The sequence below is a fragment of the Ostrea edulis genome, chromosome 6 (genome assembly GCF_947568905.1).
Source record: "Ostrea edulis chromosome 6, xbOstEdul1.1, whole genome shotgun sequence".
In the NCBI taxonomy this organism is placed as follows: Eukaryota; Metazoa; Mollusca; class Bivalvia; order Ostreida; family Ostreidae; genus Ostrea; species Ostrea edulis.
The window spans coordinates 32,527,033-32,579,169 of NC_079169.1; the positions used below are offsets into that span (position 1 = coordinate 32,527,033).

A 52,137-nucleotide genomic window follows, 5' to 3' on the forward strand; every position below is an offset into this window, starting at 1 on the left:
AAAATTATAGAGGTCAGTTAAATCAGAAAAAACATTTCCGCTAATGCTTTATGCGTCCGAGGGTGATAACCCTACTGAGACCTGATAATCTGTGATGTCTCCCTGCTAAACAGTCCATAATAGTTTTATTATACTGAAGAATCTGAACGTCAAAACACTATCACACATTTATTGACTTGTACCATACATATTTTTTTTTTATCCAAAACGTCAACAAATTCATAACTTTTTCTGCAGAAAATTCGGATAAATTTTCAATAGTTTTCGAGGGGTGAAATCAAAGTTACCCTCAACTACGTAACATGCATTATTTTGTTTTACATACAATGTCATACATTTATTATATACATATGTTAATGAAAGTTAAACACTGAGCTTTCAATTGTGACGTCACAGTAGAATGATGCAAATCATAACGTCAAACGTAAACATTTCGTGATGTATTTCACAACAAAAACGTAAACATCAAGTGAAATACTAAATTGCATTAGAATGGGATGTTTTCATCTCAATTTTGTTATTTATGACCGTTAATATTAACGATCCCACATATTTTCAATTATTTTTAATAGAACTTTCTCGCTTGTGCCATTAGAATTTATCTTCTAAAGGGAGACAACACAGTTTTCACCTTGGACTGAGTTTCACTAATTTAAAACTTTTTATCTCACGCAAAAAAATTCTGACTAAAGATTCAGGTTCCTATGTCTCGGATCCAACTGCTTTAGTATCTCTGGATTCCATGGGCATGCAGGGAGTTTATACTTGTTACAGCCCCAACCAGATAGTACCACGAGTCAATATCGACCACCTCTCGGACTTTCAGATAGATCCTAATATGTGACAAAAGCATACGACGCGTTTCATGCCGATTGTTGGGCCGTTGTTGGCACACTGATTTTGACCACGGATAACTCCGTTTGCCTGATCGAGATAGAGGGTCCACGGCGGGTGTGGCCGGTCGACAGGGAATGCTTACTCCTCCTAGGCACCTGATCCCACCTCTCGTGTGTCCAGGGGTCTGTGTTTTCTCAAGTCCCTATTTTGTATTGCTTATATAAGTTATGAGATTGATCACTGTTCGTTATCTTCGCCTTTCATACCACAATAGGGACAATTCAGGGGAATCTGCCACATCCTCCTGGGAGCCCAAAAAACATTGTCTGTCCAAAGTATGCATGCGGATCTGGAGCTGAAACTACTGGTGTCCGCGGATTTGGAGGAAAGTACCAGTTCTGGTTTGGGAGGCTTTCCTTAAGATGACCAGTCTGATCGTATAAGCATTGAGCTATCCAAGACTGGGCACCTGTGGATATATTTCTCTTAAATTGATTAGACAGAAAACTCTCCCATTCTGTCACTCTTGTTGGAGGACTGGACAAGACAGATATCATTGTTGGTTGTACACTACAGGGTGCAGGTGTTGATGTTGACAATGGAGCCTCAGAATGTGTTAAAAGTCTTCTTCTTGGATTAGGAATTTCTGCCATTGTTGGACGTGGAATAGTACCATGGTATTTATCGATGTGATTTGCAAGGTGCATTTCTCCTTGCACGTGCATGTGACATTGCTCAAGTGAAACATCAGCATGCCATGAGATGCTCTTGGTAATCTTTAATATCAAATTGTTGTTTGCACTCCGTGGCCGAGTGGTTAGAGCATCGAGCTCAAAATCTCACGGCCTCTCGCCTCTGGTTGGTGCGGATTCGAATCCCGCTCGCACCGGTAAGTGAGAAAGTTTCCCAGTTTACTTTCGGAAGGTCGGTGGTATCTTTCCAGGTACATTGTTTGTATCTGGGTTCTTTCTTCCATCAATAAAAACTGGGCGCCACCAGATAACTGAAAAATTGTTGAGTGTGGAGAAAAACAGCAAAAATCAAATCACTGCTAGAATATAAAACTTATGTGTGAAGACCCCAATGGATTTTTACTTAATTACTTAGCACGTCATGTCTATAAATTTGATAAAGATTTGCTTTTCGCAATAGACCTGTCAGTCTTTTGTCGTAAGTTGTTTTACGTACATTTCTGGAGATTCACACAGAGACAAAATTTGATTAAAGATCTTGCATTTCAGATATTAGTATATTTTCACTTTGAATTTATATAGTGTGTGTTTTATTTCCCTTAGTCCGGAATTGAATGCAAAAACTATTGCAGAAAAAAAATTTCGTTGTCGGCAGGATTCGATCTCTAGTCCATCGCCTTGACCAACTCAAATCAGGTATATGGGTGAACTGGATTCTTAAATATCATCAATTTTAATCCTTCAAGTGCATTTATTTCTGTTTGATAGACTTGTAAATTAGTGTATTGTAATAAATTGGCGATGGATAGATTATTATTATTATTTTTTATTTATTTATTTGTTCTTTGTATATATTAATATGGTGCAATCCACTGTTCAAATGTAGTCAATCATTAAAGAGCATTTTGCCGTCATCCATAAAGATAATAACAATATTTGCTAGTTGCCTCCCTTACATGTGTTTACAATGTTGTCAATATTTACATGATTCACAAACCAAATGTACACATGCTATTTTACGCATGAAAAACTTAACCAAAGTTTTAAAAAACAGAGCAAATTAGAGAATTTACAATCAATGAAAAATTGTTATATATGATGTATGTGAAATAGCCTATTATGCTATGACCATTTGTTTGTAAAATTTTAAACTTAGTACAACAGTAGAGTGGATGTACGAATAGTACGATGTGACTCTAGATTTTAACAGGATTTTTTTTATATACATATTATTGATAAGTGGCAAATGGAGTAATTTTTTCAATCACAAAATGTTGAATTACATGATAAGAATACAGACGATAGGGACATTACATCTGCATCAAAAAATGAACAATCAAAATAACACGAGAAAATGAAGGGTGTCATCCGTGGACCACGACTACATTTAATTATTTTGATTCCCCTTCCCCCCACTTTAATACATTCTTGTTGTGAACAAAAGTGAAAATAGCTTTAGACAACCAAATGAAAATGTAACAAGAGACACATGGTTTGTATTCCTTTCCTTAGAGCTACTGCATTTTTTTCACGTAAAACATAAAATCCAAACTGTATCCTTGTAGCTCTGGAGAATATTTTTCAGAGAGTTATTCATCTATTCTTTGTGGACGTGAAATTCCTATTGAGGATCGACATTATTCCGGTAATCGAGGAGCTAAGAAACTTAATTTTTCCCTTTCATAAGGACGCAGGAATATGAATTTGACAATTTGTGATTCTAGAAAAGAATATTTAAAAAGAATTGAATTTCTTCCCTTATTGTATTCCTAAGAAAAATTGCATACCGTGTTAAAGCCCCACCCTGGATCACGTGGTCAAGGTATGAACAAATATAAATCACCATATGAGGAAGGTTTTTTTTATTAATTTGAAAAAAAATCGCATTCCTATGTTATTTGTAAAGTGTTTACAGACGACAGACGGACGACGATGGAATTCTCATCAGAAAAACTCACTCGAGCATTCCGTTCAGGAAAGTTAAACACTAATAAAAAATAAAACACGCTGGTAAGGTAGGGTGGATCATTTAATCATAATATATAAGAACAACTTCACCTTGCAGAAAAAAATAATTTTACTGATAATCAATTTCAACTGGTTGATGCATTTAACATCAACGATACTCCTGTGTGTTCAACAGAGAGAAGTCAGGAAAAATATCCGTTGTCGGCAGGATTCGAACCTGCGCGGGGAGACCCCAATGGATTTCTAGTCCATCGCCTTAACCACTCGGCCACGACAACCCATATTAAACCGTTCATCTTTTCATGCAAAGCAATTAACAATAGAGGCATAAACTTGTTGCTGTTCCACCTTCAGAAAGATTAATGACAGCGTAGGTATAATATTTACCTGTTATGCCAGATATATAACTTTCATTTCACTTGCAGTTAACGTTGTATGCTCAGACAGTCGATTCAAACAGTAAGAGTAAAGACGATATAAATAATTTTCACTTTAATATTTTTAAGAAAATTAATTGAAATTTTGATTTTCAATTTGCTTTTCGATATCTGTTTTCCTTGTTCTTTCTCCTTTATTTTTGCGAACTTGCGTACTCCATTTGTTAAATCTGTGAATCCAGCCTAACTCGATTAATCTGGTTGCGTTGAGAGCATTTCTGTTCCCGGTGGGGATTCCTCATGTCTTCAATACAGTGTAATTGTGTCGATTGTTCTGTTACTTTCTGCTGTAAAGTCATCAACATAAACATGTTTCTTGTCAGGTCTTCGCTTGCGCAGCTCAGATCTTAATCGAATCCTATCACCATGCCTTGGTTTATGGTTGAAGAGGTCTTCGTCGTTCATTTTATTAACTAAGTCTGATGTAATCTTTAAACAAAATACTATAAAAATAAATCACAAACACAAAAAATTAATAAAAACTATGATCTTCAAAATAGATGGTTTAATGAAAGGAGCATAATAATTATGAACGTTTACAATTGTATTGTTAAACAAATCCATGCCTATTTACCACACAACACATTACAGTTGCTTTTTTTTGTTTTGTTTTACGATTACGATCTTAAAGACATAAGATACCCCTTCCCCATATTTAAAATAAAATTTTGTAAAATCCATATTTACCACGACCTTTATGCATTATTCGCCATTAAAATCCACCTGTGGTGTCATTCTATTGTTTAAGCGCTCCATTATTTATAAAGAATGGAGAGTTTCAGACAACAACGACGATCTGTTGAATAAAATATGATTTTTTATGAACAAGTCCCCCTAATCACCCTCTGTCACTATTAAATTTCAGAATTGAAAGAGTTTTGTCATATGAAACATTTATTGTTTAATTTTTCCGAAGTTGTCATTGTCCTCAGTGGATAGAGCTACTGACTGTGTATCTTGCTTAACGTCTCACTCGAGAATTTTTTCACTCATATGGAGATATGCTAGAGCTACTGTATTTCTTGTTTCTTGTGAAAGATCGTGAGTTCGACCTCCATCTCTGCCTTTAGGTTTTAATTTGAAAATTATTAGCATACTACAAGTCTCTTTAACTAAAAACCCATCTCATCTCTTTTGTTTGACACAATCTTGCGTGCATTGATCGGACAGGGCTTCATCTCTTCCACTGGAAGCCAAAAAGGAGGCCACAGAGTACGAAATTGTTGTACGCGCCGTGTGATTGGTTCGTAAAGACATTGCTTAGTCTCGGGATCATCCGAATGGTCTCGGGATTATTCGCGGACCAATTACACGACACGTTATAAATGACGGTGGCTCAGTTTTAAGTACCTATATGTTGGTAAACTTTTCTCGAGTACCAAGAGATTTGGTGCCGAGCGAAGCGAGGGACCAAATTGAGTGCCGAGTTTAACAACATACACTTAGTACATGTCTCCCACGAGAAATGAAAACTCTTTGTGGTTAATTTAATTTAAACCTTCCGTATTTATCCTTTAATCAAGATCATTAGCATTTTTCTTGATTAGCGCAATGTTGCATTGGCTGGGTTTGATAATTAGTACCCTCAAGGGGAGTTTACCTGTATTCAACAGCCAGGTAAGGGTGCACAGTGAGTAGTTTTTAAGCAGTATTAGGTTTTTTGTATACATTCAATATACATGTATCTTCATCTATGCTCCCAGAGTGTCTACCATGTCTTTTCAAATGGATTTAAGTTAACAACTTACTAAAACTATTCTTTTGGACATTTTCGGGCATGATAGAAAAGATATTCATGCGTTTCCTAGATATCATTTCTGTAAATAATCTTGAAAACATACCATTTGGGTGACCAAGAAAAACGGATCAGATATGCTGATAGAGAGATATAAAACTGTCCCTGTCTCTTTTTAATTCGTTTCAAATGATAGATTGCTGGATTTATTGCTTTGTGACCGAAGCCCGAACACAAGATGGTGAGTACACATGCTATAATATTTTCATGAAGTGTTAGTGATTGGGCATAACGGATACATCAGAGAGAGAGAGAGAGAGAGAGTGAGTAAGAGAGAGAGAGTAAAGATATCGCTCTATCAGCATGTCTGATCTCTTGTTTCTGATGGTCGCCCAAGCCACCAACATTTCTGTGTTTTGTTTTAATATTCAAGGTTCAATACCAATTCTGGTAACTGAAACACCGTATTCAGAAAGCGCGACGCCCTTCCTTAATTGTTACCAATCATTGATATAATTATTGGTTTAATAATTATGAATACAATGGCACGGTTACCCAGCTTGGACTTTTTTGTTTGAGGTGTGAAACATGTACTAAAAGGCATTACATATGTAACAGGAAGGGAGAAAATGCAACGGACCAGACCGGGATTCGAACCCGGGCCCCCTGAATCTCTAGTCAGGTGCTCTACTAACTGGCCACCAGCGATCGAACCCGGCTGACCGCTACACATAGCCTACCTTTATCAGTCGAACAATGCTTTCACTTGCGCCTATTTTTTCCCATTCACTCACTTGTGACCTTAAACGACGAACTGACTAGAAAAATCATTTTTTTTTTTACACAGTTTGAATTTCTGGCATATGCATTATCAAATATTTTAGACCTTGTGACCATATTTTGACTTATCTTATCATCATCTTTCTTTGTACAGTCATAACTCCCATGCCCCTTGACCCCGCAATCATAAAATCTGCCCGGCCTTCTCGTCACCGTTTTCTCGTTGGTCTCCATGCGAGAAACTGTTTCTGCCACTGGTTTCTTGTAATACGGAGCGAATCTGCTATTTCATCTCTTGAAATATCGGCCTTGTTTGACTTCCTCTCTGCTTTCATTTGCGCTCGATAGATCTTATGCGCTCGATAGATCTTATTTTCGTCATCCGCATTTGGGTTTGTTTCATATTCCTTAACCACTCTCCATCCTAGCTGAGATGAATCCGCGAGTTTTATAACTTTCTGCCTGTTTTTGACTAAATCAGTACCTTCTGTGATGCTCGTCTTGGCAGGCTCGATGTTTTCTCCAGTGACTGTTCGAGTTCAAGTGTTCGTTTGCCTCTTTTAGCTTCGATAGAACGCGCGCCTCGTGTTTGTACTGATTCCCGTTGCCCTTTTTACGAAAATCGTAGTGTTCGTTGAGATTATCCTCTATTCTGTTAATGTGTGAAGTCGAAATTTGTTGAATGTTACATGTTGAAAGTTTTGAGTCTATCATAGTTTGTAGATTATTCAACAGTCCGACTTTTGTCTGGAAACAGCCATATTAAATTCTTCCGAAATAGTTTGATTTAATTCCATCAGCCTAGCGTCCATCGTGCAAACATTTGACCTGCTCGGTTAGAGCGTGTGCTAGAAACAGAATACTTATTACATAGTAAACCATTCAAACACGTCATAACCCCACACGAATTCTCATTGGCTATAACCCAGTACACAACAATCAATACCCTAAACAATACTTAAGGTTTCGACTCCCGTATTTAGTTTACATGTTGTTAGGACAACTACTTCTCGCTATACTGTCGTAACGTGAGAAATTAAAACTTCTCTCACCAAAAGGCTTCACTTACACCTGTCAATGCTTGGAATCACGTGACAATATAATCACATGAAAGGCGAAGATAACGAACAGCGATCAATCTCATAATTCCTATAATATGATATAAACAATAATTCTCGTTTCCTTTCCCTTTAAAAGTTATCATATGGCAACAGGTGATACATCCGGCTCTTTTCACAGTCCACTGGCACTTTAGTAAGTGCAAAGTATTTAGCTGTTTGTCTCTTATTTTACAAGTTTTATCGTACTTTTTTAAGCCTTTCTTACTTTTGATTCCATGTTTACATTACATCTCCATTATGTGAATGCCCTACATTCATACCCATATTACAAAGTAATTCCAAATTCCAGAAAACAGCGATATTAATCAATTTACAGTAAGCATGAAATGCATCAAGTTAATTGCACTAAAAGCATTTCATAATATGGCTAAATGTTTAGTCCAAAACATAAATGTTGGGTATTAGAAACTTTTACAAGATTTCTGACAGGGGTGTAGTGCGAGTAGCACACGGAATTCTGGGTAGAGAATGGATAAATCCAGTGACATCGCAGGCTAGGGTAGCACATTCACGTTTTGCTGTTGCAGATAGTTACTAACAACGCATTCGGTGTGCGGTCGTGCGTTTTCCTGCTGCAGAATGACGTTACATTGATTGTTGTGAATGAATGGAATGACGTGCTGATGTACAATCTCGTCACGGTCGCGTACACCGGTTAAATTGCTCTCCATAATCACCAAAGGGGTTCTGCCATGTGATGTAATTCCACCCCCAGACCATAACGCTCCTCCGCCAAATTGGCGGATCTGAATGAAAAATCAGAAAAGGGATGTGCCAAAATTATGAATTTCGCAACCAAAGGTTTCACACTCTAGGACGGATCCAAAATAGTGATATAGTGTTAATGTACCATTATCATAGAGTGTGAAGTCTTTTTAACACTTTTGTTGGCCTTGTGTTTTTTAAAGAACAAATCTCGTTTTATACTGCTGCTGAATATCAGAAATTAGTCTAGATGTGCAGAACAGGAAAATTATTATAGATTTTGTAGCCTTTTGGACTGAATGTCTTGATGTCAAGGACGGATGTTGGCCTCTCGCAATATGTTCCTTATGGTACGACGATTTATCCCTCGATGCCCAGGGAGGCTTCTAGCGGTCAAAGAAGCCGATTGGAATCGAGTACGCAAATGTGACGTCCGTATATACTTATCTTGCCGACGAAACGTCATACGCGGTCGTCCTGATCATGGGCGGTCCCGAACAGTGCCAGTTTGCTGACATCGTCTCCATAAAGCATTTACAGTGTTATTATAAACCACAAACTGTCTTGCCACATTGCCAAGGGATATCCCAGCTTCCAGCATCCCAATAGCACGCAAACGCTCTTTTTAATCATGCGAGGCATCTATCAATCAAAATTTTATTTGTAAGACCAATGTTTTTTTTCCTGTTCCAATACATGGAATGTTAATGCAAGCAATTCTAATCGATTACTAACCACTTGTCGCTCAGGCTCGAAACTCCAAACAGCGTGCGGTGCCCATCTAGGCAAATCGAACGCGATATTTAACAACATTGCGATCTCAAACACACGTTTAGTATATTAAACTATGCCCTTACGAATAGGGATCAAATAATACCTCTTAGAGGTCCGTATTTCCCTACTATTTAATTTTGTATTCGTTTTAGAAGGTATGAATTGATTACTTCTCGTTATCTTCACCTTTTCAAAAGTGCGCACCCACAAGAGCTAAACCCGCTTTGGACCAGAACTCTGTGATACCATAAATATATATATATAGAAGTCTAGCTCTGATCCAGATACAAAACTACCTACTTGCTTCAAATGCTTAAAAATTCAGAACATAGGTGCGATATATGCAATTTGCCGGTCTCCTTGCATGCCAAACAAGCCACAAGTTCTTAAAATAACATGTACATCGTGTATAAATTTGTATATACTCTAATCTTTTTCGTACTCAAATGTATGTTTATCTAATGTACCTCATGTACCACATATAATGTGGTTTGAGCGAATAAATGAACTTGAATTCCTATTGTTCAGGACAATGACAAGGGTTGTCTGCCCTTTATAAAGGTTTAGTGACTTTCATGGGGTGTTTATTTGATATCCCATTCGTGAATTTCCAATTCCTGTAATGAGGTCTCACGTTCTAGGTAAAGTGTCATAAAGTTTGACCCACTGCAGAATTGTGACACTGCCTGATGTTTTCATGGACAGTCTTGTTTTCAAATAAATCTAATTACTGTATCTTCGATACATTTATTTGTTTGTAAAAATCATAGTTTGCAAAAGATGTCCCTTCCTTCTGTACCCCTGTTATAAAACCTTCAGAGAAAACAAAACCTTTTAATAGAGTGGTTCCGTGTGAAGGAATGGAATGATCAGGTGGGAATGTGTAGGCCCGTGCACTCCTGGATTTCATATTGCGTTGATTTCGAACGAATTCATAATTTATGGATGTTTTCATCAAAGATTGGCAGCTTATGGAGTAGTCATGTCTAAATTTAGAGTGATAAAAACAAGTTTTGATATAAAAGTTAACATCGACGACTGTGTTGTATGCTATTCTTAAAAATCAGTTTAAACAATTCATCATCTGACAGCGATCATCTGCGCTTGTATTTGTTACAACGGATCGCCTAGGGGCATCAAAAAACCACACACACAAATAACAGGAACCGGTTGTTTTGTGGCAAATATATTTGTGGGAGAAACGTTTTCAGCTTCCTCGACATTTTTCAAGATAAATTTGTTGCTGGCTCCATTGCAGACTTTATTATTCATCATTGGGTTCTCCACTACCAGCTGAGTGGCAAAAAGGCATCATTTAATTTTGAGAGAACCTGTGTCTTGAAGGTGCAGAAAGTACATGTAGATCTAAATCTATCTACATGCTGTCATTGAAACATATGTACGATTTTGGTTAGCATTTAGCTTTACTGCCATATGCATGATGATTTAATACAGAAGAATTTTACATCCACGGTAAATATGGCGGCTGAACCGATCCTTTTTATTGATCTGCAAACCAGAGATCCAAGGTCGAAGCAAGAGAAAAACTATCAATCATATCATCCGTGTAAATACTCGATATTGATACATGTGTTAATTGATCTTGATCGGAGGTATAACTGATTAGGCAAATCGTGTAGATGAAGATATGAAACTCGTAACATGTCTAAACAAAACAAATCAACTTCTTGGAGCTCTCCTAGTAATTTGTTATTCAATCTGACTAAAGTACAGACCTATATTATTATAGGTCTGTACTTTAGTCAGATTGTTTGTTATTCACATCTTGATGAGCAGTGCAAATGAGTAAATATGTTACACATTGTCTACATCTGCTTCCTTCAGAAAACTACATTAAATCCCTGGTAAATGTTAGCAGTTACTATTACACATTCTTACAGTCTCATTCTCTTGAATATTTGTTGGCCTTTGGACTCGTTATTTTTAGTGCAATCAAGTTTTCTTTCACATCATTCATTCTTCGTTCTAAGAATATTATTTCAAAACTATACCACCTGACCCGTCATAACAAAAAGAAAACCAGGGACCGAGTGGTATTAATTTTCGAATAAATTCTGGAAACAGGTTGAATTTCTCTGTATTCATCAGGCACTTTGGTGGAGTTTGTGAAAATTCCCAGTGATTTGTTTCCACGCATGATGATATCAAACAAGAGGCCCACAATCCTTATCAGTCATTTTAGAAGTGTTTAAAAGTATCATTAGCCCAAAGGGCTACGAAATCTATAATAATTTTCCTGTTCTGCACATCTAGACTAATTTCTAATATTCAGCAGCAGTATAAAAACGAGATTTGTTCTTTAAAAAACACAAGGCCAACAAAAGTGTTAAAAAGACTTCACACTGATAATCTTGCATTAACACTATGTGACTATTTTGGATCCGTCATAGAGTGCAAAACCCTTGGTTGCAAAATTCACAATTTTGGCACAAGCCTTTCTGTTTTTTCATAAATATGCTTTAGTTTTCATACATCATCAGCAACATTAAAGGAGTCTTACAATAATTACTATATTGAATTCATGCATAAAGTTATTGCACTTACCAAAATATTGAAGTAATCTTCAAGTGTATTATTCTTAAATGCATACTATATTAAGAATATATATATATATATATATATATATATATATATATATATGTACACTGCATTGTACTATATGCAAACGTTATACTGTTGTTAATCTATTTTCTTGTATACATTCATGTATACACCCCAAATGAATTAATGTACATATGTTGGACATGTATATACCATGTTCGATCATCAGGGAGTTGGTTCATGTAGGCTACGCCTGCTGCCCAACCCCATCAAATTATTGTTTAAATCGCTATGACCATTCTGGCCCCACCCTGGTACATAGACCCTGCCCTATCCCCGGGACAGTGATCAAAGTTTAATAAATGACTACCTGCTCCTTTAAAATTTAATGTATTGTATCAAGGAAAATGTTATTAAATGTTTTACACATAAATTCTAGTCCTGCGGGAATCACAGTAGATGTGGCACGATAAAGTTCCCTCAATGCTCAAAAGCCGTTAGCGCCGAGCTTAGGCCTAAATTTTGCAGCCCTTCACCGTCAATGGTGATATCTCCTATTGTCAGAGTGAAAATTATCGAGAGGGACGTTAAACAGTATACAACCAATCACATAAACACTAATCCCGTGGGGAGGTCCTCAGTACCCATTGCTGGTCATAAGAGGCGATAAAATGGGGCGGGCCTTCGGGTGAAACTGATGGCACGATAAAGATCGTACTATGCTCAAAGGCCGTAAGCGCCAATCATAGGCCTAAATTTTGCAGTCCTTCACCGGCAATGCTGATATCTCCATCTCCATATAGTGAAAGATTCTCGAGAGGGATCAAGTTTACAATTTGGGTAGAGGCCTCCCTGTTCTACATCACTGTGCATTGTGTTTTTCTTACAGATATGCGGTTGTAGAGAAGAAAACTTTTAACTTACCCTAAGAGATGCAGCATTCCTGAAATTTATCATTTATGTCCCATTTGTCTTAAAGATGCACAATACCAAATGGCTGAAAGCATGTTCTTTTTTACTCATTTTCATTAATATATTTTTTTCCATTCTTTTGGAATACATGTAGATAATAACAAATCCTTATATACATGTAGATAATAACAAATCCTTATAATTTTTTGTAATCGGTGAAACATTTACCTCCGAATTTTGTCCTTGACAATCTCCACAATACATGGTATTGGTATAAATCCAGAGATTACTTCACATGAAATATCCTTGACATGTGTAATACCAGCACTAATAAAATCTTTCCAATTCAACATTTTCTTTCTTCTTTCGGATTAAAAAATAAACAATAATTAAAAACATCATTTTCTTTTTCTGTAACAATGATATAATTTATGGCATACCATGCACACAATAATTCATTGTGACTGTGGTAGACCCTGTAAATCCGTTTTCTTAAACTAGAGTAAAAATATCGCCATTCCTGCTCTTAAGTAAAGGATATAAGCCAAAAACTGTCCATTCTGTAAGAGATAGAACTGATCGAGGCCCATGGGGCCTCGATCAGTTCTTTCTCTCACAGAATTACGGGCCTCGATCAGTTCTTTCTCCCACCGAATGGACAGTTTGAGGCTTATATCCTACCTAAAACATTACATCTTCTGTTCTAAGAATGGACAGACTCAGGTAAACCCATTGACGATAATAATTATGAATAAAGCTATTTTTGAATAGTCTGAAAATATAACCAGTCTTGCGTAGAATTCTGTTTCTTTTGTTCACTTATTGGACACTGTCAGGCAAGTAGTCTTCTACTGCAGGTTTTATATTCACTCTTGCTATAGTACTGAGCCATATCAACATGTCTTCCTCTGATGGGGAGAGCATTTTCATTGCACAATAAAAAAGGATTTTAGTGAAAAGTACTGCAAATATTATCTTTATGAGTGTTATATTCTGGATAATATCAGATCAAAATATGGAGGGTGAGAAAGTTATGGAGCCAAATTTTGATCTGAAAAGCATTGTTTTCGAATATTTGGATGAGGAAATAATTAACGCCAGCCAAAAGAACCCAATACGCCTATCTCATGAAATGAAATTATGCATGAAAACGAAAATGATAATTCAGAATTAGGACATATGCTAATAAAAACATAAAAAACCGTTGTGAAGAAGTTTCGGAATGTGCAGCTGAATCCAGCGAAATTCAAATACAGTATGGAAATGACTTTAAAATTTAAGTTTTGATGCGATATAGTAATGGCCAATGGAATTTAAAAATTGTTAATCTTACGAGTTGAAGCAGAGAATTCTACTAAAGGGAAATGTCGTTTTAAGTGTTTCGGTGATTTTTCCGATATCTGTATTGATTCTACTAAAGGGAATATCGTTTTAAGTGTTTCGGTGATTTTTCCGATATCTGTATTGATTCTTACTTGAAGGGAATTTAAAATCAAATTTGTATCTCTTTGACAAATGTATTGTCTTTCCCTTATTTTCAGCATACCCGTTGACGTCCAATAAGTTATTGGGTTTACCTAGTACTGTCCAATAAGTTGATAATTACTGTCCATTATTTTTAAGAACTGACAGTATCTGTCCATTCTTAAAAATAATGGACAGCAATTGTCAACTTATAGGACACCTACAGGTAACCTTTTCATTACTAGTGGATTTTCTTCTATATAAAAGCCGAAAAAGACAAAGGATTGTGTAACAAAAATGTTTTAAATTTTGAATCTTTGATAGGAAATATCTAAAAATATGTTTCCACAGAAAATCTTTAGTACAACAAAAGTGCTTTGCAAGAAACTTAAGTCTAAATGATAACATTTTTAGATGATCATGAATAATTTAGCTATTTTGTTGTATTACTATGCTAGAAGTTTTAATGGGTGTAGTATTCTTAACTACAGAGAAAAGAAACTTGGATGTAAACTAAGAATTCATGCTATTTCTCTAAGTTCAAGGGCCATAACTTAATGGAAAATCAACGGACTGAGACGAAATTCGAACTTGATCTGTAATTTGTTATGGCACAGCTACATACCATCTATAAAAAAAATATCTGCAAGAACAGAGAGAAAAGGTGCTGGAAACTGGAGAGCCCGGCGGAGCGCAAACCTAAAGTCCCCTTCGACTTCGTCGGTATGGGACTAAAAACAGCAATGTTACAAATTGCGAAAATTCATAAAACTTACACTTCTTTGAAATTAACTACGTGTATATGAAATTAGACCGTGCAAATCTTAGGCGTCGAAAGCATGTTAGAAAGGGCTTGTTTTGTTGTTCAGGACACTTTCGGCTGAAAAATGTACGTTTTGCGAAAATTTCTAGTGGGATCTCAGTGAAAATTAAGCCCCCACCCTCCCCTCGTTCCGACACCCATGCAAATTAAACTTTTGTTAATAGTAGTCTAGTTTACACCAGTCATTCCCAACAAGAGGACAGTATGGAACCACATATCCTGATATATGCTGACAACAAATTTATTTCGTTGGTTGGTTGTTTTACGTCAATTCGAGAATTTTTCACTCATATTGCAACGTCACCAGCTGTAGGTGAAGTACGACAAATTTAGACCTATGCTTAGCGCTTTCTGTCGTAGCAGTGAGGGTTCTTTGTTTCTTTATCGTGCCATCCCGTGGAGATCCGGGTTAGAACAGATCCTCAGTACCCCCTTGCTTGTCGCAAGAGGCGAATAAATGGGGCGGTCCTTCGGATGAGACCGCAAAAACCGAGGTCCCGTGTAACAGCAGATGTGGCACGATAAAGATCCCTCCCTGCTCAAAGGTCTCCATATGAGTGAAATATTCTCGAGAGTCCCTCTCAATCAATCTTTAACGTGACAACGCCTGCCTTAGAGTTGACCTAAAAACGCACAGGTGCTTGGGTTCAGGGCCCCCTCCCCTTCCGAATAAGCTACATGAGTTGATTTAATTTTTTTTTTTGGTTGAAAATATTTCTAATACATGCCAACAACGTCGTGCATACCCCTAAAGTCCAAAATAATTCAAAATAAACCCTTTTAGAAAAATACCTTCACTGGTTATTATAACAGAACAAGGTTTCTAACTCCCGTTTCACCTACAGCTGGTGACGTCTCACAATATGAGTGAAAATTTTCGACGAGACGTGAAAACCAAACAAAATAAACAAACTGTTAACAACTAAAATAAATATTTAACTGTATGACAATTTTAAGAGTAAATAACAATAGAGAAATATGTTTCAAAGGCTCTCTTTATTTTGAATACATTTGCGATATCTCAGTTTACCTGTATAAATAGCTAACACCACACTAGACAACTTAAGTTACTAAAGGTTTAAGCACTGGTATTGAGTCTCTTATTCATTGATGAAAAGGTGAAGATAACAAACAGTGATCAATCTCATAACTCCTATAAGAAATACAAAATAAAAGAGTTGGGCAAACACGGACCCCAGGATATACCAGAGGTGGAATCAGGTGCCTAGGAAAAATAAGCATCCCCTGTCGACCGGTCACACCCGTCAAGAGCCCTATATCTTGATCAGGCAAACGGAGTCATCCGTAGTCAGAATCAGTGTGCCAAGAACGGCATAACAATCGGCATGAAACACGTCGGACAATAATTGACCTAATGATAGTTTGTATTGGCAAACTAGATACATGTAGTTATAACGACCAAAGATAAGGTGAATAAAAAAGTGTGCAGCAACTTTCCCTCTCCATTGAAAAGCTATAGCGTTGGGTTTGTTTTTTTCCCCAATAAGGATATGTTTCCCTTAATCGTCCCCTATGGACATCTGTAATCTGCACAATTTTCTATTTTAAAAGTGGGTTCAGTATTTTAAGTTTTCCCCTCAAAATGAAAAAATCCAACCCTATTTTCCATTGTGAATAAGGCAAAATATCGGACTATGAGAAAGTACCGATAAATTCCTGGTTTGTTTTTTGATAGTTTATTACAAATGTCACATTGGGTGGGGCATTCATGTCCTATGGACATGGTTCTAGTAATACAAAAACTTGATTACATTGTGAAGAAATTAAACACCTTAGACAAGATTGTTTGAGTAATGAATCGAATGGATTTCAGAGTTCCACAAATGGAGAGGCAGATTAAATCAGGTTCACGAAAATATGAAGATTTTGGGGAATAAACTGTTGAATTTGTGTCCAAAAAATTCACGAGTTTGATTAGAAATTCCGCGATATGTCCACTGAGCTACGACATTGTAGCCAGGAACAACAGCGTGCAGTAGATTCTGTACGTGAAGAGTTCAGTAAACGGATTGACGAAAACAATAAGACTAATGCCCTGAAGGATACTTGTTTAGGATTTAAGGAGGATTGCAACACCATGCAAAGACATTTGATAGGAATGAAAAGTGGAGGATATACCATCTAGAGATATGACGGGTGTTAAACGAAGTGCTTATATAAGCTCAAAGGATAGCCTTCCGGAGTGCACGAGCAATTTCCTTGGAAGATGCACGCGGTTCCAAACAAGGTACAATACAAAATGAAGTGCCTGGATCCGTGCCACGTAAAGAAATTGATGGACAAGTAAGCCTACAAATGGCGTTCATTGGGGTAGGACATACGTCGAAGCGATATAATCCATTCTTAAAATCAGCTTAAACAATTCATCATCTGACGGCCATCATTTGCATAGTACGCTTGAATGTGTTACACTACATCGCCTAGGGGCATTTAGAAAATCACACACATAACAGGAACTGGTTGTTTTGAAGCAAATATGTCTGTAGGAGAAACGTTTTCAGCTTCTTCGACATTTTTGAAGATATGCTTGGTGCTGGCTCCATTGCAGACTTTATTGTACATCATCGGGTTCTCCACTACCGGCTGGGTGACAAAAAAGGCATCATTTAATTTTGAGAGTAACAATTTAGGGATTAACTTCGGCATTTCGTTGGCGACAATACAGGAAGGCTTGTGGAAAGTCTGCATCGCAGATTCGTGTGCAGAAATCTCATGGGAACAAGTTTCCGGTAAGAATATGGTTTCCTTTCGTTCATTCGATTTCCATTTCATTTTGAATTTAAGGTACCCTTTAAAACTGTGGTGGAAATAGTATATGCATCAGAGCTTCCGAGGACTGGATCAATGTACATGTACCAGTCGAGCTTTTTTGTTCTTTGAAGGTTTCGATTATCACTAAATTAATGATGAATTTTCCATAAAATATGCATACACATGTAATACAAATACTTTATTGCCCAAAACACGGACTCGACGTACACATACATGCAATCTAATTAAAACCAGACCTTCTCTAACCGTTACACTGAATATTATTTTACATTTAAGGATGGGTTAATGAGCATCGAACAATCATTTCTTTACAAAAATATCAATTATAAAGTTGATTTAAATAGAATTGGATTGTAATTTGTCCACATAAATCAAGATGCATTTGATCATCAACCCATCTTAATTACGTTTTGCCATTTTAGGGCATTAGTGTTACTTGTTTCATGTTTGTTACAGGAGCATGCTGTTGGATTTCAAGAACATTGTAAAGGAAATACTTTCATGTTTCTTTTACTACTATGTTCAACTTGATATTAAATCCAGTTTCCCAAGAAAGGTATGTTCTACAAATTCATAAAATAAGGTATGCAAAATTCTTTGCTTCAAACATGATAAAACTATTAATTCAAATTTTACCCATTTGATCAAGAAACATGATATGGACCATTGAATATCATATCATAGTTCATTAGAGGGCCACATGTTTGTCCCAAGCTGTATATTTATCATGTGTAATTTTAATTCTGTAAAGAAGTCAACATTTGCAGTTTGAACAATGGACTAGATTTCTGATAAGTGTCACATGTTTGACCCTAACTACTGGAATATGAGCAAGTGTCAATTGACAGATAAACCCTTTTTATGTAGAAAGTCAATTGACAGATAAACCCTTTTTATGTAGAAAGTATCTCTATACAGCTTAAATATTGCTGAATTTGATGTTAAACAACAATTAGCTAAAGCAAATGGAAACCAATTATCAATTATTTCTATCTCCATCAGTCAAGGAAAAAATATCTCAGATACTAAATATGAAGAGGAAGTTAAATGATTGAATTTAATAGTTAAATGTTTATGTTCTGTACCTTAGATTGCTGTGACAGTACAATATCCTAGTGGGACAGTCAGACGCATTGTAAAAGAAGAGAAGTATTTGAAAATTTGCAAGGCCATTTCCAGAGGACAAAACGTGGAGGAACAGATCATCCATACCCTGTCAAAATCAAATCCTGAAGAAGTGATTAAGGGAGCCTCACGTATAGTAGGTGCTGAAGCCAGAACCATATGTAAAAGAAATTCTGGATCCCAACTGCAACAAAAAGATTACACAGATTTCATGTCGTTTTCCTGGGACAAACTCAACCAAGAGCTTCAAGTCAGAGCACCACATTCACTTCAGATCATATCAGCAATCGTTAGTGACACTCCAAGCCAATTGAACTATGTCCATACATTGTGTACAGTTGCTTCTGCACTCCATTCTCGAAGTCTTCAGATGTCATTTTTGCATTATGCAGTGGGCTTCATTCTGACTCATGGTGGATGTACAAATCGAGTAAGAGTAACCTTAAATTATCATAATTTACATCCAGATATTTCTTCACAATATCCAATGTATACCATACTTATAAAAATATATGTTAATTCAAAGCACTGTCCTTTTGGCAAGGTTATCTTTCCATTGTACCTGTTTCACCTTTTGACCATTGACATTTGCTAATGAAAAAATGATCTTTTGGAAAAGTTAGGGAAAACAATTTCGTAGCTTTCTTTGCCTCTTTGCATAGATACAAACAGTAATTTTCACATGTCATTATTGTCAAGACTTGTCATAATCATAAGTTTGTTACTTTTTGTAACTCATAATTTGTATCATAGATACAAGATTTGTTTTGTTGACATAGCTTAATCCTAAGTTGTTGTCGAAATATTTTTAAGACTTTGATAATTTATGCTGACATTCCTAAGGAAGAACTAAATACAAGCAATGAAAAAAATGGAAATGTTTCTTCAGTACATGAATTATATGAAATATCTATTTATTTTCATTTTCCAAGGATGTTGAAAGACTGTGTCGTTTAGGATTGAGTGTGTCACCATCATCAATCCAGAGAAAACTTACCTCATGGCATGAGTATGTTGATAAAGAACTGATAGAGGTGAAAAATGAATGGATGTCAGGAGACCATTATAAGCGATATCAACTGGTTGGTGATAATTGGGATAAAGATATAGTTCCCTCTTACAGGTAAATCTACATATTAATAATAGTCATTTTTTAGCTCACCTGAGCTGTAAGCTCAAGTGAGCTTTTCTGATCGCCTGTCGTCTGTCTGTCTCCAAACTTTTTACATTTTTGACTTCTTCTCCAGAACCACTGAACTACAATTATAACCAAACTTGGCCAAAAGCATCCTTGGGCGAAGGGCTTTGCAGTTTGTTACATGAAGAGCCATGTCCCCTTTCAAAGGGGAGATAATCACAAAAATGCGAAAATAGGGTGGGGTCATTTTTTTAAATGTACTGAAATAATGTATTGGAAGTAAAAAGAAACATAATAAGTTCATGGATTATACATTAATTTTCAGGACAACAGAGAGAGGCACATTATCATTACATCTGTTCAATGTCATAGCTGTGGTTGATAGAGTACCAGTTCAAAGGGGTCAGAGTGTGGATGATCTGAGGAACAATCCTGAGCCAGTCTTGTATTTGCCAACTATACCGGAGCAGAGAGTCCTGGAAGATGAGCTGGTATTCTTATTTGCAACATCGATCATACACAATATACCAGTGATGGAACAGTTGGAGGCCATTTATCCTTCTTACATTGAGCATCCTTACAGTGCTTATGCAGGAATAAAAACCAAACAGGTAAATTTTGTTATGATTAGTAAAGAGAAACATGAATTATGATTAGTAAAGAGAAACTTGAATTATTTCAATTTGTATTCATGTGCCTGTCTCTTAGTTTTACTGCAATGTAATGAGATGCCAATGTAACCAAAGGGGAGACATGTATATGTTCTCTGACCAATGAACTCATAACATGTTTATTCATGGGATGTATTCCAAGATAATTGACACCTAAAACCTAAAGCCAAAGTCATATTTTATTCTGTATATTTTTTCACTATTTCATAGACCTATTTAATACTGTTTTCAGTATTCCCTGGGCTTGTATGACTGTGATGAGAAGAAAACCACAGATATGATCCAACTATTGCAGTCATTACAAAACAAGTATGCTTTGTCACATGGTGATGGATCATTCAAGGAACCTGTATTTTTTGGAGGTATATTTAAAAAGTCAACAATTAAGAAAAGTCTATCTTATCTTGACATTGTGATAGAATTAGTTATAATGATTGCTTATGAATATAATGTTTACCTTTATACCTTTATGAAACTAACGATCAAGGTTATATTTCATGTTTTTCCTGTTTGTCTGTATTTTCAGGAGACCGTCTCACTGATGAACGAGTCCAGTGTGCTCAAGCTGCAATGAGGAATGGGCAAACTCCCTCTGATAGACTTGAAGGGTTCATTTCTAAGATTGAGGATTTTCATCGGCTCATGAACTTCCTTGAGGTGCTCATTTACATACTTTCTCTCAAAACTGTTGAAATAGATTAACTGTTTTGCCCCCTTTGTTGAGAGGCCATTACTTGTACCTTAAAAGTTTATTAATGTGTGTAATAATCAATGTATGTGTATGGTTTCAACAATGTACATTTGTAGATATATTGCTTTTGTACTTTCTGTCCGTCCGTCTGTCACAAAATCTTCTGAACACTTCTCCTCCTATATGGCTTATCGGATAGATTTGAAACTTTGTACAATGCTTCATTGTTATTTGTAGATGTTCATATTGTTAGGATAGGAGGATCCAATTATTTTCTTAAAAGTTATAGTGGATCTAAGAGGGGTGGCAGATGTAAAGTAGCTTGTGAACACTTCTCCAATATGGCTTATCTGATAGATTTGGAACTTTGTACAATGCTTAATTGCCATTTGTAGATGTGCATGTTGGTTGGATGGGAGCATCCAATTATTTCCCTATAAGTTATAGTGGATCTAAGAGGGGTGGAGGATGTAAAGTAGTTTTTGAACACTTCTCCTATGTGGCTTATCAGGTTTCATAATGGCTATGTTTCTGCTCATGCTTTCTCCACCATATCATGCAGTATGTTAAGAGGATGGGGTTTCATTTGGAGCACTTTCAATTTGGGGAGCTGGGGAGACATTTTTTTTCATGAAACAATTTTGATGGTTTGGTAATAGTTGATATTTCTTCACTAGGCAATCCACAAACAGACTTACTCCACCGATTCTGCATCAGATAGGGGAACTCTTCACTACTACAGAAACCTTACCAATGCAAGAGGAGCAAAGGGGAAAGTAAAGAATGCGTACAGGGATTATAAAATGCTGTACAACGCCGTCCTGGATGCAATTTGTAGCTTGATATTTTTGAAAGAATCTGGAATGAATGATTTGGAGGGAGACTTTCTTTTCCCAGATGATTTCCCTAATTTTTCATCTAGAGACAAAATCATGTGGTTTAATGATCTGATAAGGCCAATGATTCAGAAATACTTTTTTGATTCCAAAACAGACATTTTTGATAACATGAGGGAAATTGTAAGTGACCAAACACATCCAGAAAATTACTGGATTTCTAATCTTCAGGACGGCCGTTTCAAGTGTCATCATTGTGACAAAACATATGCTCAAGTTGGCAGTTTACAGGTTCATGAGAAGAAAATCCATCAAGTAGATATTCCCAAACCAAGGAAGAAGAAATATGTACCAGAGGATGAGTTATATGACTACATTTTAAGTGTATTCAAACTTGTGATTTTACACAAAAATTTAGACACAGCAGTAGATATGGCCGATGGACCAAGAAGTGTGAGATCAGCATCATATGAACTACCATTATACAATAAAACTAACAAAACCAAGTATTTAATTGGATCGATACATTTGGCTGCTCTTACAAAAGAAGGAACTCTTCCCTGTGAACTGCGCGAGACTCTTATTGCTAACCGATTCGTTAATCTTCAGGGTGGACGAAGTAACAACTTAGCTTTAGATGAATATGTAGAACTTCTAAATAGAGACAGCAAAATAGTTTGCAATGGATACCAAACGAAAGAGAGTATCATGAGACACTCCAAGGAATTCCCATTACTGGTGAACTTCGTCAAGCATTTAGAAGCTGTGTCAGACATTCGGGGTCGAAAAGGATTTCACACCATTCCCTCCTACAAAGGAGACGTTCAAAGAATTTTGAAAGACCTCCAAGAAATAGAGGCACTGAGTGTACATCCTGGCAGGAAATTACAATGCAGGAAATTGACATGTGACAAAGACATTTACAGATATTGTGAGCAAGGTCTGTCAAACCTCATATATAGACATCAGCCTGTGTCTCCCTATTGTCGTCTACGAAATCCTACATTTTGAAATGTGTGATTGTGCTGTAAAATAGTATTGTTATAGCAGTAAAATGTACAATACTGCTGTTTTATATTCTTGCATATAGGATTGTGTTTGTCCATTTTATTATAAAGAATTATTTTGACTAATGCTTGTATGCAATCCTGATAACTTTGATTGTAATTCATTGTATGGGAATAGGACACTTGGATATTATGTACTGTACTTTTCTTTATTTTAAGTTTTGTATTTAGAGTAGTTCGAAAATGCTCTAGAGAGGACAATTATTCATTTTGCTTTGTTAAACTTTGATCTGTTGAGATCCCCATCCTACCCCGGGGGCCATGATTTTAACAAACTTTAATCTGCACTATGTGAGGAAGCTTGCATATAAATTTCAGCTCTTTTGGCTCAATGGTTCTTTTTAAATGACATCACCCTATTTTTGCATATTTGTTAATATGAAAAGTTTACAGACAACAGGCAATCAGAAAACCTCACTTGAACTTTCAGCTCAGGTGAGCTAAAAAGCTTATGTACAATTCATTTGAATAATGATTTTAAAGTGCTCCACCACAATTTAAATCCAACTCTTGTTGATATAATTTGGAGTTAGGGAGGGGCTGGGAGAGGAGGCATTTCTGATAAAGAAAATTATTTTTGCATAGAGAAATAGATTTTTTCATATGAAATTAGAACTACCTATAGGCCTAACCAAAGTAAATGTGATATTGTGATTGATAATAGCCATTCCTCAATTTGCATATTATTCCCCAGATGAGTAATAAACTTGTATTAACATGTGCGAGTTCCACTTTAATTAAGATTAACTGCATGTGAGCTAAAAACTGTAATGTCCTGTATGATTGTAAGCATGTTAAATCTTGTGTTGTGCCAGGCTATATCATGCACATAATTGCAATTAAATGTTTACAGTGACCCAAGTATTTTGGCATCTATTATTTCTATGTGGAATCGCATTGTATTATCTTTTGGGAATGTCAAAAGTATTATCAGATGCTATAGAATATGAGCTCTTTTTATCACTTGTATCAAACTACTGGTACATGTATATTGACAAATTGGATTGAAATAAGGCTTGTTTTAGATCAAACAGATAATTATCAAATCATGGTAATGAACTTTTCTTTGTATAATTTAATTGATACAATCAACAAACGATGCTCATTTTCTCTTACTGATATGTGCTTAAAGTTTGCTGGAATTTATCTTTTCCATATGTTGAAAGCAACTTGAATTGATAATTAAGTAACTTCTTAGTGTATTAGCTCAAATCAGGACTATTTAAAAAGCACATCAAAGTCACAATTTCTCATTTGTTTCGGTTTTGAATAAACATGCACCCATGGTGTTTCATGACTCCACACTATGAAAGCAAATGCGACCTTGCAATGGCTTGCATGACTGCTCTATAGTAATGGATGTATTGCTCAATGGCATGATCTCTACCACTTTTAAGTGATAGTGAAATTCTATATGTGTAAAAGTTGCTTAACAATGAAGTGACCACTGATATATCACATTCATATAAATTTTTTTTTTTTTTTTTTTTTTTTTTTTTTTTTTTTTTTTTTTTATACATTTTATACCAAAGAAATATACAAGCACTGTCACTAATAACATAGAATGCTGTTAAGCAACGTAAAGGCATACAAACACGCATATTTCTTTTTTACAATAAATGTACAAAACTCATTGTGGAAGTATCATTTTTTCATATTGCTAGTTTTACAATGATGATATGTTATCTGTCTTAAAGTTTACATTCTGTGGACAAAAAGTATAGGAACTTCATGGGCAAAGCTTCTTGAGTTGACCATATTGAGCATTCAAAAACAAATTCACCTTTAAAATATTGGTGTTCATTGTCAAAGTTCAGTCAGCATCAGATTCTGAATGAGTGTCACTTTCACTTTGAGTTTGCCTTTCATGTGAATTTGAATAACCGAATGCACGCTCTAAGTCAGTGTATGTACATTTTTCACATTTGCACAATGCATGGCAAATGGCACAGCATGTATGTCTTCCAACTTCTTCTAGTTCAAGCTTTTTAAGGTCTTCGTCATTCAAGAAATTGCCCATTAATGTTAACCTGTGGCATTTTTGCTCCTTAAGAAATCCTTTGACATCCTCACTTGCTTTACTGAGATGATAGCCATGGTATAAGAACAAGGCTACTGATGGATGGCCATCTCTGCCAACTCTTCCAATCTCTTGCACCATATCAAGCACACTTTTTGCAGCACCGTATATAATGACTCCATGACACTTCCGTATGTCAATTCCCATCCCAAGGGCATTTGTAGCAATAATGAGCTTTAACTGAGAGTTTTCCTGTTGAAGTGCCTCAATAATTGTTTGTTTCTTGTCATCAGGTGTTTCTGAATGGTACATCTCAATGTACTTCATGAATCCTAATGCTTGCAGTTCTGAAGTAAGATAGGAATATATCTTTGAACAGTCGTTTATTGAGGTGCAGTACAGTAACGTCCTTTGTAGTGACCCATCCAATATGGAATCGACAATCCATGAGAATGCTTTGTCTGTTTCATGTGGCACTTTTTCAACACATAGTTTTATGTTTGGTTTATTTGGCGAAATCTGAATTGTCAACAATCCTGCTTTCAAAGACAGGACTTTCAGCACTCTTTTCTTTATTTTGTTGGTACATGTTGCACTAAGGGCAAGCACAGAAGCCTCTGGAAGCAATGACCTGAGTTCTCCAACACATCCAAACCATTTTCTGAATGCTTCCTTATCCTCTTTTTCTTTTTCACCCCTGAAAATAGAAATAAAATAAACCACTAAAAAAAAAAATTGTGAAAATCTCTATTCATCCATTATCAAACAAGGAACAGGCACTAATTCGAATATTGCACCAAATAGGCATTTCTTGCACTTAATAACATTGTGTTTGTGGAACAACAATGCCCCATTAATAGGTAACAAAGTACATGTAGTCAAACATCACATTATTCTACATTTTGACCCCTCGTGACAATGATTGATAATTGTAAAGCTAGTTATGTAAAATGTACTGGAAACCTGACAAACTTCTATGATCTAAGACTATATACATATACTATAAACTGTAATTATCATAATGATATATATATATTGTGTACATTACATATGCAAGGTTGAAGTCCACAAACCTGACAAATACATGAAAATTAAAATACAACAATAACTATTGACAATATACCATGTAGCAATGGTGTGGAATTCATCGATGACTATGGTCTGAATGTTGAATCCATGTATGTATGATCTCCATTCACTGCTTCCTACTAATAGCTCTGGGGAACCAAACAGGTAGTCAAACTGCCCTTTCTTCACCTCATCATCACAGTCACTACTCTTGCCTAGAAAGACGAGAAATTCTTTTACTTTATTTTTTTTTTTAAATTTGGTGTATGTACATTTATGGCATTAACATGTTAATTTTTTTAAATGTTTTAGGTCTTTTTGATACTGTGAGTGCATTTGCCCAATTACTACATTCTTAAACAATTGAATGATGCATCAACGAGTAAAATATTTACAAGTTGATGAATCTGTGCACATGCAGTTATGCACACATCTGTATTATATTCAACAATTCAATTCAGAGGACAGGCATCAGCAGGGGGTTAACAAAACATTTTTTAAATTTATGAATTATGATCAGAAGATAAAAAGTGTAAACAACATGTATACATGAATTCTATTTTGAATTATAAATGCACTGACTTGTCTTGCATACATAATAATTAAATTACATTTAAGCTGTTGAGTATTAAATCTATATAACTGTAACCGTCACAGTGAAGTAGCAATTCATTGGTATCTATTAAAAAGACAGTTGGGGGTTCGAGTACCGGCTTAATACGTATTAAATCGAAAGTTAAGTGGGGTCTCTCCTTTAAACATTATCAAATAAATGTATACCATTTTGGCATTTACCTGCTATAAAGGCCCTTACTCCTTTGATACGCTTTAATCGTTCAACTTGATCTTCCATCAGTGCGATTAGAGGTGCACAGACGAGCACTTTCGGTGTGTCGGCATCTGGACTTATGCATCTTCTCAAAGGAACGAGGAGTTGGTACGGCAGTGATTTTCCGAATCCCGTCGGTAAAATTGCCAAGCAGTCTCTCTTTTCCAACAATGCATCTAAAATCTTCCTTTGTTCCTCTTTTAACGCAGGTATTTGAAATTCGTTTAAACACAATTTTATTTTCTCCTCCATCGCCATTTTTTTTTAAAGTCCGAAGACGCTATCGTAAAACGATTTCTGATTGGTCCTTGGGTGTTTTGTCAAGCTATTGTGATTGGTCAAATGTTTGATGAATTATTCATGAGACTAGGGTCAATAACATGACCTTAAACGCAATGCTGTCAGATCCTTCTCCAGTGTAACGGTTAGAGAAGGTCTGATTTTAATTAGATTGTAATTGTAGTTCAGTGGTTCTGGAGAAGAAGTCAAAAATGTAAAAAGTTTGGAGACAGACAGACGACAGGCGATCAGAAAAGCTCACTTGAGCTTACAGCTCAGGTGAGCTAAAAAATGACTATTATTAATATGTAGATTTACCTGTAAGAGGGAACTATATCTTTATCCCAATTATCACCAACCAGTTGATATCGCTTATAATGGTCTCCTGACATCCATTCATTTTTCACCTCTATCAGTTCTTTATCAACATACTCATGCCATGAGGTAAGTTTTCTCTGGATTGATGATGGTGACACACTCAATCCTAAACGACACAGTCTTTCAACATCCTTGGAAAATGAAAATAAATAGATATTTCATATAATTCATGTACTGAAGAAACATTTCCATTTTTTTCATTGCTTGTATTTAGTTCTTCCTTAGGAATGTCAGCATAAATTATCAAAGTCTTAAAAATATTTCGACAACAACTTAGGATTAAGCTATGTCAACAAAACAAATCTTGTATCTATGATACAAATTATGAGTTACAAAAAGTAACAAACTTATGATTATGACAAGTCTTGACAATAATGACATGTGAAAATTACTGTTTGTATCTATGCAAAGAGGCAAAGAAAGCTACGAAATTGTTTTCCCTAACTTTTCCAAAAGATCATTTTTTCATTAGCAAATGTCAAAGGTCATAAGGTGAAACAGGTACAATGGAAAGATAACCTTGCCAAAAGGACAGTGCTTTGAATTAACATGTATTTTTATAAGTATGGTATACATTGGATATTGTGAAGAAATATCTGGATGTAAATTATGATAATTTAAGGTTACTCTTACTCGATTTGTACATCCACCATGAGTCAGAATGAAGCCCACTGCATAATGCAAAAATGACATCTGAAGACTTCGAGAATGGAGTGCAGAAGCAACTGTACACAATGTATGGACATAGTTCAATTGGCTTGGAGTGTCACTAACGATTGCTGATATGATCTGAAGTGAATGTGGTGCTCTGACTTGAAGCTCTTGGTTGAGTTTGTCCCAGGAAAACGACATGAAATCTGTGTAATCTTTTTGTTGCAGTTGGGATCCAGAATTTCTTTTACATATGGTTCTGGCTTCAGCACCTACTATACGTGAGGCTCCCTTAATCACTTCTTCAGGATTTGATTTTGACAGGGTATGGATGATCTGTTCCTCCACGTTTTGTCCTCTGGAAATGGCCTTGCAAATTTTCAAATACTTCTCTTCTTTTACAATGCGTCTGACTGTCCCACTAGGATATTGTACTGTCACAGCAATCTAAGGTACAGAACATAAACATTTAACTATTAAATTCAATCATTTAACTTCCTCTTCATATTTAGTATCTGAGATATTTTTTCCTTGACTGATGGAGATAGAAATAATTGATAATTGGTTTCCATTTGCTTTAGCTAATTGTTGTTTAACATCAAATTCAGCAATATTTAAGCTGTATAGAGATACTTTCTACATAAAAAGGGTTTATCTGTCAATTGACTTTCTACATAAAAAGGGTTTATCTGTCAATTGACACTTGCTCATATTCCAGTAGTTAGGGTCAAACATGTGACACTTATCAGAAATCTAGTCCATTGTTCAAACTGCAAATGTTGACTTCTTTACAGAATTAAAATTACACATGATAAATATACAGCTTGGGACAAACATGTGGCCCTCTAATGAACTATGATATGATATTCAATGGTCCATATCATGTTTCTTGATCAAATGGGTAAAATTTGAATTAATAGTTTTATCATGTTTGAAGCAAAGAATTTTGCATACCTTATTTTATGAATTTGTAGAACATACCTTTCTTGGGAAACTGGATTTAATATCAAGTTGAACATAGTAGTAAAAGAAACATGAAAGTATTTCCTTTACAATGTTCTTGAAATCCAACAGCATGCTCCTGTAACAAACATGAAACAAGTAACACTAATGCCCTAAAATGGCAAAACGTAATTAAGATGGGTTGATGATCAAATGCATCTTGATTTATGTGGACAAATTACAATCCATTTCTATTTAAATCAACTTTATAATTGATATTTTTGTAAAGAAATGATTGTTCGATGCTCATTAACCCATCCTTAAATGTAAAATAATATTCTATGGCTACAATGAACAGAAAAGTAAACAGAAAAAAAATATAATACAATGTGAATATTTAAAGTTAATATATATATATATATATATATATATATATATATATATATATATATATATCTGTCTGTCTGTGTGTGTGTGTGTGTGTATGTATGTATGTTCACAATACATCACTATACAAACGCAGAAACTTGAAAATAACACTCTTTTTAAACACTTAAGAAATCAAATAAAAGTAATTAGTCGGTAATTAAAGTAAGATCTTCTCCAAAATGTTTCACTAGAAGAGATGATCTGGTCTTAATTACCTTGTGAATTTGTCTACATCTCACAAATCATGCCAATGTTTATTGATGTATTGTGAATCAATATAAAGAAACAAAACTTTAATAATTGCTAGTGATTTATGAACAGTTCAACACATTAATTCATATGGTCCTTATCTAAGAAAATATCAAATATATTGATAATAATCATTTATGCAATTTTCATGCAAATTCTTGACTTGAACCAAATATGGGATATGGACAAACTGTACATGCTGCAAAAGAGTGAAGTTTTGTTTGTATAATTCATAATTTGCCTTATTTTGCACAGAAAAGAGAGCCTGTCTACTACTCTGTTATTTTAGATAATTTAATCAAATTTAATTTCTCCCCTAGGTATTATTACTTTTAAAGCCTTAATTGAAAAGAAAATGTGTTGCAAAGAAAAACTGAAAGTATTTCAAAAAGAATGAAATGAACAACAAAAATACTTACCTCAATTTCACCAGGTTCACATGTTTTCTTGGCATCAGAGGAAAATAGTGTCCTTTTGGTTGGCTTTGCTTTTGTTTTGCATTCCAATTCATCTTGCATTGGTGACTTGGCAACTTCTATTTGCTTTAAAACAATGGGCAGCAGGTTGCAAGTTGGAAGATTCAAATGTGATAACCCTGTTAAAATTAATGTTAATTTTAAGTAATATTTACTTTTAATTAAATAATTATAAATAGTTCTACATATAAGTACATGTAATTTGTACTTAAAGGCTCATAAAAACACCCAGTCTGTTGGTGTAATGCATTGAACCCTTCTGTACTCTTACAGTTGGTGAAATACACATAATCTATACTCATTTCAGACTGTTTACCTTCAGTGTTTACAACTTCTGTGAGTGGTTTTATTTTCGTAGGATAATGAACTCTAAAATTTGCCAGTGGTGCAGGAAGATCTGGTGGTTTCATTTTGTTCACTCGAAATGGACTGTTGACTAGTCTCTTTGTTGTGATCAATCTTCTACTTGGTGAAGGCACTAATAAGGACATCTGCTTTGTGGTATTTTTGTAGTTCGATGTTATCTTCAGTTTCAGACTGCAAAGTAATGATATGTTTATCGTAATTGATGTGCAACTTTCAACACATTGGGTATCTGTTAACTACAATTTTACTTCCCAGCAATCAAGTCATTCTGACTGAGAGAAAGTTAAATAACAATCAAATGCTTGTAAAATTATGTTGAAAAGGCACTAGTTTTATGAATACTAGTCAACTTGTTACCAGGGTAACTCAGCACCTAGTCAACTTGGCACCAGTTTCAAAATATCAAGAAATAATTAGAGTAATTAGAAATATTTCTAGATATTTATCTTAATATGTTTTCTGGCGATCTTCAAGGTTAGATAAGTTCACTCTCATAAGAAATATGGGGTATATGAAACTCAAGTACAAAGAAAATGTGATTTCCTAGCTGGGTAGCTCATTCAACTGGTGATCGCAAGTTCGAGTACAGCAGGGATTTCAACTTTTTAAAAGATTACTCTTTACTTTTCTGCATTTTTTTTTTTTACTAACTATAGTAATGGTATATTTTCTATTTCAAAATATTATTGTACATATCCTCCATTAATTCAGAATGTCAAACTTCTCTGGTGTATTATTCCTCCCAACAAAGAAAAAAAATATGGTGAATTTGTATCAAAATTCTTGATAGTGGGTAAACACAAAAACAATATTCATCATTAACACTTTAGGATCTACATACTCTGTTGTGTTTGTCTATGTCACCATGAACACCCAATTGAGTTTAAATAAATGAAACAGTTATGTATTTTTTATGTACATGATTTATCAATTTTGTGAATTTAGAGCAACATATTTTTGGGTTTTCAAAAATTTTCTGATGGAACTATGGTCAAAATAAAATAATGCGTGTTTCCTATTTCACTCCCCCAGAAAATTAGATAGGGTAGGTAGGTAAAACATTTTATTTGAAATTCAAGTTTTTAATAAGCTTTCAATACAAGTCTATATAAATTTCCAATACTTCAAGACTTGTTCACACACTTTGAATATATGATAAATAGTAGAACTTTCAGAGACACTCAAAAGCAAAAATGGGGGGGGGGGGAATGGTTTGAAAATTCTTGATTTTTATTTCCTTTAAATATATTGTCAATAACACATTTAAGGTCGGCAGCAAAAAGGTAGGTAGGCGGGGTCTGGAAACCTGAAACACACACATATCTTATTTTGGGCCTCTTAAAACATGTAAATGATTAAATAAAAATATCAACTATTCCTTATGCCAATATACTGAGAGATGTTATTTTCCACCCATTCCATATATCATCCAGGGATTGTCTAATCCCCTTAACTTTATGTAATTTATGTAAACATTGGTCCAGCTCCAGGGCTCAAAATTAACATATGCCCGTCAGTCCGTTACTGGTTAAAAGTTTGGCTGAGTGACTGACATTTGTTTTAGTCAATCCGATGAGACTGACCAGTTAATTTTCTAAAGCATCATTTTGGAAAATATACTTTAACTTATGAAATTTACACATTTGGGACGCTTTGATCTGTAGACCTATCAGACAAATCTGATTTGTAAATATGTTTTACAATGTATTTAATGATTTCTGGACTAGTGACATGGAAAGTTAGCTTCAAGTCCTGAGCTGTATATTGTGCAATATTGTTTTTAAATGTACACTCTTCGGCATGTTCAGTGCTTGTATTGTTGGGTTTTTTTTTTTATTGTGTAGGGATATTGAAGTGTTGACATGTCTCTTCATAATTATCACCTCACCCTATCTTGTGTACTGATGACAGCTGGATGATACATTGTTCCAGCCTAGCCATCTTATTGTTAAAACTAGTTAGAATAATCTAACTGTGTCTCGGGACAGGCCCTCACCACAGTTAGAATACCTCCCATATACCCGTAATGTAGCAGAAAATTGCGGAATCGCTCCAAAACGATTTTAAACTTATCAAAGAATAAACACGTACATTTAAAGTTAAATTTATATACAACTAACCTCATTGGTAATTTGTAAGTCCTTAACACTGTAAAAAATCGTATAATAATATTGTAAACTCAACACTTTGAAATGTCACTTTTCTCGATTCGAACTGACTGCCATTTTACCGGAAACTGCCATCGGAACACCCTGCTGCATGCTGTTTTCCAAAAACGAACGCTTACCTAATTTGCAAATAAGAACGGCCCAAGTGGGTCGTTAAGATAACTTTCCAAATGCATATGAGTGATGTGTTACATAATTTTACCGAAACATGCACTGTGTGCAATTTTCATTTTGCTACATTGCAGGTATATAGGATGCATTCTATCGTTAAATCGGGTCCGTAGGACATTATCATTTTAACGATAGAACATTCTATCTATGTTAAAACATGTTAATCACGAATGGGAATAATTATTGAATTGCATTTTTGCTCTCCTTTTTTATAAGAATATAAAATACTATTCGAAGAAGGCGGTATTATCATGTCCCGCAGCTTTGTTGTTTTTCTTGGCAATTAACAACATGATACATATAATTCTTGGTTGCACTGACGTAACAAAACACCACTCAGGCAGGGATAAAATTACAGATGTCATACCAATATGCTTATTTACATACCTCTCGACAGTACTCATGAGATTCTGTAATCGCTCCACAGAACGGTAGCAGGGAACACAAACACCCTGGGTCTGATCATTGATTGTGATCACCTCATCAATGCACACTTCAATTGATTTAACACGATCGGTTGTTAATTTCAGTTTTTTGTTAAAGTGTTTTACACATCGCTGGGTTCCGTCACTATCCTCAACAGTTTCCACAAAACGAAACCCACATATTATGCACTCATTGTCGTTGAAATATATTTTCTGCGGCGTTTTGCTCATGGCCGCCGCCATCTTCTTCGATGAAACTCCCGCGCTTCTCGGCATTTATTCCCGTGCTTACGTTAAATACCGAGGATGTTCCGATATCACAGCTAAATTTTCATGTTATCGGAAACCGTCATTTGATTGGTCAATTGTGAAAGGTGAAATAACATGACCTTAAACGCAATGCTGTCAGATCCTTCTCCAGTGTAACGGTTAGAGAAGGTCTGATCCAGTGTAACGGTTAGAGAAGGTCTGATTTTAATTAGATTGACATACATGCAGCTACCAGATATATTCCTCTTTTATTCTTCCGGATTTTAGGATGCATTTTTTGTACCACTAATTCTCTTGAACAAGCTATTCATTTCATGTTTCTATGTTTGGACTTAATTCGTACATTATAACCTCCCTTTGTCATCATCCCATTCTTCTTGAGACTCTCCGTTCATATTCGTGTTTTTTCCATGCGAGCTCATTACTTTTGTAGGAATTTTAAATTTTCATAAACAACATCTGTGACCAAGCCGTCTGGATTTAGATAGATGTAGTGCAACAGCGGAATACATGGGATAACATCTGATGAATGGGCTAGTTTAAACGATAACTTATTCAGAAATAAGTGATTTTTCAATTTTACAAACTATGCATCTGAAATCTATTTGTAAAGTTTTTTTTTTAATTATTCAGGTTAGAAATTCTCCGGGTCAGAGAGGGAATATGTGTTTGAGATTTATAAGAAAAGTAGTTTGCTGCCTCGCCCTACCTGTATTCATTCTATTATTAAAATCTACGCACTACCTGTATTTAGGTTCTATTAAGAAAATCCGTTTGTTGCTGCGCCCTACCTGTACGTGTATTTAGGATTTATTATCCAAAAAACACGATTGTCAAAATTAGCATTCAAAACTTCACTTTTTAGTAACATATTTGGCGTTTTGGGTTACGATTTAATTATGTGATTATCATAAATAACGTATTCTTTTTAAGTTTACAGAAATATAGTGACGCTTTGGCCGAAATGGAAATACACTCAGTTTATTAATATTTTTTGATTACTCATTAATAAAAGAATTGGCTTTATGACCATGACCTGACCTAGGGTATGTTAAATTTACCTAGAGAATCCATTGTGCTAAAATAAACTTAATATACAGCACAACCAGCCGCAAGACATCTGACCTACTGCCCGAATTGAATAGTGACCTTAACCTAATATCTGAATAGACCAGTAGGTGTGTCGAAGCTTAACTGGCTGCCCTGTAATCCCTCATAGGCTGCTTAGCAGCTGCATTGACAAGAGTGATACAAGTTTAATATTTATTAATTAGATCAGAAACAGGATGCAAATGTACATATATGGTGGAAAGGGTCGCATGCAAACTTTTTGTGGGGAACTGGGGAGGCGGTCAGTGTGCCAGTTTGACTACCAAAGTAGGGGCAACACAGGGGGCCCTATGTGGACATAGGTGCCCGAACCTGAACGAGTCCCCACGTTCTAAGGGAGGTAGAGATCTCTGCGCATCTCACCGGTCTCCTGCGTGCTACCTGGTTTAATTAGCAAGTGCGGAGCAAGCTTGTAGACCCTCCTACAGTTGTCGCAACATGCACCAGCCTGTAGCATCCCCTCCCTTAGTAGGAGGTGGATGTGGCCCCAGCTATGAACTAGCTGAGAGCCCCACGAATTAAACTTTAGCAACTTATGCAAGAAATTAGTATTTTCTATGAATATCCACCGACCCTTGACCTAGTTTAATGGTCGTCTGGAGGGTACACGTGAAATACCTGCCCCCTGCTTTAGTAGTAGGTGGGAGGAGAGCCGGTTTTGGCGCAGAATTAGTGATCAACTACCCCAACGCACCCCCCAGTCCGCCACAGACATTGGAACAATGTCCCCCCCCAAAAATTGATATTTGTATGTTTGTTTTTCCTTTTTTCTTCATGCATACTTGAAATTGGAGGCACTTAAACTGTGGGGTGGGCGACGTGCACTCTCGTCCGTCACCCAGGCCCCCTGGAGGCACAATGGGAGAGTATTTATCTCTACGCTCCCCTCTCCGAACCCCCTTGCGTACTCTCAAGCAATGGTTACTTAACCAAGAGGTGACTGGTATCACCAAATTGACACATTTTGATAGCGATTATGAAGTTGTAAATTATTTGAATTTCCTGGATTTTTCAAGGGAATAGCTAAAACTTCAGGATTCCTGACCAAAATTAGACTGAATTCTGAAATGACCATTTCAAAATGTGTAATCTCAAAGGTGGCGTAAGATTAACAACAAAGTGTTCGCAGTTCAGGCGGACCATAAGACTTGTCAGCTCTGAATAACTCCTATGATGGAAAGCAAAAATTTGACAAAATTTCCTAACACCAATTTAGCAAACCATCTCCCAGTCCTACTGGAGGAAAATTACGTCCCATAACTGAAACTGGTATACCTCTAAAGGATTCCGATTGATTCTGAAGAGTTTCAGCAGAAAATTCTAGAATAATTTTGAAGTCTGTATTCCGTCAAAAAAGATCTAACTACAAGTCTCAAATACTTCCGTAAAAACTAAGGTAATGATAGCAGAATGGCACATTGCTAAATACCATTTTCGACGATTCCTAAGATAAAACAATAAACTGTAATGGATCAAACTTTTTCGACCGGAAATTCATCATAAATTCGTCAAACTTATCCAAACGTTCCAGAGCCAGTGAGAATTAACCCAAACTCAGCTAAGAATTAAAATTAAGACCGATTACTCGAGCCAAAATACGAAAATTACCCAGCCCATTGACACCCCTAAGCCTCTACCCTCAAAGCCACGCCTCCTCGGAAAAAGTTGGATAACAAAACATGACACTTCCTGACGTGGTATCTCAACTGCTGGAACCATACAAACTCCAATAAATGCCTATTGAATGCATTATAGGGGGGGGGGGGGGTCAACGCCGAATACATCTGAGACAAAACCAGTGAATTATTTACATGAAAATGGAATGGGATGTGATTGACTTAAAGTTAACCAAATAACTTTTAGTTAGGCTTGACATTGAGAATAAACAACAACGAACCGATCAACAATCTGCAAGTCCGAACTTGAGATTGTGGACAATTATCGGAAACAAAAATTAAATGCATCTAATGATATGGAACTAGGGTCTCTGTGCTATGGAAAGTGCTAACTATCCAAAGAACGACAAGGTGAGAATATACCGCGACTTAGCTGCAATAATGTAGCCCTCTCTGATTTTTTTTTTTAAGGGAGAGGGCTACAACTCCTTAGGATCTCCGTAATGGTGCAAATGCGGGAGTGATTCACTCCCGCAACATTTGCGCTCATTCTAAACATTTCCTGACTTTCTTTACGTAAATAAAATGATATTCTATGTTTCTTAGTCAATATATAAATTTACAACCTGCAACTTAAGATTTGTGAGGCTCTATTCTACCGTTTTCAACAATTTCGATAAATTTCAAGTATGGAGGCGAACGCTATTTCGTCGGTATTGAAAAGGTTTGAATTTAATATCAAGTTAAAAACCGAACATCAGAGTGTAAATTCTTTCTGCAACAATATGATTTTCCTTTCTTTGTCGAAGTGGCTCGAGTAACTACATTTTCGCGCTGATTGTCAATTTAGGTTTTTCATTAGATCCACCTACGAGATCTTGCGATAACAAGCATGGCGGAGCAGACGAAGAATTTTGCATGCTGTACATTATATTTAATGAAAAACACCTTTATTAGACATGGCCGAGCACAGAGTTGGTACTCCTTTTGGTGTAAACAACATTTGGGACTAATACACAGAGTTTATTATCGGTTATTCATAAAATTATTTTGCACCATTACGGAGATCCTATGGAATTGTAGCCCTATCCCGAAAACGTCAGAATAAAAAAAAATTGGATAGGGCTACATTATTGCAGCTAACCGCGACTCGTACGCTGTGATGCTGGTTCTAGCACAAACCTGAAAAGTGTGTACGAAATAGCATATAGTGCTCCACGTCACGTACGTTGTCGGAATCATCTGTAAATTACAAAAATTAAAAGAGGCAAATTGCTGAAATAGCAAGACTACCACGTAATTGCATAGGGATGTTAATAATAAATAAGTACTATGAAGTTAATAACTCTGCATAAATTGACCGGTGAGGTCCTTGGTACATAAAATTGTGATCGTGCTGTAGTAAAAAACCCGTGAACCCCTGTGGCCGTGAATAGCAATGCCTACCCTGAAACTTGGGCCCAATAATGCCTAGCAAGTAAACCTAACGAGATAATGTAGTGTTGGCCACATTGCAAATTGAACCTCGTGGTAGGTTGAGGTCCGAGCCCCTGGTCTATGCAGTGCCGACATGGCACAATCAGGTATACCTGAACATTATCCAGGTTCACCTGTGTATGACATGTAAATGAATAAATACAAAGTAACGCGACAATGAACTGATTACAGAATGGGACGAATTAAGAGTAAGCAAGCCTTGGAATTTGTAGCATGATCTGACTATCTGGTGCCCTTTGCTTGACCGACTCGCTAGCCATGCCTATTGAAAGGTCATGAAACCTACGTTCACCAAGTACCTTGAATCATGAATGGGCTTTTGGCCAAACAGATACAATCAAAATTGTGCCATAGGTTTGCCATTGGGATACATAATAATAGAGTACCGGCAATGCTAGGTATATTGGGTGGTGTAGGACATGACCAGGATATGAATTTACATATGGCGGCTGCAAGAAGATACATACAGAAACTAAGTCTGAGTATGGTATCGCCTTATGGGCTATGTTGTGCGAGTGCTTTACGACAGCCGGTAGAATTTGAACTAAGTGAATATTAAGGAATTTCAAATAAATGCAGTGACTCACCATGTTGACCTTGAGAAGGGGTGGTAGCCTTCGTCAGGGATTAGACGACTATCGCCGGCTGAATAGGTACCTCCTGCCTTCAGGGGAGAGGGATGATCAGCGTTGTCGTGCTTCACTGCCTGGCTGGTATGCCGTCCTTGTCTCGAGCTCCAGTCCCGTGGAGATCCCGGTTAGAAAGGTCCGTGTGTGGTGGCACGATAAAAATCGCTCCCCGCAGAGCGGCCGAGCACAGGACAAAATTTGGAAACCCATCGCCGACAGTGGTGACGATTCTATTCAGGTTGACCTTGAGAAAGGCGAGTAGCGTTCGCCCGGGATTAAACCTCCATCACCGGCTGAATGGGTACCTCCTGCATTTAAAAGAGGGGGGGGGGGTGTGACCAAAACGTTGCCGTGCTTCACTTCCTTGCCCACCTAGTCTCGGACTCAAGTCCCATGAGGATCCAGGATAGAAAGGTCCACAGCACCCATCGCAGTTGTAACAGGCCGTCAAATTAAACCGCGGGTCTGAGTCACAGGTGGCACGATAAAAATCGCTGAGGCTCCCCGCTAAGCGGCCGAGAAAACGCCTAACTCAGGCCAAAGTTTAGCAACCCATCGCCGACAGTGGTGACGATTCCATTGTTGGAAGAGATGTTTTATTGTATTGCTTATAGGAATTAGATAGGTCACAGTTCGTTATCTTCACCATGGACAAAACAAATCAAAAACCAATCGATCGGTATTGCTTTTATCTGTCCCTTTTTTGGCTTCATCCTGTTGCTGCACTGGTAAAGGATTGTTTGGCTGCGTATACGATTGCACGATGTTAATAAATTAGCCCGATGGCAATGGATTGTCATTAAGAAAATCATTTTTCACAATGTGTTGAATCACAGGAGTCGGCAATTTTATCAATAAAGTAGAAATATATGAGAAATGGGCATTAATACTACCACTGAGCTTCGCGAGCGAAGCGACAGGAATGCATCGCGATTTCGGCAAAATCTGCTCCGGTGCTATGTTGCGTGAAAAAGACAGCAGTACCCGGTTATAAATAACATCAGTCGATGTGTCCCACCTGATTTCTGGATCGGTCACCCTTTTAATTGCCGTCAATTACTCTAAAATCCAAAATAAACATACTTTCGAAAAAATTCACTCGCCATAAGTTTTGTGTGACGTCACGTCATTTGCTGCTGAACTATCGCGTTGAATTTTATCATGTTTACAAGAAAAATATTTAAAAAGAAATAAAACGTCTTTTTTATGACTAGCTTTTGTGTTTGTTATTTTTTTTTAGAGACAATATTTAACTAGTAATTAAATTTTAATTGAGTGTTAAGTTTACGTAAGTAATATGCGTTTGAAAATAAAGGGAGGTAATTTTTTCAAGAAATCAATAATGTGCTTCAAATTTGAAGAAAGATGCCCAACAACTTATATATATATTGTGTTTGATATCACACTTCGAATGGAGCCCATTATCATGTTGGGGGTGGAGACACAATAAAGTTTTCAAACCGATCAGGGGAAAAAAAATGACTTATTGAGTACAGTACATGAATTCTCAAATATCTAGATCTATTCCAATTTCAAACAACAGATGTACAGTTGCAGTTTGTGCATTCCCTACCCCCCACCCCCCCTTTCCTTCATTTTAGGGTAGTATAATTTACAACGCTTATTTTCTCATTAAATAACATTCTTCAATTTAAGCCGTTTAAACCTAGCTCATCTTTCAATAAGGCCTAAAAGCACTATTAAAGTATCATGCTGAATTTCTTCTCATCCTCACAAATATCAAGGGTTCTGTGTGAACTCATGGTTCTATGGGATGGACTCAGCTAGGGCTGCTAACACTGTAGGAATGTTTTCTCAATGTATCAAGGTCCATATGTCCCAAATCAAGCTGATTTATAAATCCTTGAATATGGATCCCCCCCCCCCCCCCCCACATCATGATTTTTAAAAGGTCTGTCATTGACTGTGCCACTGGAAAATTCAATAGCAAAAGGAGCATCGATGATTTTTTGAATGCTAAGTGAGGTTCAAAATAATTTCAGCAAATTAATAATAGTATTTCTTCATGCCACGGTGTTCTGCTGTAACCTCATAGAAATAATTACTGGAAATATCTTGTATATAAATATTACTATCTTTTGTTATTAATATTTAGTAAATTTCTATGGGTTGGCGCGATAAAGAATTAGTCTCACTGCACTACGTCCTTGAATGAAAAAAACAGCACAAGAGGCATAAAAAGACCGCATCCCTCACCCACCTCAAACTGAAAAAAAAGAGGGGACGTTGACATCTGAGTGACTCGGGTGATATATGGGAAAAAGAAAGTTGATAAACTGTACTACCAAGAATTTTGCAATCAATAAAGATTTCTATCTATTAAAAACTTTTGTTATGTGTGATGTAAAATTACAACAATATCTAGGCCATCACATGCCGTGATTATCCGGAATTTCTCAGTGTCAACTTTGATTTCACTGCGATAGTTCAGCAGCAAATGACGTCACACAAAACTTATGGTGAGTGAATTTTTTCGAAAGTATGTTTATTTTGGATTTTAGAGTAATTGACGGCAATTAAAAGGGTGACCGATCCAGAAATCAGGTGGGACACATCGACTGATGTTATTTATAACCGGGTACTGCTGTCTTTTTCACGCAACATAGCACCGGAGCAGATTTTGCCGAAATCGCGTTGCATTCCTGTCGCTACGCTCGCGAAGCTCAGTGGTAGTATTTATGCCCATTTCTCATATATTTCTACTTTATTGATAAAATTGCCGACTCCTGTGGTTGAATCTAAGGTTTGAGCAGAATGAAAAGTCAACTCGTTCCCCGTTAGGCGGAATTGTAAGAGGCAAGATAGTTCGAACCAGGTTTATTTCGTAAACGGTACGAACTGTATTAGCCAATCTTAATTAATTGTGGACTATTTGATATGTATCAAATAATATTTATTATTAATGATCAAATGTTTTTTTTACACAGAAACGATTTTGTTTTCTGCGAAAATAATTTATTGGCTTCACCAACAGTATACTAAGGTGGAAGTCAAGGTCACGCAGTATTGCCTCGGAGTCCTGTGTAAAAAAAATAATAATTCCCATATAGATAATATGAGGTTTGTTTTATCTTTAGGTGTCTTGGATCTTGCTCTTCACAACTTGAACTCCTGTGGGCTTTTAAGATTTTTTGTGTAAAATTCATAAAAAGATCTCCCTCTCTCTCTCTCTCTCAGGAAATAAAATATAGGGGGTAATTATTTTTAAAGTTTAGAGATGAATAATTTTATGCTCAAACTCTAAATACTTTTCTCTCAAAGCAACTGTGTGTGTGGAGGGGGTCGATATGGTGACGATATATAATGTCATAGTTACCCTGTAAACCATTATTGATATGTTCAAGAAACGTTACCACTAACACACATTACAACGAGGGCGCATATGACGTCACACATAATGGCGCGTAAAATAGCGAAAGTAAATATGCATATCGCAAGATTTGAATTTGATCGCTTTCAAACTCGAAAACTACGCAAAATATTTAATTTAAAACACAGTTAAAGTAGTTTTTGGCATGAAAAGAATTAATTTTGCTGAAAAAATGAAAAAGTTTAGAAACATGCGTTGTGTACATGGTGATGCAGCCTATGGGAATTTTCTCTTCATGAATTAAGTATAGTTTGTGAAGTACATTCGCAGGAACATGTAGTAAGGAAATTAAAGAATACAAAAAATAACCTTTTGAAAATTTTAATTCCAGTGAGCTCAAAATACAGACGCTATTAATCTAAGTCTTGCGAAATTTCAGCTTTATGAACGTTAAAATACACGTGTACATTTATTCTCATCTTACTGGGATAGAATGGTCTTTGTTAATATGCTGTGATGCGTATGAACATGTATGTTGTAATGCGTATGAACATGTATGTTGTGATGCGTATGAACATGTATGTTGTGATACGTATGAACATGTAATAGATACAGCTCGTGAGTACTACTTTTATAATGATATTTTGTATGACAGGCTGGCTACACGCTACAAGGTTTTTTGCCACGATTGCTTTGATCGGGTTCATGATGTCCACTGCTGGTGTGTTCGTCTGTCTGTTTATCACAGAACTATCACAGAGGCGGGTCCTACATATTTTGACCACTGTATTAGCTGCCGGGACGGGTAAGCAAGAAATAATGGATACACTTTAACCTGCCTAATCCGAATCCTGTACAAAATGTTTCACTGTATATTTCAACACTGATCATTCACGGTTTTTTTAGTTCTATTTCTATTACAAGATTACACGCAATATGACCTCTAATACTTTCAAAACATGTTGGATTAAACAGGTTGCACTGTATATACGATTTTACAAATTGAAATAACCTAAGAAATATCAAACGTGTCATATAACCTCTTACAATTTCAAAATAACAAAAGGTGCTTCTAAACATCGTAACAACTAAAGTAAGCATTTTACGGAGAACACATTTTGTAAGCAGAAGAAATTGTTTATGATCACATAGTGCATGTGAAAGGTTAATTATTTAAAAATTGGGCAGTTGGAGATATGTAGATACATATAATTATATATATGGATATACTTAATGTGTGTTATTATCTAATTTAGCACAATTATCCTTCTCGGTATCCAATTGTTTGGTTTCAAGCATGCGTACCGGCAATGTCCGATTAAATAATTCCTTAACCTTTGCGTTTGTTGCCTTTTCGTCGTTTTGTTCCTTCGCCCTAAACTCGAATTTTTCACTCTTATCGAGACGTAAGGTATGATTGGACACAAGTATAGCGGGGATATATGTCAGGAATTTTTCGCCGGCGATGCAATAATGCAGCGATATAAGGTCTCAACCATGCGCGGTTTTTTTCCTGCACCATAATGATAAATTGAAGGTTTTTTTTTATAAGGGGTGGATCTGTAGCTCTCTTATCTTTCCTAATTTTTAGATCTTCTGAGCCGAAGGCTCAAAGAGCTAATCATATGGCCATATGTCTGGCGTGCGTCAACTTTTTTTGGGAAAAGGGCTATATCTCAAGAATCCCTTGGCCTATTTCTATCAAATTTGTCACAGGGTATCCTTGGCCCAAGGGCTTTCATTTGTACTAAGACTAGGGTTGTGACCCTTTAACAAGGGGAGATAATTAGGAAAATGCAAACAAAAGTAGTGGTTGCTAAAAAAATCTTATTCTCAAGAACCACTGGGCAAATTATCACCAAACTTATGCATAAGGATGAGGATAGGTTGTAAATAAAAAATTGTTCAAGGCATTATCCTGGGGCAAAGGGTGTGATCTCAAGGTCACTTCAAAGTTGATCTTAAATTTTGTTTTGTTAAAACTTCGATATTTTGCTTAGTATAAGGACTAGGATCATCAAATTTTGTCAGTTGATGCACCTTAGGATTTAATATCATGTTGTCTCAAAAGTAGGTCATGGTGACCTACTTTTTGAATTTCGCAGGTAATTATTATTAAATGGATTTTGATGCATATCTTGGACCCTTTTGAGCCTATGATCATCAAAAGTTGTCAGTTAATGGATCATGGGACCTTGAACTGCGTCATGTGAAAAGTATGTCATCAAGACCTACTTGCTGAATTTTATAGCTAATCATTTATGAATACAATTTAGGTTGTTATTTCAGATACCGAGAGGTTTAGAATCATCAAACCTTGTAAGTTGATGCATCTAGAGGCCTCGAAACATATTTATTTTAAAAAGTAGGTCATCGTGACCTACTTTTTGAATTTTGCAGACATTCAAATTTCATATTTTCAATTTTAGATGCATATTTTGGACACTATGAAAGCTAGGATCTTCAAACGTCAGTTGATGCATCTTGAGTCTTCATAGTTTGTTGACCAAAAAGTAGATCACCGTGACTTACTTTTGGAATTTAACGGCTATATTTTGATATTTCAGATACTATTTGACTTACAATTATCAAACGTTGTCAGTTGATGCATGTTGAGTCTTCAGAGTGTGTTGACTTAAAAGTAGGTCACCGTGACCTATTTTTGGATTTTGACAGCTATATTAGAATATTTCAGATACTATTTGACTTACAATCATCAAACTTTCTCAGTTGATGGGTCTTGAGTCTTCAGAATGTGTCGATCAAAAAGTAGGTCACTGTGACCTACTTTTGGAATTTGACGTTTATATCTGAATATTTCAGATACTATTTGGCTTCAATTATCAAACTTTGTCAGTTGAAGCATCTTGAGTCTTTGGAGTGTGTCGACCAAAAAGTAGATCACTGTGGCCTTCTTTTGGAATTTGACGGCTATATTTGAATACTATTGACTTGTCAGTTGATGCATCTTGAGTCTTCAGTGTGTCGACCAAAAGTAGGTCACCGTGACCTACTTTTGGACAGTTGCATTTAAATTTTCAGGTACTATTTGACTTAACATCATCAAACTTTGTTAATTGATGAATCTTGGTTAGTGAGAATTTTTGCCTGTTCTACAATGTATCAGAAGAGCCATTCTAGGACCATGGGCGTCTTGTTTTTTCAGAGAGCTACAGTTCTGCAGCTAATTTGCAAAATGCTGAGTTTAAACGATACTACATATGTAGTACTGTTGAAATCCCTGTAACATCAATTTATTTGTCAATAGCCTGCGTCGATTTTAAAACTGCCCATACACAAAACAAGCTCTTGGATATCGAATTAGTTGAGAGACATAAACAGCATATGCAGGTGATAATCGGATATTACTGTATATAAATATGGGAATCTGAAGTCATTCCGTTTGTCATAAAGTTGAGTTGTTAGTTTGCCGTTGACATCTATGTTGAATAAAATATCTGAATATGAAGCAGATGTGAAAGACTCTGTGGTGTCTTTTATTTCGAGTTCACAGGGATGTCATAAATCCTATAAAGAATGCAAAAACACGAGTAGAGTATATCCAATAAATTCTTATGCTTTAAAACTACAAGGAATAAAACTCACTTCGCTGTAAGCGTGAATTAATTATTAGCGTGTTCGATGTAAAAGTTTAATGTATAGGCCTACCTGCACTCGTTTTTAGAATTGTATTCATGCAATCATTTACTCTACTTAGATAGGCTAACGACCTACATGTATGAAGTAACTTATTAAATTTTTTGTAATATTGTAACGATATCATCATCTACAACTTTACATTTTCAGGTGTAGCAGTCTTGGTTGCGATATCAATATACGGTACACATTACAACATCCCCATTCACAGCCGTATTCCGTTCACAATGGATCCTGGTTGGTCTTTTGGCCTGTGTGTGGCCGCCCTGGTTCTAGATGTCATAACCACCATCTTGCTCATAATCAATGCTGTTAAGAAACCCAATTTGTAAATATTGATACTCTACCATTACCATTGTAAACACTCCAATGTAATTAATGTAACCTTGACCTCGTGCCGGGGTCATAAAACTAGAATGTGCTCATCTTTTATCTAAATCTCAAGAATTAAAGTCCTTCATCTGGTTAGGGGACTGGCTCCGCCACTGGGTTCGATTCCGGCATTAAGTCACAATCGTGTCAAGATAATAAATAACTTTGCTCCTACGGCCCTTAGCCCCATACATGGGTCAAAATTCGTGGCACTTCAACAGCAAGTGATGACATATTTTTATTAGAGAAAATTTTTCGAAAGGGAATAAAAACAGTAAACAAGCAATACCTTCATACATCACAATGGCTAACTACCTTACCTCTCTACATAATGATCGACTCCTGATATATCACAATGATCGACTCTTGACTATATCACAATGATCAACTCCTGATATATCACAATGATCGACTCCTGATATATCACAATGATCGACTCCTGATATATCACAATGATTGACTACCTAGCCCTGATATATCACAATGATTGACTACCTAGTCCTGATATATCACAATGATTGACTACCCAGTCCTGATATATCACAATGATTGACTACCTAGTCCTGATATATCACAATGATTGACTACTTAGTTCTGATATATCACAATGATTGACTACTTAGTTCTGATATATCACAATGATTGACTACCTAGTTCTGATATATCACAATGATTGACTACCTAGTCCTGATATATCACAATGATTGACTACCTAGCCCTGATATATCACAATGATTGACTAGCTAGTCCTGATATATCACAATGATTGACTACCTAGTCCTGATATATCACAATGATTGACTACTTAGTTCTGATATATCACAATGATCGACTACCTAGTCCTGATATATCACAATGATTGATTACTTAGTCCTGATATATCACAATGATTGACTACCTAGTCCTGATATATCACAATGATTGACTACCTAGCCATGATATATCACAATGATTGACTACTTAGTTCTGATATATCACAATGATTGACTACTTAGTTCTGATATATCACAATGATTGACTACCTAGTCCTGATATATCACAATGATTGACTACTTAGTTCTGATATATCACAATGATCGACTACCTAGTCCTGATATATCACAATGATTGATTACTTAGTCCTGATATATCACAATGATTGACTACCTAGTCCTGATATATCACAATGATTGACTACCTAGCCCTGATATATCACAATGATTGACTACCTATTTTTGATATATCACAATGACTACCTGACCTAGCCCTCGTACATCACAATGACTACCTGACCTAGCCCTCGTACATCACAATGACTAACTGGCCTAGCCCTCGTATATCACAATGACTAACTGGCCTAGCCCTCGTACAACACAATGACTAACTGGCCTAGCCCTCGTACATCACAATGACTAATTGGCCTAGCCCTCGTACATCACAATGACTAACAGGCCTAGCCCTCGTACATCACAATGACTAACCGGCCTAGCCCTCGTACATCACAATGACTAATTGGCCTAGCCCTCGTACATCACAATGACTAACTGGCCTAGCCCTCGTACATCACAATGACTAACTGACCTAGCCCTCGTACATCACAATGACTAACTGGCCTAGCCCTCGTACATCACAATGACTAACTGGCCTAGCTCTCGTACATCACAATGACTAACTGGCCTAGCCCTCGTACATCACAATGACTAACTGGCCTAGCTCTCGTACATCACAATGACTAACTGGCCTAGCTCTCGTACATCACAATGACTAACTGGCCTAGCTCTCGTACATCACAATGACTAACTGGCCTAGCCCTCGTACATTACAATGGTTGATCGACACAATCCAAAATATGCTATTGACTTAGAAACGAAGATATCGTTGATATGAAGCCAATAAACAAAGTTACAACTGATTGTCGTTATCGACAGCAAATGGTCGTTAAAAATTACCAGCATGGTTTGATCGAAAGTTGAAGCGACAAGATCCCCATACTGCATCATGTCTTGGACGTGGGCATATCTTAAAAATGAGGTTGTCTCACTTTTATAACCCCGACCCCTGGTCCACTGTTTTGTTTAGAAGCTCTTGTCTGCATAATATATATTAATATTGTATATTGGTGGTATAGTTTATTGATATTATTGGATATTGCATATGCATATTAGTGCATATTCATATTATTGCATATTCATATTGTTGCCTTTGATATTATTGGCTATTCATATCCTATATTCACATTATTTTAATTGAAATTTGTATAGTGGTATTATTGTATATTGATATTATTGTATGAGTCTCCTTAATATCGTCATTAGAGACTTATGTGGATACTTTGCTATATTTTAATGCATCTCATTAAAATTTTGGTAACCTTAATGCATTAGCAACAGAATTCCCTTCCGGTAGACTGTGCGGTTTAGCATTATAAACCAATGATCATCAAACATAAAAAAAAACAGGGGGGGGGGGGGGGGTGTCGTAGTTGTACTATATACACGACACATATTGCAATTTCATCTGAGTTTTCAACTATAGGAGAAAAAGACGTCGGGCGTGAATTCCTAAATTTTTCTCATGAGCTAATGTTTTCTGGCATGAGATGTTTTAGCTGAAAAAACTTGATTGAAATAGTTCCTCTGTGTGTTGAGTGATTGTACAATTTCTTTTGGGTCAATTTCTAATGAATGGTTAAGATGCATTAGTGCAGGTCCAGTTCGTCCGTCTTCTTACATAATACTTACTGCGTACGAGGTTTTTAATGTGTCTGCGTCCAGAGACGGATATTTCTGCCTCACAAGTTGTGATTGGTAAAACTCATCCGATGTAGAGAAGGATTTTCACGTCCAATTACGGGTCCCAATTGAAAAGACTGAGCAGATTACACAACTTGTCTGAAGTGTCTTTGTTCATGTTTACCCAATACCGTTTACGGTCTATGAGTTCTCTCTCCGAATCTTCTTTAGATAGGTCATGTCGTTCCCCAACATTGTAGTTCAAAGCGAGGGTTCAGGCCAGTTTGGACAAACCATCGTGTACAAGATTGGTCACATTAACAGACAACCAAGAGCATACCGAGTGAGCCGCCTTGTCCTACTTCTGAAACCTTGTATCCGTTCCTTAAGGAAAAAGTCCAGAAATGGAATGGTCACAATAATCTGTTGGATTATCCTCTTCATTTTCTGTAATGGTCTGAAGAACCTTTGCCGTTTAGGGAAACTATGAAAGAAATACGGAATATCAATGCCTATGTGGGACAGAGTAGACCTACAGTCAGTGAGGAAGATAAAATGTACTAAAAGCGGCTTCTCTTTAAATTTATAAAATGTATGAAATACATGCACAAAATACTGTCAAAAAGTGGAAACAAAAACAATATCATATTCGCAAGTAATTTCCTGGATATCGATACATACGAGCAACGAAATAACGTGATGTGATAAGAATAATGTATTTGATTACTTCCTGAATGCAAGGTGAAGATAACGAACAGTGATTAATCTCATAACTCCCGCAAGCAATACAAAATAGAGAGTTGGGCAAACACGGACCCCTGGACACACCAGAGGTGGGATCAGGTGCCTAGGAGGAGTAAGCATCCCCTGTTGACCGGTCACACCCGCCGTGAGCCCCATATCCTGATCATGTAAACGGAGTTATCCGCAGTCAAATCAGTGTGCCAAGAACGGCTTAACAATCGGTATGAAACACGTCAGACAGCATTTGACCCAATGCGAGGTTGTATTGACGAACTAGATCGATATAACGACCATAGAATTTGCGAAATCCTGACCTCAATCGAGATTGTTGAAATCCCTGTACCATCAACTTGTTTGTCAGTAGCTTACCTCGATTTAAAAACTGACTATACCCAGAACAAGCTCTTGCATATCGAATCAGTTGAGATATATAAACACCATATGCAGGTGATAATGGAATATTGCTACATAAATGTGGGAAGTTGACGATGGAGAAGCTGAAATCATCCCGTTTGTCATACAGTTGAGTTGTCAGTTTGCTATTAATGTCTACTTTCAATAAAATATCTTAAGTATGAAGCAGAAGTGTACGACTCTGTGGTGTCCTTTATTTCGAGCTCACAGGGATATATCAAATCGACATATGAATGAAAGCTATCATTGTTAATAGACAAAACGTCATCGATATATCTAAAAGTCGAATTGAAGGTCACAGCGAGAGATTTTTTCTTCTCACGTAGAAGTTTTTGAATAAATTCTGCTTCATATGAATATAAAAACAGGTCAGCTAACAAAGGAGCACAATTCGTGCCCATGGGAATTCCAACAGGCTGTTGGAAGACCTGATCACCAAAGACCACGAAGATATTGTCAATGAGGAACTCTAGCATATTTTTTATTTCAACTTCAGAGTACTTGTGCGTGGAATCAGAGTGGTGTTTAACCAAGTAAGTTTTTGAATGACTGATCACGAGATATGAATATTTCCGTTTTCCGTTTTTGTTGAAGAAGCAACTGTCTATGATGTCAAAAAGTCTAGTCTTTAATATATCGTGAGGAATGGTCGTGTATAGTGTTGAAAAGTCATAGGTTTTAATGCTATTGATTTGGGAAAAATTCTGTGATTTCAAGTTTACTAAAAGTTCTTTAGAATTTTTTAGAATCCACATTTGATTAACACCACTTCTGGCATATGTAGTCGAACAGTAAGTTTGAAGTTTCTCCTTCACAGCTGTTAACATTTTCGTGAGGAGCAAAGATAGGGGCTTGGTAGAGCACTTACTGGATCCTTTGTTTGTAAGGGTTTTTATGTAGTTTAGGAATCCAGTATAGGTACGGTAACTCATATTCATTCGACCCATTGACTGGAATATTAAATGTGTCTAAAACTGAAGCATGGTTTTGAAGAATTTCGTCTTTTGAAAGGGCAGTTGGAGTATAAGTATGATTACCAAAAGTGGAATTAATGCCAAGTTCGTTTAAAATACAGTTGTAATAATGAGCCTTACAAACAAAGACAATGTTGTTACTAGCTTTGTCAGCTGGAACCAAAACATATTCCTCATGTAACCTATCTAATTCTTTTATCACTTCTGGTTTACTAAACACAGAACGATAGATGGTACGTACTTTTGTTTTCATGTGTCTAATGCGGGATTTTAATATCCCTCTTATGCTTTTAACCCATTCTGACAATGTATCAAGTTCTTTTTCATATTTAGCCCATCGTCTGGCATAATCTTCGACAGAACTCATAATAGAGATGAAGTTCTGTCGCCAATTAAAAGACCGAGGTTCTCTGTATTTAGGACCTTTAAGAATAAGTGATTTGAGGTCCTCATTTTCAACTATATCAACATCACCAGTAATGACATGTCCAGCTGGACTGTAGTTGAAAGAAGATGAAGAACAAGAACATGTTGGTGGATTACGTATAAGATGGTCTATATCTATGCACTGTAAAGTTTGTTTATAATTAAAAAGTTTGGATGCAATAGTAGAAGTATAGCTGTAGGAAATACAGGGTGTAGACTTGAACTTGAAATAAGTTGGAATACATGACTGAACCCTTTTATGACGAAGAATGTTGCTTATGTTGACGGTATCTATTCCTTTGTTTGTAAATTTGAGCTTAAGGAACTGACGGCATGATTTGGAAGGAATATCATCCATGGTCCGTGCTGGTTTATAGAGCCTGTGGTAGGCAACATCCATAATCATAGAGTTCAGTCTATATTCAGGTGTTGAAAAATCCAAGTATAGACTAGCCATAGCTTCTTCAAATAACGTATGTGAAACCCTCAATGGAATAGAGTAAAGTTTTGTACGAATATGATGTGGACCCAATTGTCTGTTGACGTGAGGCAAAAGTGAATCAAACGTGACATCATTTATACTTGGTCTTTTATATGAACGATGTCCGTGACTGCGTTTTCATTTACTTAGTTTGTGTATCAGTTGAATTCGGGTGAGGAAACTGCGTGTGAGAAACTTACTGATTTGTCCCACTCCCGCATGTAAAGAAATTGATTAGCGCCTTACTATGTACGAGAGTTCTCCGAAGGGAAATAACTCGGACGTATTGAGGGCTTCTGTCATTTTTCTCTCAGAGTAATTTG

The 52,137-nt window shown here is 36.3% G+C and overlaps 2 protein-coding genes, 1 non-coding gene and 1 pseudogene across 3 annotated transcripts; 1 reads left to right on the forward strand and 3 right to left on the reverse strand.

Annotated features, from left to right (window-relative positions):
- Positions 1-3,544: 3,544 nt before the first annotated feature.
- LOC130046721 (uncharacterized) lies at positions 3,545-12,881 on the reverse strand (annotated as a pseudogene).
- On the reverse strand, positions 3,694-3,775 carry Trnas-aga (transfer RNA serine (anticodon AGA)). The gene has a single exon. It is a non-coding gene; the product is annotated as a tRNA-Ser (tRNA).
- Positions 12,882-18,024: 5,143 nt separating the features above from the next.
- LOC125646727 (uncharacterized) lies at positions 18,025-23,075 on the forward strand. Its single transcript, XM_048873240.2, has 7 exons — positions 18,025-18,159; positions 18,694-19,158; positions 19,661-19,851; positions 20,192-20,477; positions 20,770-20,899; positions 21,064-21,194; positions 21,906-23,075. The coding sequence occupies exons 1-7, from the start codon at positions 18,064-18,066 to the stop codon at positions 23,073-23,075; spliced, it is 2,469 nt and encodes an 822-aa protein (XP_048729197.2). The 5' UTR covers positions 18,025-18,063.
- A 99-nt stretch (positions 23,076-23,174) lies between these two features.
- Positions 23,175-27,538, reverse strand: LOC125647113 (ATP-dependent DNA helicase RecQ-like). The gene is made up of 3 exons (XM_048873805.2): positions 27,015-27,538; positions 26,275-26,434; positions 23,175-25,848 (listed from the first exon to the last, which is right to left on the reverse strand). The coding sequence occupies exons 1-3, from the start codon at positions 27,304-27,306 to the stop codon at positions 24,945-24,947; spliced, it is 1,356 nt and encodes a 451-aa protein (XP_048729762.1). The 5' UTR covers positions 27,307-27,538; the 3' UTR covers positions 23,175-24,944.
- Positions 27,539-52,137: the final 24,599 nt, after the last annotated feature.

Coding starts and splice junctions, on each gene's coding strand:
- LOC125646727 (XM_048873240.2), top strand. CDS start 18,064: ATGCTGTTGGATTTCAAGAACATTGTAAAGGAAATACTTTCATGTTTC. Junction 18,160..18,693: donor AATCCAGTTTCCCAAGAAAG/GTATGTTCTACA, acceptor TCTGTACCTTAG/ATTGCTGTGACAGTACAATA. Junction 20,900..21,063: donor GGAACCTGTATTTTTTGGAG/GTATATTTAAAA, acceptor CTGTATTTTCAG/GAGACCGTCTCACTGATGAA.
- LOC125647113 (XM_048873805.2), bottom strand. CDS start 27,306: ATGGCGATGGAGGAGAAAATAAAATTGTGTTTAAACGAATTTCAAATA. Junction 26,435..27,014: donor AGTAAGGGCCTTTATAGCAG/GTAAATGCCAAA, acceptor TCGTCTTTCTAG/GCAAGAGTAGTGACTGTGAT. Junction 25,849..26,274: donor TTCCACACCATTGCTACATG/GTATATTGTCAA, acceptor TTCTATTTTCAG/GGGTGAAAAAGAAAAAGAGG.